This window comes from Peromyscus californicus, unplaced genomic scaffold, assembly GCF_007827085.1.
Source record: "Peromyscus californicus insignis strain IS unplaced genomic scaffold, ASM782708v3 Scaffold_4__1_contigs__length_199733344, whole genome shotgun sequence".
Taxonomy (NCBI): domain Eukaryota; kingdom Metazoa; phylum Chordata; class Mammalia; order Rodentia; family Cricetidae; genus Peromyscus; species Peromyscus californicus.
In genome coordinates this window covers 57,920,239-57,991,781 of record NW_026294562.1, presented here as the reverse complement: position 1 = coordinate 57,991,781, position 71,543 = coordinate 57,920,239, and positions in this window count along the sequence as shown.

Here is a 71,543-nt window from a genome sequence, read left to right as displayed (position 1 = left end):
GCTTCTGTATTCCCATGGGCTCATTTGGTTAGAAGCCGTTTGGTCCTTGTGTGCTGCTCTTATGTCTCTGCTGTTGGATGGTGTATTGGCATCTGGGTCTTCCTTGCCCAAACCTGGATGGATTCACAGCTGTCATGCACAGGCCAGGGGTCCCTGCACTTCCTCTGGTGTGGTCAGGGCAAGCTGAGGGTAGGGGTAGCCTTGGAGCTGAGTCTTAGGACAGAGCTAGAGGCAGCCCCCCGCACCCCAAGAAAAGAAAGAAGATAGCAACTATGAAAGAGGAGCTCTTCACAGTCTGTCACGTGGGCACGAGTCACTATGTAACAAACATATTTAGTGCAGACATAGGCAGCCATGACATCTGAGGAACGTAGGTGAGGCCGGGCCCAATGGGGTGGGTTTCTACTTTGGGCTGTATTCAATCCTGTTTTCACCATCACCTGGCTTAGGATGGGTGGCTTGCCTCACCTGGCCTGAACCTGGGCGTGGCTGTGGCCTGCTTTCCAAGTCCGTGGCTCTCAGGAGGCAGGGGACACCATAATGTAACTAGCTACGTCCCTCTCTTCTCTCACCTTGACTTCCCTGTCATGATGGGCTGTAGCCTTGAACTGGGAGTCAGAAGAAACCTTTCCCCTCAAGCTACTTTTGCCAGAGGAGTTTCTTGCAGCCGCAAGAGAAGAAAACCTCTGAGGCTCAGGCTTGCTCCAGGGTCAGACATACGGCTAAGGACTGCAGGAGAGATGGGGACGGGGGCTTTCCTCAGGACCCCGAGGGTAGGCAGAGATTGGACTCTGGCTCCTAGGCCTCAGTTTCCCCACTTAGATGATAAAGCGGTTAGATGGGGCCGTCTTTGAGACGGGAGCCCTGAAGACTTTGCTGCCGCAACCGCAGGAGTAGTGCGAGCACCAGGTTCACCATGCTTGGGGAGAGTGCTACATGAGGGCTGTGGGCTGGGCTGTGGGCTGCACCCCAGCGGAAGAGGGGAGAGTACCCAGATCAGGGTTAGTGTCTCCAGTGAGCGTCTGGTGGTTACCCCAGGCTAGCGATCCTGCTGCCTTTGGTTCTTCACTACTATGGGAGTCGAAACAGCTTCTTCCAATTTGAGCAGGGGCCCTGCTTTTGTTTAGCACAGGGAGCATTCTGCGTCTGTGTAGTGTCAGGTGGAATCTTCCTCTCAGTAGACCTGGCCCCCGTTCCACGCCCACACCCTCGTGCCCTGGAGGCCTCAGAGAGCAAACAGTCCCCCTTTCTTGTCCACCAAAGCCTTGAGTGGTGCAGCAGGCATGAATAAACGAGTGTGTGAGGGAATGAATCAATCAATCAATGAACTTGCCCAAGATTTACTGCCCAGGTTCGACTTTGAAAGGAACATAAAGATTACTCCTTTAGAGGGCTCTGCGGGGCCAGCAGGGAGAAGGCTGTCATCAAAGCTCATGAGGACCGTGTTCCATTCCCAGCACCCACATAAAAGGACGAAAATCAGCCAGAAGTGGGAGTGTGTACCTGTAATCTCAGCAATGGGGAGAGAGAGTCAGGAGGATTTCTGGGGCTCACTGGCCCGACAGCCTTGCCAAATCAGTGTGCCCTAGACCAGCGAGAGACCCTGGCTCAAAACAAGATTGATGGTGCCTGAGGGATGACCCCTGAAGTGTCCTTTGGCTGTACAAGCATGCATACATGTACATGTGAACCCCGCCTCACATGCACCTGTGCACATATGCAAACACATATAATCAATAAATACAAAACGCTCGATAGTTTACATGTGATTGATAGTTCTACTTTTCGTCATGGGCACTGGGCTATCCAGGTCCTGCTGGCATCTTGAGGATGCCTGGGAACCTCTGGATTTTCTTACCAACTTCTTGGCATTGGAAGTTTCCCTCCAGCAACCTCTCACCCTGTCAGAGCCCTCCTGCCCTCACCAGCAGGGGCTGGCCACCGAACGAGGCCAGCCAGTCCACTCTTGCTCGAAGGCCAGGTGGCGTGGTGGCCACTTGTCGCCAGCCTGCTTGGGGCGGCTTTCATTCAGGCCTGAGGAGCCTGAGAAAGTGTGGGGGCGGCTTTATCCCTGGAGCCAGGCCGGCTCCTGGGAAGTATTGAAGGCGCGTTATTCAGGCTGACACTTGGCGTCTCCCTCAGCGGGACAGTGAGGGACAGCCCACTCGGGGATCTGGGCTGGCCTTGTGCATGGCTGAAGGTTTTTGGAGAAAAATGTAATAAATCACAAAAGGCCACTTTGTTGTGGTGGAGGGCATCGGGACGGCCGGACGCGGCCGGCTCCATCACTGCTTCTGATGGGCTGGGATTTAGTGGTCTCTTTCTTCGCTCTGTCAGGGAGAACAATGCCCAGCCGCACCAAGGTTTCCATTATAAATCACCATGAGCCCTGTGGAATTCCCTCCCCACCCTGGGGCTTCAGCACAGACACTGAACGTGGGGCCCGAGGCCCTTGCTGCCCAAGGCCGCTTCGGGGGGCCGCCTGGACGGGCGGGGAGGGTTTGGGGGCTTGGGGGTTGCCTGGCCTTGGCCTGCTAAGTGCCTGATGCAGCTCCCTGGACCCCTACCCGTGGGAATGGAGCCCTCCAGCCTCTTTGATCTCCATCCCCTAAGACAGGAATATGTCATGGAAAACAAGGGTGGGCAGGCCTGCCCACCTTATGGATGAAAGATCAGGAGTCTACCTTGATGCTTGGAGACAGGTCTGTGGAAATGCTGGTGCTTGCTCCACCGTCTGTCTGCACGATACAAAGTTTTTAAATTTATTTTATTTTTTTATTTTAAGAATGACACAGAGAGAGAGAAAGTGGAGAATTTGGGGCTGGAGAGATGGTTCAGTCAGGAAAGTGCTAGCCACATAAACATAAGGTCCTGACTTCCGATCCCCAGAATCCACACAAAAAACAGGCCATCATGGCATGTGCTTCCAATGCTGGAGATGTGGAGACAGGGGGATCCCTGGGGCACACTCCAGTCTAGCCAAGTTATTCAGCTCCAGGTTCAAAAAACCCTGTCTTAAAAAATAAGCTGGCCGGGCGGTGGTGGCGCACGCCTTTAATCCCAGCACTCGGGAGGCAGAGCCAGGCGGATCTCTGTGAGTTCGAGGCCAGCCTGGTCTCCAAAGCGAGTTCCAGGAAAGGCGCAAAGCTACACAGAGAAACCCTGTCTCGAAAAACCAAAAAAAAAAAAAAAAAAAAAAAAAAAAAAAAAAAAAGCTGGACAGCAGTCAAAAAGGACACCAGGTGTTGGTTGACCTCTGGCCTCCACAGGCAGACACACATGTGCATATACCTGCACACACACACACACACACACACACACACACACACACACACACACACACACACGTACGCACACCAGCACATACACACACACACAGATACACACACAGACACACGCAGGAACACCAGGGACCTGCGAGGGATAGAGAACTGTTCACATGCTGTTCTGGGGGGCAGGGGTAGGTTTAGGCTTCCTTGACACAAGCTGCAGAAAGGGGGCCTCCTCCTCCAAGCTACACTCTGTGGGGATAGTGTCTCATTTACCTGCTCTGCTCTCTGGGAGCTGCTCCTGCTGTGTCTGGGAAGACACTCATGTCTGTACCTGAGACCACATGGACAGGGACTCAGCTAGACCTGGAATGGGGCCCCCTGACAATTTCCATTGACGATAGGACTTCTCCAAATGGCTGGAGGTTGGGGAAAGTCCCTGGGTGTGAAAACTGCACACAGGCCTCCCTGTGGGCTGTAACTGACGCAGGATACCCGGGAATCCAGAGGGAGACCTGGCCACCCTCCAGCCATTCTAGATCCCAGATCAGGTCAAGTGTAGACGAAAAGAGAGCGTTCAGGCATGTTCTGGGGCCCAGCGTCTTTGGGGTCCCCAAGGTTGGAGAGGGATTGTAGGTCTACACAGTGACCACACGGATGTTCCCAAGGCTGGAAGCTCCCTGTCCACACTCGACCTTCGGCTCTTGTGTGCCTCTGTCTTGGTGCTTCCTCAACAGCACTCCCCATGGTTAACACTGATGACATCTGAGGTCCCAAGTGGTCATGTGAGATGCAGCGATTACCCCCTGGGGGGTGGCTGCAACCCTGCATTGGTTCCTGGGGTTTTACCAGCCCCCCCCCAATGTGGCATGCTCAGGAGTATTGTTCATCTTAGTGCTTATTTCCAGAGCTCTGGGGACCCATAGTCTGCTGACCACCCCACTCTTCTGATCTGAGCTGTTCCTAGTGGTCTCATGCTGTGTCCAGCATGAACCTCTACACACCCCTTTGTACTCAAAGTGTTCAGTCACCCCAAGGCCCCTTTCGTCCTCACCCATGGTCGAGATTTTTGCCTTCAAATCTTTGTTCCTGTTTTCTCCAGTTTAGCTTCCTAATCCCCATCTTCACATGTTCTAGAACCCATCCAGGCATGTACAGGGAGTCTGGCTGTTCTGTGAGCAGGTGCTCATGAGCCATCAGATCACGGCTGGGTGTGTCTGAGACCCACTGAGCCTCTGCTGGACATGGGCAGGATGTCCCTCAGCCATCTCAAACAAGGTTTGATCTTGACCCCAGATTTCTCTCCCTGGGTGTCCAGTCAGAGACCACCCTGTTTCTCCATGTCTAGCTCCTGCTAACATCCTCCTCCTCCTCAGGTCACACTGGTTCCTCTACCGGCCTTGGGCAGACATGGCTGCCCAGCTGTCAAGAGGCCTCTTTCTCAACCCTGACAGCTTGGCTTCATGCTGAGGCCCCAGTGGGCAGCAGGTCAGATGTCTCAGCATCCCCCACTGGAGTGATCTTGGATGTGGTGCTCTGACTCTGTGCCTCCGTCTCTCTATCTGTAAAATGGGGCCATACTGTCATATCCTGACTAGTGCAGCCACTGTCACCCCCTTTCTGTCCCTGGTGCCCTCATGACCGGGAATTTTTTAGTCATCTATGCTTCTCCTGTGGGTCCTGCTGGAGAACCAGTCCCTGGCCACCTGCCTGCTCCATGCTTTGTCCTTATTTTAATTGAACCACTCACTGCGAGTGAGCGCTCAGACGTTTCTTGTTGAATGCATGGATGCATGCATGAATGAATGGACCACTTCCCCAGTGGCTAGCACAGTGCAGGGTGGATGGCAGGTGCCTGTCAAGTCTTGCTGAATGTCACCTGTGGACAAATGAAGCTCTGGGCTTTTCTTCTTCTGCACACGAGCCTGCTCACAGAGATCACTGTCCAGACCCCACAATCCAGATTTCCTCTACTCGCTGTCTTCTGAGCAAAGGCTGCTGCTGCCTCCTCTGCCACCTCCCCTCTCTGCGGCTGTTTCTCCCCGGCCTTTTGTTCCTTCTCAGATCTAGAATTTGGCTGAAAAATCCATTCTCAGCCCAGTGACTGGTGACTCCTGACCAAAAAGGAGGTCTGACGTCCTAGACTCTGGGCATCCCATACACTAGCCTGGGAAGCACCATGCTCATACTAGGATCTCAGAACCTAGGCTCCGAGACTTTCTGGGGCCTTGGTAAAGGGCAGTGAGGGGCTCTTATTTTATTCCCGTCTTTCCTGGCCGGCTCCATATCTGGATCTCCCCAAGTTGCATTTCAGGAAGTTTTTGTTCTGTTTGAACATTCTGCTCTGTGTCCCAGGCTGGACTTGGAACTCACTATGTAGCTCAGGCTGCTTAACTGGGCATCGAGGTGAGTGGGCAGTAAAACCTTTGGGGAGTGCTGCACCCAGGAGCTGTTGGTATTTGAGGATTTGGGTAATGGGCTTGCTCTGGGGTTCATGACTTCCCCCTATAGCTTGGGTTTCTGGGGTCCCCTAGTAGGGCCCCTGAGTCAGGGAGGCCCCCAGTTCACTTCATGAGCTCATTTCTCTCACCTGACTGGAGACCGTAGGCCTGGCTGTGCTGACAGCCAGAGTTGGCTCCAGATGCTGCTGCCATGGTAACCCCGGTGGATGTTCTCCTAAACAATTCAGTTACTGGAGGTGATTTCTTTGCAGACCATGCCAGCCAGCCAGTATGCCAGGAGAGTGGATGGAGAGGTGGAGAGGGAGGCAGCCCTTTCCTAGGGCCTTTGGTCCAACCCAGGCCTGTCCTCAGGAAAGTGATCTGGAGAAGAGGAAGGATGCTTTGGAAGAATGTGCTGGGGCCTCCAGGTTAGCTTCCAGAGAGATTCTTCGAGAGGCAGGAGGCTACATCCCTCCAGGGGATCGGGAAGCTTCTGCCCTCTGTGGCCATTCAGCTGTTGCTGGGGTCAGGGGAAAATGTCTGAATCAGGGGTCCTGAGATACTGGTCTATGTCAATCAGGGGTCTTGAGACGCTGGTCTTTCTCATGGATGCAGCACCCCAGATCTTGTCATCTGTTGTTGGTGTGACATTATTATTGTTATTGTTATTATTATTATTATTATTATTATTATTTCTTCTTCCTTCTTTTTCTTCCCCTTCCCTCTCCCTTACCCCTTCCTTTTCCTCTTCCTCTTCCTTCTCCTTCTCCTTCTCCTGCTCCTCCTCCCCCTCCTCCTTCTTCTTCTCCTTCTAGGTTGTTCTCACTATGTAGCCAAGGCTGGTCTTCGAACTCACAGCAATACTCCTGCTTCAGCCTCCTGAGTGCTGGGATCACACTTTTTTTGTTTTCATTTTCCTGTTTGAGATAGTCTCACCCTGTAGCCCAGGCTGATCTTGATCTTGAACTCACTTAATAGCCTAGACTGGACTCAGAGTGGTGGCGATCCTCCTGTCTCAGCCTCTCCAGTGCTGGGATGACAGGTATGACAAACCACATTCAGTTTAGGATTTCAGTCTTCGGAACATAGCTTGGGTGGGTGTCAGGCATCAGAGCAGAGCCATGCTGGCTGCTCTGTGAGGAGAGGCATCTTCAGTGAGCCGGGGCCCTGCCACATGACCATCTGTGCCTTCCCGTTCTGATGTGCCAGGTGCCATGGGTCACATTAGACCTGTGAACTCAGCAGTGGTGGCTGTGAGGGCTGAGGGGCTGCAGCGTCTTTCTTTTTTGTGTGTGAATGGCATATGGGTACATGGACCCACAGGCACAAGTGCGGAAGGCAGAGATCAATGCCAGGTAGCTTCCCCAGTCTCTCTCCACTTTGTCTTCTGAGACAAGGTCTCACTGAACTTGGGTTTTCCTCATGGATTTGGCTAGATTGATTGGCCAGTGAGCCTCAGTGGTCCTACTTTATCCACCCCCCACCAGCGCTGGGGTCACAGGCACACACTGGGGATCTGGATTCAGACTCTCTGAGCCATCTCTCCAGCCCAGCCCCTGCCCTTGAAGGGGTAGGGAAGGGACAGGAAATACAGTGCAGTTGGCCAGAAGCACTTCCTGGTTCTAATGAGAAATTGTTCTTTTCTGAGTATTTACTATGTTTGGGGACTGTGACCACTGGCCAGTCACCCACAAGAAGGGTCATTTAACAGGGACCAGTGTCCGCCCATCCTGCTCTGCACTGTCCTGACTGGGGTCCTGCAGCTGAGATGACACATAGCAGGAGCTCTGTCCACCATCACATGACTGGACCTAAGCAGGACCCTGTCCCAATAAAGACAAGAGAAGAGGGGTCCTCAGTGACTCTTCAGGAGAGACACCTTGGGGGCTGGGGATGAGACTCAGTTGGTTGCCTGCCTGCCTGGCATACATGAGGTCCTGGGTTCCATCCCCAGCAACATGCAAAACAGACATGGTGGTCCACACCTGTAATCCCAGCACTCAGGAAGTCCAGGCAGAAGGATCAGAAGTTTAAGATCATCCCTACCTATAGAGTGAGAGGCCAGCCTGGGCTACATGAGACCCTGGCTCAAATAAATAAATAAATGAAAAAAGAAAAGAAAAAAAGGAATACAGAGAGGAAAAAGACAAAGAAGGGAGAGAGAGAAGGTGCAGGGAGAGACAATGCCCTGGTGTCCAGCCCCTTGCTCTATGCAGATGAAGACATTGCCTGGTATGTCACTCTGTGTCAGTGGGAGGCAATGGGAACTCAGCCACCTTGCTCTCAGACTAAGACTAAAAGTTCAATGGAGTGGGCAAAGTCAGGAAATCCTGGAAGAAGACTCAGGAGCCTGGATCACATGGATCCTGAAGCCCACCTGGCCCTGGACAGCCAGCCAGAGTAGCAGATGTCATCACTGATGCTCATCCAGGCTTTGTGCTTAGGGGAGAGCTCAGAGATTCTTTCTTTCTTTTTTTTTTTTTTTTTTTTTTTTTGGTTTTTCGAGACAGGGTTTCTCTGTGTAGCTTTTCGCCTTTCCTGGGACTCACTTGGTAGCCCAGGCTGGCCTCGAACTCACAGAGATCCGCCTGGCTCTGCCTCCCGAGTGCTGGGATTAAAGGCGTGCGCCACCACCGCCCGGCCAGAGATTCTTTCTTAATCCACATCCTGGTGGAGCAAATGAGGACACCGAGGCCCAGAGCTGGGGCCAGGGGCTTTCAGACCCCCGTATGTTGGAATTCCCAGGAGACCTTGCTGAAGTGAGGTCCGTACCTGAAGAAGAGGGGTCCTACCAATGGGACTACAGAACTGTGTAGTTCCCTAAGTTGACAAACGTCTTTCTCTCTCTCCATCCTTCACTCTCTGTTTCCATCTCTTTTTCCTTTCTTTAAAAAATTATTATGTATTTTATATGGGTGTTTTGCCTGCATACATGTCTGTGCACTACCTGTGCCCCACAGAGGTCAGAAGAGAGCATCAGATCTCCTGGAGTTACACATGGTTAACATGTGGATGCGGGGAATCAAACTGAGGTCCCCTAGAAGAACAGTCAGAGCTCTTACTGAGCCATCTCTCCAGCCTCCTGTCTTTTTTGCTTTCCTCCTCCTCCTCCTCCTCCTCCTCCTCCTCCTCCTCCTCCTCCTCCTCCTCCTTCTCCTCCTCCTCCTCCTTCTCCTCCTCCTCCTCCTTCTGATAACAGGTTTCATGTAGCCCAGGCTGGACTTAATTTCGCTGGGGGGGGGGGAATGACCTTGAGCTTCAGGTCTTCTGCCTCCACTTCCGAATTCTGGGACACATCTCCTTCATGTGGTGCTGGGAATTTGGCCCTGGGGCTTCATATACGTCAGGCAAGTGCTCTACCAACAAGTCACAAAACCTGCTCTCAGTGGCCTGAGGCCAGCTTGTCCCTCCTGAGTCACACTGGAACAGAGATCTAGGGTGTGGTGTTATCCTGGGTCTGAGACCTGGACACCTGTTTCCTGGTGTCAGAGGAGCCTGGTGACATTTCTAACCCAGGAGCCCGCTTGCCCATGGTGTTCCCTCTGTTTCATCATGTGCTCTGTCCAGGCCTACTGAGACTCAGACCGTTAAATGAAGATGGTGTTTTCCCAGACTCCCTGCTCAGAAAAATTGCTGCAAGAGGGCACTTGCAGCCAGGGAATCACAAACACTCTCCTTTCATTTTTTTTTTTTTTTTGGTGTGTGTGTGTGTGTGTGTGTGTGCATGTGTGTGTACATGTGTGGAGACCAGACAACAACCTCAGCTGTCATTCCACAGGCTCTTTCCAAACTTGTTTTCATTTTTAATATTTATCTTATCATTTATATATATGTATGTGTGTATGTCTGTGTGTTTGTATGCATATGAGTGCACTGCCCATGAAGACCAGAAGAGGGCATCAGATTCCCCCCGGAGTTGGAGTTACAAGTGGTTGTAAGTCATCCAGTCTGAGTGCTGGTATCTGAACTTGGCTCCACTGGAAGAGCAGCCCATGTTCTTCACTGATGAGCCATCTCTTCAGCCTTCCCCTCACCTCGTTTTTGTTAAGGCAAGGTCTAGCCGGGTGGTGGCAAACATCTTTAATCCCAGCTCTTGGGAAGCAGAAGCAGACAAATCTCTGTGAGTTCAAGGCCAGCCTCGTTTATAGAACTAGTTCTAGGACAGCTAAGGCTACATAAAGAAATCCTGTCTTGAGAAGAAAAAAAAAAGAAAGAAAGAAAGAAAAGAAAAGCAAGGCAAGGTCTCTCATTGACCTGGAGCTCATCTAGTAGGCTAGGCTAGCTGGCCAGCCAGGGAGCTCCAGGATCTAGTCATCTGTCTCCCCAACACTGTGATTACAAGTGTGTGCCATCAGGCCTGGCTTTTATTGTGTGGGTTCTGGGGGATCTAACTCTGGTCCTTATCCTTACAGGCAAGCACTTTACCAACCAAGCCAGAGGACATTTCTTATGATCCTTCATGTTGGAGATGAGGAAACATCCTTTGTTTTGTGACATTGTCAATATCCCAATTTCTCTTACTCCCAGGATCAATTTGGACGGTACACTTTCAGTGTTACTCAACAGTAAACTGAGGCATACGGCATTTCCTTCCAATTCATCTGGCCTATTTGGTTTCTTTTTGAATCTTTTCAAGAAAGAAGTAAGGATCAGCCATTCCTGGAGTTCCTGGCTTGGTCATTGGGGCAGATATCCTGATGGTGTGACCCCAGGCTAGTCAGCATAGACCGTCAGGGTGGGTTTGGACCAGCTTCTGGGTCGATGTGAAATCCTGCCTTTTCTCTCAACTGCCTGTGACCAAGGGGAAGTGACAGGTCGGGGTTAGGAGTGACTCCCTCCCACCTGGGATTCACTGCCAGTCTCAAGAGGTGGAACAAGCACCAGAGATCAGCTCTCAGACACCTTTTCTGTCTTCTCCAGTACAGGCTGAGTATGCATCAAGCCTGTTAATGGAGATCTTGACATTGACTGCCCGGTGGTCTGCTCAGACATGCTTTCTCTCCCTGGAGAACACACAATGGGGTTTGTCTGCTCGCCTCTTACTGCTGAGGCCAGGGACACTGGCCTCCTTGCGGGTACTCTCTCCTGGGGCACCTGTGCGCAGATCACTCTGGGGGACACTCACTCCTGGGCCCGTCTTCACTCACTGTCTTAGTTATGGTTTCTATTGCTGTGACAAAACAGCATGACCAGAGCAACTTGGGGAGGAAAAGGTTAATTTGGCTCACACTTCCATCTTACTTTTCATCATCAAAGGAAGCCAGGACGGGAACTCAAACAGGGCAGGATCCTGGAGACAAGGAGCTGATGCCGAGGTCCTGGAGGGGTGCTGCGTACTGGCTTGCTCCTCATGGCTTGCTCAGTCTTCTCTCCTATAGAACCCAGGACCATGAGCCCAGAGATGGCACCACCCACAGTGGGCTGGACCTTCCCCCATCAATTACTTATTAAGAAAATGCCTTAAAGGCTTGCCTACAGCCCAATCTTACGGAGGCATTTTCTCAATTAAAGTTCCCTCCTCTCAGATGACTAGCTTGTGTCAAATTGACATGAAACTATCCAGTACAACTACCAGATTAGTTTCTTTTCTGTTGTGGTAAAACGCCACGACCAAGGAAACTTATAGAAGAGAGTTTATTTGAACTTACAGTTCCAGAAGGATAATAGTTCAGCATGGTGGGGAAGTGGCAGGTATGCAGGCATGATGGGAGGGAAACTGTGTGCACCTGTCCCTGCATGAGAAGCCACGGGCTACCTCGGGGCAGGGAGTTCGTAAGACCAGTGCAGCTACTCAGGGGTCCGAGGAATGACTCCTGTCGGTCTGCTCCTTAGTCCCACTTTTGTCTTCATCCCCTTCCTCTTGACTGTCCGTCCATCCACCCATCCAGCCCACATTTTCCATCCATCCTTATTTCCTTCCTTCTGGGCGATCTTGTGGCACCTGCTGGCCCAGCCCCTTGCTCCAGCCAGCCTTGGGTTAAAGGACCGTTCCCACTCTGCCCATTGGTCCGAATTCCCCTGGTACAGTCTGTACCTTTCCCTGCTCCCTGCCATGGGCAGGTTCTAGACAGGCCCACAAGCGCCAGCAGACACAGGCACATTCCCGATGTACACTGCCTCTGCCTCCCAGCAGCAAGGCCGTGATGGCCTCTACTTGGCTGAAGAGGACCTTCTGGAATCTTGCCCCAAAATAGCCCACAGTGCTACTTCATTTCCTGACGAAGTGGCCAGCCCCAAACAGAACTCATCTTATCTGGTTCCATCTGGGAAAAGCCTGCCAGGCCGGCACCAGTGGGTCTTCTGGGAAATCACCTATCCTACTAAAATTCACCCTGGGAGGCAGGACCCAGCTGCAGGATGCGGCAGGCCTGGGCCTCACTGCATGCTCAGCAACCACTCGGTCCAACCAAGGGCAGCTGCCCATGAACTGTTTTTTTGTTTTGTTTTGGTTTGTTTTGTTTTTCTAGTTTCATTTTTAAATCTCAAGCAACCTTGTTAGGGCTCAAGTGAAGCCCCTTACCCTTTCACCCCACCCGAGATTGCCCTGAGGGGTTTTCTTCCTTCCACATGGTGCTGGTTCCCATCCTGGGAGCCCATGGCTGGGCCTGGCAGCGGTCTAGATAGGAACCCAGTCTCCAGGCCTGGGGCTGGCTAGGGCCAGAGGAGGTGTGAGGTGCTGCAAGCTGGCACAGAGCACCCACACTGGCCGCCCGCACTGTAGTCTAGGCCAAAGTTTCAGCTTGCAGCAGAAAGTAATAGACAGGCAACCTCCACAGGGAGTCCTGTCCTGCCAAACTGCCCAGGCTCTGGCCCCCACCTGTGTATCCACCCAAAGAGTGGGGGAGCCCTACTCACCTTGAAACTTGGAGTGAAAAAAAAAATGAAAAACGGGATGCTCTCCGATGCCAAGAGGTGCAGTTAACCTAGGAGGAAGTTGACTTTGATGAGGAAATCCCTTAGTGCCGCTGAAACTATGCTTGGAATGGCTAATGAGCCCTGGGGGGGCAGGGAGGGGGGCTCGAGGAAGTGCTCTGGAGAGGACGCCCTCCCTGCCAGGTTTCCCTTGTATATCGGGCTTATCTGCAGGAAACGGCTCCAGAGACGGAATCCGCTGAGCAGGCCCGTGACTCATGCCTGCTCACAGTCCAGCCACAGCCTCCATGATGGGGACACAGCAGCATCTCCAGGGTAGCAGCCACAGCACCCCCCCTCAACCCCCCACCCCTGTGGTGGGAAGAGAAAGTTCTCTTCGAGGGCTCCTGGGGCACTTATCTGTGAGGCCCTAACCTGGATCGACTGTAAAGTGGGATCTGAGTATGTGTGTGACTCGCCCAGTGGGGGGACGGGATGGCCAGGGTTCAAGGGCCAGCTGGTGCCTCGTGTGGTTGTTGGAAGCTTCCAGATGCTCCGTCCGTCTTCCTGCAGGGGTATAGCCCACAGCCCCCAACACAGGAAGAAAGGGCTATTTTTGGAGGCCGGCATCTGGTGCTAGGGCTCCCATCACCCGATGGCCTCCTGGCCTTCTTCTCCGGTGGGGAGAGCCATCGGAAACGCCTGACTTCTGATTCTGCCTCTGTTGGTAGGTGGGGCTAGAGATGGAGCCTCCCAGCTGGTCAGCCAGCAGAAGAGACAACAGGGTTTGTCTGTCAGTCTTGAAGTTGCCCATGCCTCCCCAAAATTACAGGGATGTTTTCTTGACTGGCCGGCCATGGTCCTAAGAATAGGCCAACAGGCCCAGTACCTTCTTGAGTGGGTCCCATGACAGGTTCCCTGGGTCACCATAGTCACCAATCCAGTGTCTCTTGAGGTCTTCAGTAGTACTGGTTGTGGAGCTCCCAGTGGGGGTATAGCGTGGAGCTCAGCAAAGGATAGCAGAGGGTGGTCCATGCTGTCTTCTCCCAGTGCCTGTCTCCCCTGGCTGCTGTCCTCCTGGGCACACTGGCCACCTCCAGCCCCTGGAACCCCTGTAGCACGCCCCCCACCCCCAGCCAGATTCTGGGTCCACAGCTGCTTGCATTTGTGTGCTGGCCAATGGGGACGTTTTTTACTTCTGAGGCAGAGCCTTACTCTAAGCCCAGGTGGACCCTAAACTCTCCGTGATTCTCTGGCCTCAGCTTTCCCAGTTCTGGGATTATAGGCATGATCCATCAAGCCTGGCTCCAGGTAAGAATCACGTGTGCAAACACATGTGCGCATATGCATACCCACACACACTCACATGGGGTCTAGAGGCCGATGCTCAGTGTCTTCCTTCATTGCCTTCCAAAACCTTATTTTGGGACAAGACCTCTCACTGAAGCAGGAACTTCGCAATTGGCTAGGCTGGCTGGCCCACGACCCCTGGGGATCCTCCTGTCTCTGTCTCCCCAGCTCTGGGATTATAAATGTGTGCTACGCCAATGCTGGGGGTCAGAACTCAGGTCCTCACGCTTGTGCAGCCAGTACCACTGACTGAGCCACCGTCCCAGCCCTCAAGATTCGTTTTTGGTGTACTTTAAAATAAAACGCAGTCTCCATCGCATTCCCTGGTCATCAAGCCTTCACACACTCCATCCCCAACACCCAGGGCCCAGATGTCAGAAGGCAAGGCTGAAAGCCACAGGGCTGGGGAAGAGGGGACATTTTCCACTTCCCCTCCTGGGTTCTATATTTAGAATTTCCACTTTTCACTTGCAAAGGTCCTCCCATCTCTGCAGCCCCAGCGTTTATCTCATGCCAGCATTCTGCTTCCAAAGTTCACCTTAGGCCTGGCAGTGGGTCTCTTACCATTTTCTTTCAAATTTTAGCAACAAGCTGTTTGTCCACAATTCTATCTCTGGGATGCACCACCTTGTACCGGAGGCCTCCACGGTCTGCAAAGCCCAGGATCCTGAAGAGGTGGCCAGAGAGCTCCCTAAGCCTCAGAGGAGATGCCGCCTGCTCCCAACAGATCACTGTCACACAAATGGCCGTGGGCTGGGAGGAGACCCTCACACACATGCACAAGCTCCTCTGGGCTCTCAGAACTACTACAATGCTTCTGAGTCCAGCACTGAGCCACCCACACCCAGGCCTGGGTTCTCTTCCTCCCTTTTCTCCTGTGGCCTGCCTCGCTGTCGTTTTGTAGACCCGCTGTACGCATGCCAGGCACGAGCGAGAGGTGCAGAGGTCAAAACAGAAGGAGACTCTTGTGCTCACAGTGTTTGTGCTAAGGAGTGGGGAGGCCTAGTCTAAGAGTCTACATAAACAGCATTATGAAGTTGTGGTCTCCGGAGACAAAGACACAGGGTGGCAACAGCAAGTCAGACCAAGTGTGTGCTGTTCTATAAAGGTGGTTGGGAGATGCTTGGACAGTTGACAAAGACCTGAATGGCAAGAGCAGAACTTGGTCCCTGGGGATCCCCCTCTTCGGGCCGTCCAGTTGAGGCCTGGGAGGTGGCCTGTTTTCTGCTTGTTTCAGTCAAGCGTTCTCTGGAGGAATAACTAGCATCATGAAAATATATCATGAAGGGGCTTTATTCGGTTAGCTCACACCGTCGAGGCCGGGGTGGCCAACCGTGGCCTCTGTATGCTGGGGAGGCTGAGAACCTGATGACACCCCACACCATGAGGCCGCTGTCACGGCAGTCCTGGTTGACCCTGAGAGCCCAGAGGCTCCACAGAAGCTGCTGGTCCTTAGCCCACACTGGAAGGCTGACAAGTCTGGGTTCTGATGATAGTGAAGGATGGTGGCGGCGGCGGCGACAGCGGAGTTGATGTGTTTGCCAGCAAGGGGCAAAGGCAGGCAGACGTGATAGGCCTGCTTTCCCCTCAGACTTTAGGTCTGGATTGTTGCTAGAAGGTGACTCCTGCTCAAGGGGGTGTCCTCCCCTCAGTTTATCCCCCTGGAAATGCCCTTCAGACCTGTCTCTTAGATCCCAGATCAATCATCAGACATTCTGCTCACTTGCTTCTTTGTGCTTAACTCCCTGCTCAGCCTCCCCTGCCGGGGAGTGTCGCCCAGTTCATACCCACTTGGCTGGCAGGTGTTCATCATACCATCTCCTCTGCAACAGTTCACATGGAACCTCGAAACGCAGGATGCTGGAAAACCCTCCCCAAACTGGGTCCTGGCGAGTCCCACCCTGGCCCAAAGGACCTCATCCTGGCTCCAGCAATGGGTGGTGGGAATCAACTCACAGGCTGCGCTAGAAGTAGAGCTGGGGATTGTGACACCGCTCCTGAGCAACGTGCCATCCCTGGCTGCTTTCCACAGGTTTCTGTCTGTGTGTGTTGTGGAGGAGGGAGGATGGTCACAACGGGCTGGTGGCAGAGGGGCGGCTCTGTTCTCTGCTCTCTGGGTAGATGGCGGCATGCATGACCCTTAAAATGCTTGTCCCCCTTAAAGTAGCATTTGGCCACATGATTTGCTCGTCCCATGCAATGGGGTGGAAGGGCTGAAGGTGGCCACAATTAGAAGTTTCAGGAACATGCTTGCCAGTCTGGTCTTTATGGCAGTGGAAATTCTGTGGGGGTCCCTGCAAGCTCTATGGCCAGCAGAGAGACGAACCTCAAGAGGGAAGGAAACCCAGCTCAGCACGATTTCGTTAGCCGGACTGGTTCAAACTTCTGGAGTCAGACACTAGGCAGTTTATTTTAGATATATTTAAGTACAATACAATTTGGGGGGAAAGCTTCCTGTTAACAATTATTTTAACTCCATGTGCACAATAAAGCTTAAGGTGTGTCTACATGGAAATGCATCTGCAAAGTACATGTGACCTCTTCCATAAAGATGGAGTCTATAGTTTAAGGGCCTAGGAGCTGATGTGGTCTCAGTCATAAGATAGTTAGAGCTCATCAGGCTCTAAAGTACATGTGACATCTCCCCTAAGGATGGATTCTATTGACTGAGAAGCATTACTCAAGATAAAGGTCTAGAAAAGAAGAATTTAGGATAAACACAGTAGTCTGGGGGATTCAGGTGTGGCCTGGCCCTACAGACAGCAAAGGTCACCAGGCTATTAACAACATCCACTCACAGCTTTCTGGGTGGAAAACTGATGATACATCCTTTTTGTTGGAGAGACAAGCCTGAGTGCTTAACATTCCTGGTATCCCTAGTGCTTCTCCGTGAGCACGAAGACTTCGTGCCCTCTACAAAGTATAGTGAACACGGCCCCTTCGTCAGTCAGGGTCCCTGGAGCATGCGTCCTGCTGGACCCTACTCTTTGTTACGCACATGACAAAGATGGAAACAATCTTTGCAATGGAAAGCCAGGGTTCATCAAACACCAGAGCAGGGACCAAATGTGGTTCACTGCCTTCTTTTATTAAGGAAGGGTGTGTGTGTCTCAGAGGTCAGCTGTAGATGCTGTTTCTGTCCCGCCAGCAGCTCCCAAATAAACACACTGAGGCTTATATTAATTACAAATGCTCGGCCAATAGCTCAGGCTTCTTGCTAGCTAACGCTTACATTTTACATTAACCCATATTTCTTATCCATGCTTTGCCCTGTGACTTGGTACCTTTTCTCTGTACAGCATGCCCATCTTGCTTCTCTTTGAGGCTTCTCACTACTCCAGATTCCACCCTCCTTCTTCCCAGCATCCTCCTAGTCTGGCTCTCTCGCCCAATCTCTTCCTGCCCAGCCATAGGCCAGTCAGTTCTTGAGATTAATACACAGTCACAGTGTATGAAAGGATTATCCCACAGCAGTCAGCCTTGGCTGCAGCTCCTCAGGTGTTACCCTTGTTTATTTATTTATTTTCAGATTTAAAAAAAATTTGACTATATGCATTTGGGTGTTCTGCCTGTACATATGTCTTTGCATTCAGTGACTATAAAGGCCAGATGAGGGTGTTGGATCCCCTGGAACTGGGGTTACAGGCAGTTGTGAGTCGCCGTGTGGGTACTAGAAACTGAATGCAGGTCCTCTTTACTCAATCTCTGAGCTAGCTGCCTCTCTGGCCCCTCATGCTTCTTTTTCTCCCCATGGATTCTGGAGCTGAAACTCTTCTGGTGCTTGCCTGGCAAGCACGTTACCCACTTTGCTGTCTCCTCAGCCCACAGATGGAATCTTATCAGAACATGACCCTGTCACTTCTACACTCTCTGAAGCCACTTTATTTTCAAACTAAGAACTTGAAACAGACTGAAAACCTATTTATTATCTGGCTTTTAATGGGGAAAGCCTGCCACCTGTGCTCTAAGCCATTGTGACCTGGGGGGAGGGTGCTTGTTACTGTAGTGTGACCTGTGTACACTGACTGATACATTTCAAACCTTGCCCCAGCGTCTATGGCATGTATCCCCATGCTTGAAGACAAACTACATCAGTGTGATATGGAATGCTTTATCACTCCAAACCTACTGACTGATTTTGAACCTCCATTGGAGCCTTTATTGGCACCTGAGGACAGGCAGATCCAGAGAGGTAAGAGACACTCTACAAGTCACTTGGGGCTTGCCCATGCTTCTGAGTCACAAGAAAATGTGTCACTGTATTTCTAAGATTTCTCTGCATTGCTGAAGCCAGTGTGCCCAGCCAGTCTGGGAACCCACAGGCATTTCTACCCCCACCATCTTCTGTTTGAGAAAAAGATGAACAGAGGCTGCTTCAGCCCAGGGCTGAAGAGAGAAGTGGGATCCTGGCTTCCCCACCAAGCCCTCTCTGCTTTCGGCTTCTTCCCTTATTTGTGTTTGGTACCTCTCACCCCCTAAGCTCACACCTCCTGTGATGAGACCAGCCTGGGGGTGTGTGGCCATCATCCTGCCCAGCCAGGGGCACTTTCTGTGATTGCGCCCATCTTTGCATGGCTGCTGTAGAGCAGGGATGGCTATGCCCTTCTCTGCCCACCACCACACAAAGGAGGAACCGGGAGCCCTGCCTGGGGAGGGGCTTTGGCTACTTGGAGAGCTCAGCTGTGCAGCTCCACCAACCACAGATTTTGTGAGGCTTTTTTTTTTTTTTGATAGGGTCTTAGGTAGCCAAGGCTAGCCTTAAACTCCTGATCCTCCTGCCTCCACCTCTCCAGTGCTGGGGTGACAGACACGCACCGACACTCTGGGTTTATGCAGTGTTGGAAATCAAGCCCAGGGCTTCATAAACACTAAACAAACACTCTACCAACTCAGCTACATCCTAGCCCTTGTTATTTTTTGAATTAAGCTCTTAGGCTTACTCAACATACTTGGAGGCAGTGGAGTCTCCTTCACGGCCCAAGAGGCACTGGCGAAACACTTGCTATGAGGAAATCTTTCCATTGAGAAAAATTCCTGGGTGCGTCTGTGCTCAGTGGCTCCAGTGAGCTGTGCGATGGCCATGATTGAGAAGGACCTGGGGCTTTGGAGATCATGGTTCCTGCTGCCTCTGTCACACCTGGTACCTGGCAAGGGACAGGAGCCTCTCCCTGGCGCTGGGTCATTGCCCACTTCGCCACCACCCAAGAATGGAATGAGTTGGGGCCCCTGAGGAGCTCTGTTAGGCTGTTCCATCAGGTGGACATTCACAGTGTCCGAGGGCCAGTTCTCATACTCAGTTTTCAAGACACTGAGGGGAGAGGACAAGGTGAGGAGTCACCCGGCATGTCCCCTGCTCTCAGGGCAAAGCCCTCCAGCTAGTGGCCCTGCAGGGCCACTCTACAAACTGGCCCTGCACAAATGTCCCAGAGGAGAGGAGGGTCTCGCTCTGCATGGAGGGGAGGCCAGCCTTCCATCTTTCCCCAGAATCCCCTGACAGCAGGCTGTGGGATTCTGGGCCCCCTTGGCTATGCTATTGTCTGGAGACCCAGGTCCAGAGGCTCAGGGGCTGGAGAACAAACACACAGCCACTTCAGAAGCAGCCTGGGGGCATAGCATGCTTGCTGGGCAGAGCATGCTTGCTGGGGATAGCATGCTTGCTGAGCACGCCTGAAGCCCTGCATTCTATCCCAGCACTGCATACATCAGACATGGTGTTGCACACTTGTAATTTGTAATCCCAACACTGAGGAGGTGGAAGCAGGGAGATCAGAAATGAAAGGTTATCCTTGGCTACATTGTGAGTTTGAAGTAAGCCAGGGCTACATGAGACCTTGGGTGTGTGTATGTGTGTGTGTGGGTGTGTGGGTGTTTTAATTGATTAGTTAACTAATTTATTTATTTATTTATTGTTTGTTTGTTTGTTTGTTTGTTTTTCAAGACAGGGTTTCTCTGTGTAGCTTTGCGCCTTTCCTGGAACTCACTTGGTAGCCCAGGCTGGCCTCGAACTCACAGAGATCCGCCTGCCTCTGCCTCCCGAGTGCTGGGATTAAAGGCGTGCGCCCCCACTGCCCGGCTAGTTAACTAATTTAAAAAGTATCCAAGCCATGCCTGCAGCAGCCCACTCCCTCCTAAATGTCTTTTTTGAGGTCTATGGAAGTCTGAACATCTAGTAATCCAAGATGGAACAGGGTGGGCCTGGGCCTCAGTTTTATGCTCCCACTCGCAGCCAGCCAGGCCCCAGCCTCAGAGGAACTCAACAACTACTAGGGAACTGAAAACACATGACTCCAATCAGGAGAAAAATGACTTCATGGCCACAGCCCCTAAAGCAGACCGCTCTGCTGCCAGGCCTTGTCCAGAAAAACTTCCAGAAGGTCCTGCATATTCTGCAGCCTCTGGCTGGGGTCTCCCCTGCGAGGAACTCGCCTGCACCACGCCAGGACCGAAGGGCAGGTGGCCGACTGTGGGACCAGAGGAACCCGCCACAACCCAACGCTTTCCGCACCAGGGCCTAGCAGCACTTTCATGAATGGCCCGGCTTCCCAGACAGCGGATTGGCTGAGCCGCCAGCCGCGAGGCCCAATCAGCAGCGGCGGCCGCTTGGTCTCCGCGTGGGGCTTGAGAAGTTACGCAGCTGTGAATGGCGGAGAGCCCTTCCCCCAAGGAGAGGAAGAGGGAGAGGGGGTTTTATAAGTATATTTATTTTTAAACTCCCTGCACTGTTCGGGGATGTGGGACAGTTATGTCCGTTCCGAGTCTTGGCTGCAGCTCCCGACAATAGCCGTAGGCTTGCCTATGGCCTCCAGGATTGGCACTGAAGACCTTGTGTCTGGAAAAATGCTTGTTGGTTGGAACTGCATTTCTTCGCCTGTTTTTCAGACTGGTTCCAGGTCCCGAGGACAGCATCAGGACCTTTCACAGGCTATGCTGCAGGACCCCAGACAATGTCTTAGGGATGATGGGTTTGCGCTGGCTTAGGGTAGGGGCTCCTGCAGCAGCTCATTGCAGCAGGCACTCTACAGGGGCTTGGTCACACTTCCTGGTCACTCCACCTGTCAGTCACTGGCTAGGTCCTAGCTTCCACTGACAGGTGTTGTGCATGGGGGGCCTGGGGCCTAGGGACTGGAGTCTAGACATTCTGGGCAGCCTGTGTTTGCTATTGAATAGGGAAGCAGGCTCTGTTGGCTGATGTAAAGCAGGCATGCATTTACAAATGCTTCTGGAGAGCCCCACAATCCCTGCTGCCTTTCACTTCTGATGCCTAGCAAAGCACAGAAGCCTCTTTCTCCCTGGTGTTGGGTCCTAGCTAGCTTCACCACCGCCCAGAAGTTGAATGAGTTCTGGGCCCCTGAGGAGCTCTGGTAGGCTGTTCCATGAGGTGGACATTCAGTGTCTGAGGACCAGTTCTCATACTCAGTTTTCAGGACACTGAGGGGAGAGGACAAGGTGAGGGGTCACCTGGCATGTCCCCTGCTCTCAGGGCAAAGCCCTCCAGCCAGGCCCTGCAGGGCCACTGTACAAACTGGCCCTGCACAAATGTCCCAGAGGAGAGGAGGGTCTCGCTCTGCATGGAGGGGAGGCCAGCCTTCCATCTTTCCCCAGAATCCCCTGACAGCAGGCTGTGGGATTCTGGGCCCCCTTGGCTATGCTATTGTCTGGAGGCCCAGATCCCGTGGCTCAGGGGCTGGATGCCAGTGCAAACGGTGTGGCTGAAGAGAGGACATGCCTGCCCTTCCAAGACTCCTAAACTCGGAGAAACCATCCTGGACAGAATCTAGACTCCAAGTGTGATAGGGAGGAAAGCTGTCTTGCAAGGAGGGTTGAGGTCAGGTTGGGGAAGGCCTTGAATGCCAATTTGAGGAGGTATTTTGAGGCCCCGGGGAGCCACAGAAGGTTGGAGAGAAGGAGATGGTACCCCGAAACATATAGAATTGACTCCCTCTGGCAGGGAACCAGGGCTGAGCCTTTGTGGAACTTCTGCATAGGAGCCAAGTAAACTGTTCCCTGTGATCCTGGGCTCTCTCCTGAGTGGTCCCCAGGCCATCAACTCCCTCAAAAGGTGAGAACACAGCCAGGTGTGGTGCTTCATGCCTTTAATCCCAGCACTTGGGAAGCAGGTAGATCTCTGCAAGTTTCAGATCAGCCAGGGCTATATAGTAAGATTCTTAAAAAAAAAATTGAGGAAATTGAGATTCAATTTGGAGGCCCCAAGCTCAGGAATGGCCCAGCTCTGCCTTGAGTTTGAGGTGAAGGCACACTGCACAAGGCAGAACTGGACTGGAGGTCATATTGATACACCCAGATAGATCTCTAGGCCCAGACCACCTGCATCCAATGGGACCAGAACCCTTGTGAGAAACAACTGAGGACCAGACTCGTCTCCCATGGAGCTCTATCCCATTAGCTGTCACAGGGCCAGTGATGTCACGTCACATGGCTTCTGGAAGACTCCACTGAAGGCTTTGGAGGGGATGGAAGGGGCAGAGCAAGAGGAATCTTCTTGTTCGAATGCAAGTAATTGCCCAAGGTTTGAACGTATGCTAGAGGCCATGTGTTGGGAACCTGGTCCCCAGTGCAGCTGTGTTGAGGTGGGGTCCTAGGGTGGTGCTTGGATCATCTCACAGGAAGCAGCAGGTAGATCCGTTTATGGGATGGTAGAGTAACGGAGCTAGCAGCTCTGCTGGGAACAGGAGTTCTCTCTCCCCTGTGGGACTGCTCTCATCTCAGCATCTAAGACTCTTCTCGTGTGTGACACAACATGAAACTCTTGCCAGATGTGAACAGATGCCTGTGCCACAATTGTGAACTTCCAGCCTCTAGACACAGCGAGCCAAGTCAGCCTCTATCCTGTATGAATTACCCAGCCTCCCTGAGTGTGGTGGGACCCAGCTGTCATTCCAGCACTGGGGAGGTGGAGGCAGGACAATCAGGAATTGGAGGCCCATTCTTGGCTACATAGTGAGCTGGAGGCCAACCTGAGCTATATGAGACCCTGTCTCAAAATAAGCAAACAACAACAAAACCAAAGCCAGCCAAACACGCAAACAAAGATCGATAAAGTTACCCAGCCTCAGGCACTCTTACAGCAGCAGAGACCAGATTAAGAGACCGTGGCCACCTAGACTTCCCAAGAACACACTTCTAGCATAGCTGGGTTTTTTTGTTTTGTTTTGTTTTTTGTCAGAGAGAAGCCCAGCCTGAGCTGAAGCTGCAGTCCCTACGAGGGGCCATGTGTGTCCCCTGTCCTGCCTTGAGCAGTGGGCTCTCCTTTCTCTCCTGCATCCACAGACTAGGATGTAGACGGGGGTGTGTGCCAACTCACCTGGCACACAAGGGAAGGCTGGCTCTCCAGGGTTGTGCCACCCCGTATTAGACCTGGTTTGCCCACCCATGCACCTGTGGAAGAGAGAAGTCAGTCTCTGGACTAGGCGTCTTCAATGTTTCTTAGCACCCGAGTACATGGACACATCAAACCTCTGCCTGTGCTTCCTGTTTGCAGGATGAACATCCATCTAAGCCTTCTGTAGGAATCAGGGGCTGGCAGTGTCCACGGACAGATGATGCCCAAGGATGAGCAACTGCCTTCACTAGCCAGAACCCAGGAGAGGAAAGAGGTCATTACTGATGGCAGAGGGGACGGCAAAGCTAGAAGCCGCTTCAGTGTCCTGGGGCCACTGTCCACATTAGCCCACACTGACTGTCCACCCAGGCTGCATGTCCTTTGGCACAGCTCAGGAGACTTGGGGCAAGCAGGTTTCTTCCGAGGCTGTGGTGTGCACTGGGCAGTCCCTCCTTCAACCCTGTGATCATGTCAGCCATTCACGATGTTCCTAAGCTCACAGACATGGCACACCGAGCTCTGCTCCCGTTACCCATCCCACTGAGGAGAGGAGGCAGAAGACAGAGGAGAGCACTTGCTGCCAAGCCCAGTGACCTGAGTTCGATCCTCAGGACCCACATTGCAGAAGGTGAGAACCAGTTGTCTTCTGACTTCCACATACACCCACCCCATGACATGCACACGCCCCCACCCATAAGCAAACACATAAACACAGGTAATAAGAAAATAAAGTCTGCTCTGAGACTCCGACAACCCTGAGCCATGTGCCCTGTAAAACCAGCAAGCAATGTACATGCACTTTGGCAGGCGGCTTCCCAGAGCATGCACCTCCCTTCCAGAATAAAAAAAGGTGGGGGGGGGGCACTAGAAAGAAGGGATGGGACCAGCAGGAGGCCCAGGAGAGCAGACGTTAAACACTGTGTCCAGCCTCTGAGACCTGTGGCAGCAGGGTGTGGGCCCCACAGGCTTGGACAGCCCCTACCTCGGTGGCCTTGCTGGCTGCAGCCCATGTGGCTACTCTTGGGCTGACCCCGCTTGCTCCCTATGGCTCTCCCTGGTAGGTGTTCCACATTCTCACACCTCAGCTTCCTGGGGTGCCCACTGCATCGTTAGCCTCACTCTTTATGTCTTATTGTGAGCCACTTCAGGTGTGTTCAGAGACTTCGCCCTTCCGTCCTGTTGCCTGACCTCCTAGGCCGTCCTTAGGAACCTGGGTGGAAGCTGCTTTGACGCCTTAACTCTTGCATTCTTCAGGCCTGCAAAACTGGCATCGTATTGGTAATGTCAAGGTCTGGTCCCAGCCCAAGAGGCAGCCAGGGTGCCTTTGGGCTGATGGCTGCAGTGGCCTCTGACACCTGCATGGTTGAATTTGGGAAAACGATTCCCTAGGTGCCTCTTGCAAAAGGAGTATCTAGAAATCAGTCTTTCCCTCCCTCCCTCCTTCCCTGCCTCCCTGCCTCCCTGCCTCCCTCCCTCCCTCCCTCCCCCACAGTGTGTGTGTGTGTGTGTGTGTGTGTGTGTGCGCGCGCGCGCGCGCGCGCGCGCACTTGTAGGAGCCAGGCGTTGGATGTCTCTCTTAATTGAGTTCCACTTTACTATCATTTTAAAATAAAATTTCACTCATTTGTTTATATGTGCATGTATGTGTCATGACACGTGTGTGAAGATCAGAGGGTAACTTGTGGGCGTTGCCTCTCTCCCTCTGCCATCTGGGTTCTGGGAATTGAACTTGGGTTATCAGACTCAGCAGCAAGCATCTCTTCCTGTCAAGCCATCTTACCAGCTCACCCCTTTAAAATTTTTTTTATTTATTTGTTTGTTTTTATTGAACATATATCTATGCCCGAGTGTACGTATGCGTACCATGTGCATGCAGGGGTCTATGGAGGCCAGAAGAAGGTGTCGGATTTCCTGGAGCTGGAGACACAGGCAATTGAAAGCTTCTGTGAGGGTGCCAGGAACTGGGCCGAGGTTCTTTGTAAGAGCAGCCAGTGCTCTTAACCACTGAGCCATCTCTCCAGCCCCTCACCTTCTTTTCTTTTATTCCCAGAGGCTCTCAGTGAACCTCGATCTTACCCATTCAGCTACACTGGCCAGCCAGCAAGCCCCAACGATGCTCCTATCTCTGCCTCCCCAGTGCTGGATTATAGGTACCCACCACCATGCCTGGCTTTTACCTGGGTGCTGGAGATCAAACTCAGGCCCTCATGATGTACAATAGGCACTTTACTGCCTGAGTCATCTCCCCAGCCCTAAAAAAACTTTTTTTTTCAAAGAATAATCTTTCAGATGAGTTAAAAAGAAAACCTCCATACTCTTGCTGCTACAATGGGTGAGAGTCTTGCTCAGTTCTGGAGGCACCCTGAAAGAATTCCCCATTTTCCTGATGCCAAGTTTGCGGTTTCCTGGCCCTTCGGTGGCCACACTTTCCTTGGCCCCAGCTTGAAATGCACCTCTTCTGTATGGACTGCAAGATTTTCCAATCCCTCTGCTCTGCTGTCTGCTGATTGTTATTGTAAATCTTGTTAAAATATGTGAGTAACAGCCATGCCACTGCCTGAAGCCTGGGTTGCCTTGACATTTCCTTCCACTAGATGAATTAGTTCATCACTTTAAACCCTCCCCACAGCCTCCCAGAAGGACAAAATGCACACAAGGTTTTGCTTTGTGTCTGCTGGAGTGCAACAGAGAGTCTGTAGCTTGGTTCTCAGTACGCTCATCAGAAATCTCTCTAATGCCGACTGCCCTGTTCCTGTTGACCTTGGTCTGGTCTCAGCTTCTTCCAGATCACCCGTTAAGCTCTGCTTGTGACATTTCAAGTATTTTCTGTAGCCTGCTCCTCTCAACTTTCTTCCCACAAACCAGCTCCAAGAGCCTCTACCCCCTGCCAGCTAATGGCAGTACTTTATACTCAGTGCCTAGTTCATGTTAGTCAGTGTCAGTGACTGGGAAACTGTGTAGGAAAAGAGCTTAGCTGGGAAGGATTTATTCAGAGGGAACCTTGTGGTGGCTGGGAAGCAGAGAGAGGAGGGGCCAGGGACAAGATACAGCTTTCCAGGGCATGCCTCTAAGGGTCTGTTTCCTTTAACCAGGTCACTCCTCTCGACAATCTATTCAGCTCTGAACTCATCCCCAAGGAAGTTGCTTCATCATTTGGGGGACTAAGCCAACACACAAGACTTTGAGGGGGACCCCTCATATCAAAATCATCACCTCCTTGCTGTCAGGACTCCCCAGCCTCACCCCAGGCTCTCTCTAGGGGGTCTGTATGCGCAGAATAGCTTGGGTGAAGAAATGGGGGGTACCCAGCCTCCATGTAGGAGATCGGGGAGGAATGGGGCTCTTAGAGGGAATCCCCCTCATTCATAGCCTCCAGCATCCTTCAAAATGGTGGGGCTGGGGGGCGGGGTTCTGCCCAGTCACTGTGGTTCAGAGCCTCCTGTCAGCAGAGTGGCCACCCTCTGGGGCTGGCCACTTCTCTTCATGTCTCCTGAGACTTTTACTCAGGGAGGCAGACAAACCAATGGGAAAGACCTTGATATTTGGAGCATAGTAGGAGCCTTCTAGTCCTCTAGAAGTGTTCTAGGGAAGGGTCCCCTAAAACCTGACTTATCAGAGGCTGGGACCTGCCTCTCCTCACAGAGGAATCCTCTTGGCTGGATGTAAAGCAGGAACCAAAGGTATGCTTGAAATGTCTTGTGTCTGTCCATCTGTCTCTCTGCCTGTCTTTCTCCCTATGTAATCTGTCTCTATCATTGTCTCTCTCAATCTTTATGTCTCTATGGTCCTTCTCTGTATTTCCGTCCCTGTCCATCTGTCTCTCCCTGTCTACTCCCCCCTTCTTATCACTTCATCTCCCTTCTTTACTCTCCACAGCCCATGGAGAGGGAATCTCTGGAAAGTTCAGGCCCTACTGGCAGTTTCTCCAGGAACGTCCCCCTTGGTGAATGAGCAGTGATTGGCAATCAGGGACCAGGAACCAGGCAGAGCCGAGGGCTGGGGGAAGAGCGGGAGGGCCCAGGGTGGGCAACAAAGCAGTCAGCATAGCCACTGGTCATGTTCCTGCTGAAGCCGGGACAGGGCTTGCCGGGTGGCCTGTTACTGTGCCTGTGGCCCCACGGGCTGTGAGAGAGGCTGCAGAAGACCTTCATGAAAGCTAGAGCATGCCAGGTCTTACCAGGGTTGTCCCACGATAGGCTGCAGCCTGGTTGAGAGGAGGAGGGCAGGTCACTGTCCCCAGAGTCTGGCGGGTGTTGGCCTTTGGAGATGCTGAGGATAGGTAGGAGCTGGGGTACTGTGGCATTCAGGAATGGAAGGGGGCTCCATCCCACACAGCACCCCCGAGGCCATGGGAGATGCTGATGTCAGGCTGCCTCTTCCTCAGGGCTTCTCCTTTGCACAGCCCCCCTGTGTGGGTGGGAGAGCAGCACTTGTCCACAGCCTCCAAGTTAACCTGCAAGGACTTGGGCGTTGGTGCCCACTAGCCCAGGGCTGTGTCCTCATCTCAGTGGATCAGACCCCAAGCTGTGTCAAATAGGAGGGGCAAGAACAAGTCAAAAGCTCACAAGTGGGCACTTGGGGGCAGGTGTCAAGGTCCTTGCTGTCCTGTGTGGCCTGGGACCACCTGCCAACCTCCTGTGTCTCTTCGTCCTTGCTGGATCTGCCTGTCCTTGCTGGATGGTTTCCTGTCGGTCTTGAGAGGAAACCTCTCTCTCTTTGCTCGGGTGACTTGGACCCCAGTGGAGGGGTCCCAGACCACCCTGTCATTGGCTGCTCCTTCACCCTCTCTTGGATCAAATTTCTGACACTGTGGAGACGGAGCTGGCATCTTCTGGAGATCCAAAGCCCGAGGTCAGAATGCCCCTGGTTATAGTGGCTCAGGCCTGCCATCTTAAGCCAAGCCTCAGGTAAAGCCTTGTCTCAAAACAAGATCCCAAGAGAGGTGTGGGGTTCTGACTTCAGAGTTGGCGGGGTTCGGGATACACTTCACTCTTTGAGGGGTCAGGGACACAGCTCCATACTGCTACTCTCAGCAGCCTGAGGAGTTCCTCTAGACTTTTAGGGACTTTGAAAGCCAAACTGGGATTCAACCCTGAGAAGCATTTCAGGATCAGCCGGTTTATGAAGTAAGCGGTGGATCTTATTAAATCAGCATCAGGGTTAGGGGACAGAGAGGAGCTCAGAAGACAGCAGTGGAGGCAGCAGGGGCGGGAGCCGAGTAAAACGCACACGTGTGCGGGGACAGGCTTCCCCATGTCAGCGGTGACAGTGGCAAACGCTCTTAGCATTAGCCCCACACTCCCTTTTGGTGGCTTCAAGTCTCAAAAGTTGCTAGGGACCCCGCCCCTCTTCTGGTAAGGGAGATTATAAAGTGACTCTGGGGATGGGTTAAACCTGATGAGGTGAATCCAGGAGCTTTCCCACCCCCCCACCCCCCACCCCACCCCTGGGGAGCAAGGACTCAGGACACATCCCTTCCGGGTCAACAGGGGTTCTGAGAGATTCCTAGAAAATGCTGGGAGGGAGTTGCTGGTTGTTCTGACTTCTTGCTGGTTGAGAGGCTTCAGTCAGATCCCAGAATGAGTTCCCCTTCCCTCTCATGTCCCCACAATTTTTCATGCCTATCTGTCCTGCCTCGGGTCCCCAGTGCCTTCCTGGACGCACCGTCCTTGCCACTCAGCAGTCTGCCTCCTCCTCCTCACTTGCCAGTCCATCTTTCTATTTGTTCGCTAGAATGGCAGCTCCCTCAGGCTGGCTCTGTTCCTTCTGTCTGTCCACGTCCCCTGCTCTGTGATTCCCAGTGTCTGTCTGCTCAGTCATGGTGATGGGCAGGAAGAGAAAGCGTGAAGGACATAGGGTGTGGGTGTAGACAGACAGACAGCGTGAGGCTCTACCACTCAGGGACACGGGAGTCACACCCCTGGCCCAGCAGCCAGAGCCCAGAGCCTTTGTGGACCCCTGTCTGAAATGCCCTCCTTCAGCAGCCCCCTCACAGACACCTTCCTTCTTGGTTAGGAAACTTCCCAGCGGCCTTGGCCTTGGTCTGCAAGCTCCCTGCGGGTTATTCTAAGGAGACTTGAGAGCCCTGAGGAGGGGGTAGGTGACAAAGGCCGAGAGACTTCCTCCCAACCTGGAGGACCAGCTTCAAATTTGCCTGTGCATTTTCAAGCTGTATCATAGGCGAAGAAAAACTCCCAGGATGCAATATGCTCCCTGGTGGACCCCCACTGCCTTTTTTATCCATCCCCAGCTGGCCATCCTATGGTTCGGCCTCCAATAGGGGCCACGGAGCAGCCTCTGACTTGGTCTGCAGCTGCAATTCCTCATGAGTGGCCCCGAGAGGGGATGTATAGAGCCTGGCTGAGCACTTAACACTTACTTCAGGAGTGTTCGCACCTGGACGCTCCCAGAAGAGAGGGGACCACCCAAGGTCACACAGCCACCATCCAAGTGCCTGGGGCTGTCTGATGCCCCACATGACCTGCCGGAACCTACACGGAGCCATACCTGAGATGGTCTCTGGTCTCCTGTGATGTACACCTACAGCCCCCTACTCAATGCAGGGCTACATCCTCTGGGGGAGTGAGGGGTCTTTGGTTCCTCCTCCCTGTCCCTTGCTCCGACAGCTGCGATGCAGGATGTGCTGTGGCCTGGGGTACAAGCCTGGAATGGGGTGTGTGAAGGAAGAAGGGGTTCATCTGAGATGGAGATCTACAGTGCTGTCTCTGGGCCCTGCCTGAGGACCCCGCCTGGGCCTCTGCCTCCAGCAGTGGGCTTTGTCTGACTTTGCATTTTTTTCACTGGCAGTTTGAGTCTTTTTCTCCCAGGCCTCAGGATTCACCTCCTGCTGGGAGGATCCTTTGAATTTATGACCTAGTGGTCTCCAGGAGGCTAGAGGTGGGTCTTCCCACCATACTCTAGCAAGCCTAGGAACTCCAACCTGATCCTCTGTTCTGAGCTCTGAAAGTTCAGAATGGTGGAAGAATTCCAAATGTCCTGCAGAACAATGAGCAGGGCCAGGGTAGGCACTGCTTCAGGGGGCAGGGAGGCAAGGGCTCCCCAAGACCCTTCCCTTCTCACTTAACTTTAATTTTGGAAACGTAGATAAAGATCTTGGGGCCATCTGGGTACTCAGGAAGTGGAGTCAAGCTTTGGATTCCATTAATGCTGTGGTTCAGCAGAGGGTGGCCCCTTCACTTCCCCAACAGCCCATTTGCCAAGTGGCTGTTGTCAGGCTCCAGCCCCAGCTCTCCCACTGCTCCAATACAGTCCCCTCCCCGTCCTGAGGACTTCCGGCTTTCATATATCCACAGACCTGTGGGTCTCCTCCACCCAGGAGTACCATCACCACCGTCATCCACTGTAGCATGAATCTTAAAGATGCTTATTGGTAAAAACAAACCCAAGGCCAGTTATTGGGGTGAATACTGGAAGATCAGAGAAGCAGAACAAGCCACAGCTTCCTCACCTCGCCAATTCCTCAGCTGATCCTGTTTCCTCAGCCTGGAAGCCTCTGGGTCCTCATCCAAATGGATCTCAGCTGAACTGTTGCTCAAAAGCCTAAAAGCTTAACCAGCCAAAAGTTCCTAGTTTCTGGTCTTCACACCTTATATACCTTTCTGCTTTCTGCCACCACTCCCTGGGATTAAAGGCTCACTTTCTGGGATTAAAGGCGTGTGTCACCATGCCTGTCTGTTTCCAATGTGGCCTTGAACTCAGAAATCCAGAGGGATTCCTACCTCTGGAATGCTAGGATTAAAGGTGTGAGTGCCACCATTTTCTAGCCTCTGGATCTAGTGTCTGTTCTGTTCTCTGACCCCAGATAAATTTTTTAGGGTGCATAATATTTTGGGGAACACAATACCACCACAATCCACCTGCACCTCTTCCTCTCCTCATGTTGAAGCCCTGGCTCCCTCTCCCTCCACACGACTCCTGAGAAGGCCACCTCATGTGCTCAGCTGGACCTGCTTTGCTCACAGAAGAGCCCATGCTAGGAGGTCCCACCCGACTCCCAGGGTTCACTCCCCCTTGTGACTCCCTGAATCCTTCTTCCCCCATTCTGGTGCCTCTTCCAGCCCACTGGCCCCTCCTTCAGGCCGATGGGTTTAGAGGATGCTGGGAGCAGGCGGGTCTGAAACACTAGGCTCCTGGGGCTCCCAGGCTCATGGGACTTGGGGGTTCCTTGGTTCCCTCTCTTCTTGCTCCACCCTTCTGCCTGGGTGACTTCATCGGTTCCCATGGATTGAAAAACCTTGACTTGGTGAACTCCAAATTTGTCTTCAGGCTTGATCTCCCCTCTGACCTCTAGACCCAAATATCCGGCTGTCCCCTTGACAGCTCCCTGTGGGGTCTCCCAGACCATGACTGATCTCGGGCTTTAGGAACTTTGTCCCCAGGCCTTTCCCAGCACCCTCATCTCAGGCGATCTACTCCACATAGCTACACATAGCAGTTTCCCTGTCTCCTCCCTTCTGGCCCGTGTCCACGCTCAGGAACCCGTTTCCTGAGGATCCCACCCCATGGAGGCCTAAGGCAGGGCCCACTAATACAGCACAGAGAGTAGAGAGGGTGGTCTCTGTTAAGCTTCCCCACTGTAAAGACCCTCAAGAACCAGGACTCTTCTAGGGACATGTGGGGAAACCACTTCCTCTTAGCCCAGGATGGAGCTCAAGCCAGCCCTGTAGAGGCAGGGCTACTGTTCTCCTGGGGACTGCTGAGCAGTGGCAGGGACCTCTCTGGGGACTACTATCCAATGAGGTCATACAGCCATAAAGCAAAGACTCTTGATAGATGTATTATGTTCCCAGCCCCTGGGGGTGGGGACTGCTGACCCCCACCATTCCTGGTAGGCAAGCTCTTCAGGCAAGCAGACTGCAGCAGACCTCATTTCCCATGCAAGCCCGGTCTCTGGTCTTTGCAGTGTGAGAGATGATTTCCCATGCAAGCCCGGTCTCTGGTCTTTGCAGTGTGAGAGATGATTTTCCATACAAGCCCCGTCTCTGGTCTTTGCGGTGTGGGAGATGAATTTGAAGCTGCAGTGCTAAGGAGAGTAAGGGGAGCTGAGCAGTTCCCTGATGCTGTGTGACATCAACCTTGGACAGCCATTTTGTGGCGTATTTAGTGAGCAGCTCCTGCAGGCTGAACACCCAGCCCCCAGGACATTGAGCTTGGAAAACGACCCATAGAGCACAAGCCTGTGGGAAAGGGAGAAGCCAGAACTCTGAGTGAAGGTTCTATGATGGCTTTGTATCCCAACCAAGGATAACAGAGGTATGAGGCGGTCACTGACCTGCCGTTGGCCACAGGGTTCAAACCATTGACCCTTCTTTCCTATTTCTCTCCCTCCTTCCGTCGACTCATCATCCATCCATTCATTTATTCATCCACATGTTCACTCATTCATTTAATCATTCCATTATTCATTCAGTCTTTCACCATTCAATTGCTTATTCATTCACTCACTTGTGTGTTCATTTGTATACGCCTTTGCTTATTTTGTTCATTCATTTACTTGTTCATTCACTCATTCATATTTTAGCTCACTGTCTTAGTCACTGTCCTATTGCTGTGAGGAGATACCATGACCAAGACAACTCCTAGAAAAGAAAACATTTAATTGGGGCCTTGTTTACAGTTTCAGAGGTTAGTCAATTATCATCATGGTGGGAAACATGGTGGCGTGCAGACATGGTGCTGGAGAAGGAGCTGAGAGTTCTATATCCTGATCCACAGCAGGAGAGAGAGAGAGACAGAGACAGAGACGGAGACACAGAGAGAGACTGGCTGGGTCTGGCATGGGCTTTTGAAACCTCAAAGATCACCTCCAGTGACACACTTCCCTCAACAAGGTCACACCTCCTAATCCTTCTAATCCTTTCAAATAGTGTCACTCCCTGGTGACTAAACATTCAACTATATGGTCCTATGGGGGCCATTCTTTTTCAAACCACTGCACTCATTCATCTGTTCATTTCTTCATTGACCTACTTATTTATTCATTCATCCCCTCATCCACCTGCACATTGCACATCTATCCATTCACTATTCACTCATTCATTCACCTGCACATTGCAAATCTATCCATTCACTATTCAATCATTCATTCACTTGTATGCTGCAATCTACCCATTCACTATTCATTCATTCATTCACCTGCACATTGCAAATCTATCCATTCACTATTTACTTATTCATTCACCTGCACATTGCACATCTATCCATTCACTATTCATTCATTCATATCACTTATCTGCTGAGCACCTGCCATGACCTAGCTTTGTATTTGGTGCTGAAAATGGGAGTGGAGCAAAGAATAAACAAAAGTGTTTGTACCTTTAAAGGTCACATTTGGAGGGGAGAAAGGCCCACCATTTAGTGCAATCAGACATGTACAGTTACAGAAATGATCAAGAGTTACCTAGAAGAGAAAGATGGACTTTACATACATATAGATGTATACATGTAGGTGTGTATAGGTATAGATGGGTGTACCATATGTTCATGCATGTTTGTGTGCATGTGTTTGCTTCTGTGTGTGAGTATACACAAGTATGTGTTTGTGTACATGAAGGGGAGTGTGAATAGGTGTATGTAGAAGTGCATGTCTTGGTCTAGGCTGTGCTGCTGTAAGAAAATATCTGAAAGTGAGTAATTAAAAGAAAAGATCCAGAAGTAGTAGTGCATGCTTAAAATCCCAGTATTAGGGAGTCTCAAGCAGGAAGATTGTGACTCCCAGGCCAGCCTGGGCAATACAGTGAGTTCCAGGCCAACCTGGGCTGCATAATGAGTTCCAGGCCAGCCTGGGGTACAGCAAACAAAGTTTATTCAACTCATGGTCTTAGAGGTGGAAATGCATCTGTGCAGCTTCCAGTGAGACCCCATGGCTGCCTGACACATGGGACCACACACAGGAAGAGGCAAACACATGGAGTGACCTTGTAGTGACTCACTCTTGCTGGAACTAACCTGCTTTCCATGAGGACTACATTAACCCCTGCCCAGGACAAATCACATCACACAAGGCCCCACTTCTTAAAAGACTCATCACCCCCCCCCCCCCCATCACCACTAGGCTAGACATGGGGCTTCTAAGTAAATGGACACACAAGGCACATTTGAAATGTAGCCACTCCACAACCATGTGTGCCTGTGTGCGTGCGTGCGTGTGTGTCTGTGTGTGTGCGCGCGCGCACGTGCATGCTTACCCTGTGAGGTGGAGGATGGGGAGGAAGAAGTGTCCAAGTTTTAAGGCAAAGGGAGCCACATGAGACCTTCCCTGGGCTGCTCTGGCAAATCCCAGCTCTCTGCACACATGTCCCCAGCCAGACCCTTTTGTTTTTTCAGAAGTATGGTTCTGGTGAGTCTGCCCCCCTGCATCAGCTGATGGCAAGAGCCACGTAACATTTCCAAGAAAACTCCCAGGAAAGGGTGTAGGGGCTGGGAGGTACCAGGACCCCAACACTGACCACTAGTGGATTAACTCTTAGAAGTCCTGATGGGAAGCCCCAGGGCCTTGGTTAGCTGGATGAGTAAGAAGGACCTAGACTGTAACGGGGCCAAGACAGAGTCTGGTCTCTGGGACAGCCTGGATGCTAGGTGTGGCAGGCAGGGTCAGGGGTTATGTTTAAATGCGGGGGAGCCCAGGACAGAACTCCTAGCCACACTTTGCCAAACTGGCGTGGGCGGGCGGTCCCTTGGATGGTCCTGGAACATAACAAGGCCTTATCACTCATCAGACCAGTCACGCAGCGGCAGTAGGCACAGAGAGGCATGTGGGAAGGTTCCCAAGGCTGAATGAAGGCCTGATCCAAAGACATGAATAGGTGAGGGTGGGGGCGGGGGTGGGGAGGGGTGGGGAAGGCTGACAGCTTTCTGCTCCCCGTCTGGTGGCTAGTTCTGCATTGACTGGCTTAGGCTCTGCATTCAAGGCAGGGTACCTCCTGATTTTCGGAACATCCCCATTTCACGGACGACTTCAGCCAGCCTCAGAGGTCCCCAGGGTGTCTGTGTGACTCCAATTTGCCAAATTCTGAGCTCCTGGGGCAGGGATCCCACAAGATCCACTTGGGAGCCCAATTCATAGAGCAAGTAGGAGCCCCAGTGTGCTGCCTGGAAGGTGAATTGGTGTAACCGGGTGGGAGTGAGTATGTGTGTGAGTGAACACAGAACTGCCCTCTTGACTGCTCTCCTCTACAACACGAGCTGCTTTCCTGAAAAATCTGCTTCAGCTTCAAGAAATCTCTTGTGCTCTGTTTTCCTTTTATTTCCTTAATTTTATTTTTAATTTCTTGTTGTATGGGTGTGTGTGTACATGTTCATGTGTGCACACGTATCTGTGGGTGCACGTGCAGTTTGTATTTGTGTGCAGAGGTCAACATGAGGTGTTTTCCTCTACTGCTCCCTACCGTGTTTTCTGAGACAGGGTCTCCCTCTGAACATGGAGCTCCCCGTCAGCTAGACTGGCTGGCTGGTGAGCCCCAGGACTGCCTGTTCGCCTCCAGGGCTGCAGTCACAGGCGCCCACCACCACTTTGGCTTTTGCGTGGGTTCCAGGGATCCACACTTGGGATGTCACGCCTGCGCAGCCGGTACCTCGCCCACTGAACTGTCTCTGCAGCCTGCTGTTGATTTTCTGTTACTACATAATGATGCACTTGGGGGCTGGGCTGCCCGACCCTGCAGGTCCCCAGGCAGAGTGTTGAACCTGCAAGGCTTCTGAGCCCTGGAGCCATCTCCAGGTAACACATCACCAGCCAGCCATTGCCACATAGACAATTGCTGTGCTCTACTTGTGAGCAACCATGATGAGTGAAAACCACACATATTTTGAGCAGATGCAACCTTTTATGAAATATGGCCCCACAGCTGGCTGAATTTGCAGCTGTGGAACCTGTGGGCATGGGGCCTGTCCACCCCATGGAGTAAAGGCAGCAGGACATGGCTCAGGTAGCCGAGTCTTCTGTCTACAAAAGCTGCAGTCCAGGCATGGATGGAGCCCATATCATCCTCAGTTTGGAGCCTCAGGACTCACTCTGCCCTCCATCTCCAAGTGTATACTGCTCATCAGTCTTCCAACGGGCTCACCTGCTACATAAGACTTACCTGCTCTGCATTTGTGTGATTCACCCCGTTGTGAATTGTGTAGTTGTATAGTTGTGTGATTATAAAGCTCCACCGTGTCCATACACACCTGGAAGAGACTACACACGAGAGAGTCACAGGGACCAGGGCCCTAGGAACCACCTTAGACTGCTACAAACCTCGCTTTCCTGAGCAGGGGCCTGAGTCTGCCCCAGGGGTAAAGTGTTAGGCTTGTGGGGTGACTGACTGGGCAGGAGTGGAGAAGGGAAGAGTTTCAGCCAGCTGTGGCCTTCTGAGACCCAGGGCCCACGCCTGACTCCTTTCTGAAGAGTTGCCATGGCAGCTTACGCTGGGGTACCAGTTATGCTTTCAAGGCCCACCTGTGTGAGGGATGGTGGTCTGTCTGTCCCTGATGTCAGAGTCTGGGTAGAGCTGCAGTAGTGGGGGCTGGGTGTGATGGTTAATGTTAATTGTCCTTGTGACAAAATCCAGAATCACCTGGGAAGAAGCCTCTGAGAACACCCGAGGGAGCATCTTGATTATGTGGGGCTGCCCACAGTGGGTGGCACCATTCCCTAGGCATTTATCCTTGGCTTATAGTAAGTCTGTGTATGTGTGTCACCACTGTGTGTAGATTTGTCTTTGCATTCAGGTTTCCCATCTTCCCAAAGACATTGTCCATCCCGAGGATCTCCTCAGCTGACTTACATCTGCTCTGGGGCTCAGTTGGTAGAGGGCTTGCCTAGCATGCACCAAGCCCCAGGTTCTATCCCCAGCACATTAAAAAAGTCTTTCTTCTGATAAATCAGAATTTGAAGATCTGATTTGATTCGTAGTCACCACTGCCAGCCAGGGAACCATCCAGCTCACTGGTTTTGGGTGGCCTGGCTGGCCTGCTGGAAGGGAGCGGCAGGCCTAGTCTTATTGGGGCAGGGCCCAGGGGTGCCTGGGTAGACTGGTATTTTCACTGCCTGGGGCCCTGCAGTCCCATGGCAGAACCCAGGGCTGTGTGTTGGTTCTGGGAGGTCCTGACCCCTGGCCTGTGGCCTCAGAGTTATCAGCTGCTTTTCTTCTCTTCCCTGGACAACAGCTTCGCCATTGACCCTGTACTGGGTTTATTTTGCTGGAAAAGGGTCAAATTCCAGTGTTCGTGATCCCGCATGCACTCCAGGACAGCTGACCTGGCTGCTCCCCAGAGTTTGAGCTGGAAGAGGACCCTGGCCAGACCATGCACAGCCTGACGCAGACTTGCCCATGCCGACGGCAAGGCAGAACTGATCTATGCCTGCCCGAGGAAGCAGGTCCCTGTCAGCAGAATTTTTCAGCCTCTTTCCTTTGAAAACTAGAAAGAAAGTCTCCCCTCACATCCCCCCACACAGTTTCTCTCTAGTAACAACACTGTCCCAACTTCACAGGTGCGGCGCTGGGTGGGGTCAGGGGCACTAAAGAGACTGTCTAGGGTCCTGGGAGAGAGCTCAGTTGGTAAAGTGTTTGTTGTGCAAGCCTGAGGGCCTGTGTTTGATCCCTGGCACTTGTGCAGAAGTGCCTGCTGTGGCCTCTCAGCCTTGGGAGGCAGAGGCAGGAGGATCCCTAGGATTGACTGGCCAGTCAGTCCCACCAAATCCAGATTTAGTGAGAGATATTGACCTTGGTGGCCATTTAGCAAGTCACATGTATTTTCCTCTGGTGACACTACAATAATGCAAAGGTGATGTCCTGTCATCTGTCACTCCAAAGACACCTGAAGCCTACACACGGCTCAGGGAGGATTTTTTCTGTTCTGCCCATCACCCCACATCTCTGAGCAGGGCACGATGCCAGGAACACTACTGATGCAGAAAGCTTGACTCTGGGGTGAACGGAGGGTCATGAACCCCTCACTTTCAATTCGTAGATGAGGCAATGGGGGATCTTGTTTGTTCCCATCCATTAGGAGAAGTCCTGGCCCATCAGCTGGTTAGGAGTCCCAGCATGAGGGTCTTGGAGGTAAGATACATGGGGCAGGTCCTGCCTAGCTGCAGATAACCCTGGTCAGTCCCATCCCACCTCTAGCTAGGATGGCCAGAGACAGTGTCTGGTGACTCTGGTGTCTTTGGCTATGCTGTGAGGGCGGCCCAGCTTTTCCATGTCAGTGACCTCTGGCTCACAAGCCAAGCCATGGCTTTTGCCTGTGTTCCTGCCCGGCTTTAGATGGGACATGTTTATACACCTGTGAGGAAGCTCCACAGATGGAAGGCTGCACCCCAGTGTCCTTCCAAGTAGGACCTTGTGTGGTGGCAAGCACTGGCTGGCTTAGATCTCAGTGGTCTCCTTTGCCGCTGTGACTCAGTCATTCAAGGAAGACCCACTTTGGGTGTGACAGCACATGCCCGTAATCCCAGGAAAGGCAGGAGGATCTCTGGGAGTTTGAGGCTAGCCTGGTCTATATAGCAAGTTCCAGACCAGCCAGGGCTACATTGTGAGATGCTGGCCCAAACCTAGCTGCCAGTCCTGGCTGCCAGAGTCTCTCCTGAGCACTGGGGTTGTGGTAGGGACCAAAATAAGCCTCTGTCCTCAGGTGGTAGCTCAATCTGCAGGAAAGAAGAAAGTGGTAAGAAGTAAGGTAGGCAGAGGAGGCCATGTGGCCTTGGGGGCCACTGCGTAGGCTTCCTCCTATCTGCGGAGGGGGTTTCAGAGCACTGAGTAGGGGCACTAGGAGACACACATGGACCAGGGTCAGGAGATGCATCTGCGATGGCGGCCACTGGTCCAGCTGCAGCCTGTATACAGGGCAGGGGTGGGACTAGTTCAGAGCACACACTGACAACCCAGCCTGAGAGGGCCTGCGGGTACTCTGGGGTGTGTGCCTGGCTGTGGGGCTGGTTGTTTCCTCTGTGACCTACTGCGTGCATACCACATGGCCCCTCCTCTTTGCACCTGCCCTGGACACCATGGACACACTAGGAGTCATCAAGCAATCCCCGAGATCACAGCCCTCACAGCAGCCCTGTTGGGCCCCAGCACAGTCTCCCGTTTGGAAGCAAATTGCGGTATGCTGCCTGGCCAGGCCTTGTTGCTGAGTCACAGGCGAGACCAGGGCCTGACCATAGGACATTTTTGAGATTCCAGGGCTGGCTCCACAGTGGCAAGCCTTCTTGCCCTGCGGCAGGTCCAGCTTCATCGGGCCCAGAATCCCAGCCTTGCAGGACCAAGAAGTCTCTGGGGACAGGAGACATGGGAATGGAGACTGGAGGCAAGGGCTAGAGGTCGTGGGCTGGGCACCCTTTGCTCTCTTCCTCAAGGACTGTAGTCAGCAGGACCCTGTAATCCCCGTCTGCACCCAGGGCAGGGGCAGGCATTAGCGACAGGAGACATGCTCAGAGCTCCAAGTCCTCACTACTTAGGGAGGTTTGGATCCTCCTAGAGATTAAAATGTTTCTATGTAACAATTCATGTTTATGGCTTAAAATTTAAAAATGTGAAAGAGGACCCCAAGAGATAGCTCAACAAGTGAGGGAGCCTGCTACCACACCTGACAATTTGAGTGTGTGTGTGTGTGTGTGTTTACTAGTGAGCATACGTGTGTGTGTGTGTGTGTGTGTGTGTGTGTGTGTGTGTGTGTGTGTGTGTGTGATCCATGTGGAGGCCAGAGGTCAATATCAGGACTCTCCCCCAGCTGTTTTCCACTTTAATTTTTAGACAGGGTCTTTTACTGAATCTGTGGCTCACTGGGTCCCCAGAATGCTTCTGTCGGTCCCCTAACACTAGAATTATGATATGCACCTTGCACCCAGCTTTTCCGTGGGTGCTGGCATCTGAACTCAGGCCTCATGCCTGTGCAGCTACCCCTTGGCCCACTGAGTCGTCACCCCAGCCCCTATATGGTTTTTAAAACAATTTCCTTGCAAGGTGTGGGCTATACCTGTAATCTTAGTACTCAGGAGTCTGGGCTGGAGGCTAGCCTGCACCATAGAATGAGACCATACACACATATAAACACATTCACACACACACACACACACACACACACACACACACACACACACACACATCTCTAGGAGTGGTGGCATACTCCTTTAATCCCAGCACTTAGGAGGCAGAGGCAGATGGATCTCTGTGAGTTCTAGGCCAGTCAGGACTATATAGTGAGATCTTTTCTCAAATAAATAAATTGTTTAACTAAAATAAAATTACAAAGATATAAAATAATAAAACAACCTTTTCTACCCCAGCCCCTCAGCCCTACTTTTCTCCCCACAGAGGACAAATGTCAGTTTCCAGAGGGTTTCCATGGAGATATTTTATTCAAATCCCCTAAGTTTATGCCTACAGATGGGTGCATGTGTGCTTAAGTACACACATATGAACATGTATGTATTCTGTTGTCTTAAAGGAAGCATCTCAATCTTTTGACACAAGACAGCCTTTGGGCTGAGTATCTAGGAAGTGCAGCCAAGACGAGTAGGTTGAGAGGATCATCACACAGTGAAGCCAAAGATGTGGCCAGAGGCCATTGCTGCACATACTCTCCGAAGCCCTCTGGAAACCTCTGCCCCGAGAACCTGAGGCCACCCTGGGAAAGGGAAATTCGAGCCAGCCACCCAGGCTGGGCCTGAGCACCAGGGTCCTCTGGCTGAGGTGAACATGGGCCTCTCGGTGAGGGGCTAAGGGGCAGTGTCCCTTGAGAAGTTCTTGGGTAGCATATCGGACCTTCCAGAAAGCGATCTTGTCACCCAGAGACCCTGTGGAATGTCTGGGTGTGAGGCGGCATCATATGCCTATAAGGCCCAAAGATTTCAGGCTGATGACAGACTTCTCTGCACGTTCTGTAGTCTGTGTGCGTGTGTCAGAAGGTGCCATAGGTAGACTTGCCTGTGACAGAGACAGGCTGTCTCCTTTGCCTTTCTCAGGCTGACACATGGATCAAGGAGAAGCCAGGCCAGAGCGAGAGAGGTGCCGGGAAGGAGAAGAAGGGCACCACTGAGAACTCGGGTGCTCAGGGACCTGCTAGGGTGAATCTTGCCTGTTCTTTCCCGTTATCATAAGAAACAGGGCTTGTGCTAACACCCCGCCCCTGCCTGCGGTTCCTAGGAGGAGGAAGGCGAGACCTCTAAGATGGCGTTCATTTTCAACTGGAATCAGCAAGGATGTGTGGGCAATGCTGATGTTGATCTCCTGAGTGCCCTGCCCTGCTTGTCCCTGGGTGAGAATGCAGCTTTTGCATAAAGCAAACAAAAATATGGGATAGATGATGACAAACTTGCCCAGCGGGGCTCAAAGCTCCTTGGTTAGCCAGGAGAATACACAAACACACAGACAGACAGACAGGCAGACAGGCAGATAGATAGATAGATAGATAGATAGATAGATAGATAGATATAGATATTTTCCTTTTTTGTTAACTTCTTTATTACATTTATTTGTATGTATGCAGAGGTCATAAGACAACTAGGGAAGGTTGGTTCTCTCCTCCCAAAGTGTGGGTCCTGAGGACTGAACTCAGGTTATCAGGCATGGCAGCAAGTACCCCCCCCCACCCACACACCTGTTGAGCCACCTTGCCAGTCCACTGTTTATAGACATTGGCCCAACTAGCATTCACGAGCTCAGCCAAGCTCTATGGCTAGCCTTAGCACCATAGGTCTCACTCATCCTCACTCATACAAGTCTGCAGACATGTCTCCCTCCAGGGCATGGCTCAGACACCAAGAGGAAGGGCTTCTGCAACACCCACCCCCTGTTCCTCCTTAGAGCAGCATGGCAGCACTCAACTGAGAAACAGTGTTTACTCAGAGGAGGGGACCAGGGGCCCTGCTGCTTGCTTCACTGTCCCCAGTGTCTGTCTCTGCCGGGGAAGGACAGTGGCTGGCCACCACTGACCTTCAGTCCCAGCCTTCAGTATCCCAGATAGATACTAGAGCTGTCAGCCTGGGGTGGCATCCCTCACCAGTCAGGCTCAGCCATCATCCTCAACAAGCCAATTAAACAGCTAAGTAACAGTGAAGAGCAGAGAGAAGAGTCATTCAGTGCAGCCACATCAGGAAGATGAACTAAGAGGTCCAGAGACTCCCAAGTCTGTCCTCAGGGTCCAGACATGAGGTTCAGGCTTAAACAGGGGGCAGGAGGTGTGCATTCCTAAGCAGTCCTGGTCAAGGTGTGGTCCTGCCCGTCACTGACTCATCACTGTCAGCTCCAGTCTCTCCTGCAAGGTGGTCTGACAAGTTCTCACAACTCTGTGAGATCTCTCTGAGAGACAAGCTCCCGCTCTGGCTGGCATCAGGCTTCAGCCTTTCCCTTCCTCAGCGTGAGACTCCTAGGAAAATTCCAATGTCTTGGGGTCCATTGTTTCAAAATTCTGATGGCCAAAGGGCAGGACACCTGTGTCTCTTGTGTCTCTCTCCAGAATCTTCACTCCTGCCAGGATGGCGACACCAGTGACCCCAGACTAGTCTAGATAGACTAGACACCTTCTTCCTCCCACAGCAAGGCCAGGGGACAGCTTGCTAACTAGATGCTTGCACACCCCACCAAAGGACAGCCTGTCGACACACAGAGATCATCTGCCCGGCCTCAGGCCCACAGCCTGGCAGGAAGTCAATGCTCTCCAGGGAGTTAGCCATACGAAGAGTCTGTTTCTCTCCTGGACACTCCCTCTGAGCATCTTTCTGAACCAGCCCCCATCTGGGGAGTACAGCTCACAGATAAGATTCCTGTCCTCAAGCCTGTAGCTTTGCTGGGGTCATGGGACCCATGACAGCTCACCCCCTAAATCACCCACTGTTAGTGGGTGATGGCTCGGTGCTCAGGGTTGCAGATGGTACGGAGGAAAGCCTGTGTTGTCAAGGAGCTGTTGGTGAGGTTGCATACCTCTCTACCAGGACCACTGAAGTCATGCGCTGGTTGAATTGAGTCTCGAGGACCCCTGGAGATGGACACCTGGATGGAGTCCTTAAATGGAGCCCTGGGGTCCCATGGAAGGAATTGTGCCTCTCTCGGAACTTCTTTTGATTTTCAATGTTGAAGATAAAACTTAGGGCTTCACATGCTGAACAAGTACCCTATACCATGGAGCTATAGAGCCAGGGTCTCTCTCAGTTGTCCAGGCTGGCCTTGAACTAGTGATCTTCCAGCATCTGGAGGAGGTTCACAGAGGTCCCACAGCAGACAAGAGAACAAGCTGGGGCACAGCCTGCCTCCATGATGTTAGCAATGGATGAAGGAGGATCTTGAATTTGGGCCCCTCCTCTGCTGCTAGTCTGAAAGTTTCTGCCCAGAGCCTAACATGGCTCGTACATCCTCTGTGGCTGATTCAGTGCCAAATCCTTCCAGGGCAGGTAAAGGGCAACCACAGAATTCAGCCAGTGCTGCTGCTGTTCCTGAGGTTGGGGGCGGCTCCAGGAGTTGGGCAGGCAGGTGCCACAAACACCCCAACACAGGTGTTGACTTCGGCCAGTGGCGGCAGCCCCCCAGTAAAGCTGCCCCAAGGAGGCCCAGGTAGGAGCAGGACCCCTTGCCCCTCAGACAACTCCTAAGGCCCAAGACCCATCCCAGGCATAGAAAGTGGAGCTTCGAAATGGAGGGAAGGTCCAAGCCTCCTGAGGGAGGTAGGAAGGTGCTGGGCCTGCCCACAGCTGTAGACTTTCTGATGCCTGGACTCAGATGAGTTCTCGGGGTGGGGTAGGACATGGATCCTATCATCATACTTCCTGTGAAAACAGGAAGTTTGGGGGTCAGTAGTAAGAGTCGGGAAGGAAAGGGAGACTGCACTGAATGAGTTTAAGTTGGGGCAACCCATAAGGTCCAGGGTGGATGGAGTAGCCACCCAAGACTCCAGAGTAGAGAGCTAGTCTGAGGACTGCTGGCTTTGCCCAGCCACACCATCCCAGGCGCTGGTCCCTTGGCCTAGTGGTCCCTGATTTCCCATGGATCCTGGGGATGTGGGTATGGTGAGCAGCTTAGAGCTGGGGGGTCTAGTCACAGTATACCCAAGGAGACTTATTTGCCTCCTCTGGTCCTCAGTTTCCCTTCTGTGACTGCTTTGTGGAGTGGCTGGAAGTGATTGTGACTATGACTGTGTGAACCTTGACCTTCTGCAGGCATGGCCTTCTCTCCAAGGACCCCTGCTCATGTGTCAGCCTTGAAAGTTATACCCTCAGTCACATTCTGAGACCACCATGAATCCTCGACTGCTGGAGTTTTGTAACGAAAAAGGGAGTGTTGGGAATCTCTACCCACAACTCCTGCCTGGAATTCAGGACCGGAATAAACAAGGCTGCAACTCAGGTACCGCAGGACCCTAGGCTCACCTTCCTCAGCTCCTCCCTCAGCCTCTCTTTGCCCCCAGCTTCCTCCCTGAGCCCCTGCCCCCCACTTCCCTTCCTTTTGGGGTGAAAGGAGCAACTGCCTTTCTGTGCGCTTCTATTTCTGCACCTTCCGCTTCCTGCAGAAAGTTCTGGAATCCACAAGGCCAGCTGGCCCTGAGGGCAGGATGTGGGGGGCCTCAGATTTCCTTTTCTCCAGCAGCCTGGCCCCATGGACTCCTCGGGGAGAAGGAACTGCTGCCCGGGCTGTGCCGCCCCTGGAGGTAAACTTTCACTAGCGTGTGCGCTGGTCACCTCCTGTATACCGGCTCTAGGCTCTGAGGATGCACCGCAGGACAAACACCCATACAGTCTTTGGCAAGCAGCCTTTGTGGCTTTGCTCTGCCACAGCTTTACAGGCAAAGGACAGCTCTATCAAGCGAGCTGGGCAAAGGGAATGGCCGAGGCAGGTTCTCACAGACAGCGCAACTGGAGCAGGGGCTCAGCTTGACCGACCGGTAGAGTGCTCACCCAGCCGCGGGTGAAGATGCCCTGGGTTCCATCCCCAGTGCTGCATTAACTGAGCGTAATGTTGCATATCTGTCCTCCCAGTACCTAAGAGGTGGGGGCAGAGCTCAAAGTCACCCTTGGCCACCTAGAGAAGTCAAGGGCAGCCTGGGCTACATGACACACTGTCTCAGACAAACAAAACAGAACAAAGAAACTCACATAGGTGGGACGCAGGGCTCTTCCGTTTTCCACTCTCTTGAGAAAGTGAAGTGTGTATGAAGGAGATACAGAGAAGAGGGGCAGGGAGGCATGGCCGGTGCTGCTGACGAAGTTTCTGGAAATCCCAATTGTTTTTGAGCCACTTGACATTCCAGGGTTTGGGTGGGAATCATTGCAACACCTGCAGCCTCAGGGCCCAGGTAAGACAGGGCAGGTGTTGGGAGGGGACCCCTTTGTCATCATTGTGATTCGGAGGGTGGGGCTGGGACCGCCTGGCCTCTGTTCCACCCAGGGCAATGCATCTGAGGAAGGAGTTGCAGGTCCCCATGGGCAGGTGCAGAGCCGGCCCAGTGAGCAGGAGCAGCAGCCTCCTGGGCATGTGAAGGAATCAGAGCTGGTGACCACCTTGAGGTGGGGGTGGGGGGGGCTGCGTCTCTGTCTCTGGTGCCGGCTGGGCTGGCGTCCATCTTTTCCCTCCTGCTCCACCTGCTCCCTTGAAAGCAGCTCTGGTTGTTTTGTTGAATCTGAACGCCATTGAGTGAGAACTTCTGTCTGTTTTAAAGGTTAACTTCCCAGGGCTGGGGGCATGGATCAGTTGCTAGAGCGCTTACTGTATAAGCATGTGGACCTGAATTCAGACCTCCAGAACCCAAACAAACTTCCAGGTATGGAAAGGCCATTCTCAGTGTGAGCTCTGGAGTGAACACAGAACATCCTTCAGAAAGCCAGGAGCAATCACGTTCTCTCCAGCTAGAGAGAAATGCAAGGTCTCCTTCAAAGTCCTCTGGCTTTGGGAACCCATTGCCCACATGTCAGCAACTTCTGGATCTTAGTGGTTTGTAGGAGCTTTTTACATATGAAGGATATGTTTGTCCTGCCTAGTTTATGATGGTTCTCCATATCTTTGAAACATTTTTCTCTCACAGTTAAGGAGTGTGTGAGCCAGTGTCTTAGATTTCTTTTCTTTATGGCTAGGATTTTATTTCCCCCCCAGGTTGAAAGTTTTCTCTTTTTTTCTATATTTTTTAATATATTTATTTATTTGTGGAGCATGAATGCCAAGATTGGTGGCAGGCAACTTTATCTACTGAGTTATCCCAGCAACTCCAAAAGTATCAGTTAACTGTTTCTTTTCTGCAGTGGGGCCCAGCATCACCTGGCTTGGGCATGTGGACTGTCCCCACAGGGAGAAGTGGTAGTCTGTGGTCCCCTGGCTCCTGCCTGCTCTCTGGGAACAAGCCAACTGGTTGCCCGGCTCTGGACTCTGCACCGGAGCCTCCAGTGTTCTTACAGTTTCTGGGCAGAGGGGCCTTGTCCCACACCCACTGGTGTCCAGATTCCTGTTCCCTTGCAACAGAGCATGAGGAGTCATCCAGCCAGTGGAAGCAGAAGTTCTCTCTGTTCATAGGTTAGGGTTGAGGGCTTGGTCTATGGGAGGGCTGGCAGGGCAGGGTGGCTGGTCGCTGGAATCTGGATGGATGCACACCTGTGACCTCATTTGTATCTGGAGACAGGTGAGCCGTAGGGAACACCTGCTTCGAACATGATTCCACATTTTGTGATTGCGCACATGTCCCCGGACGCTGAATGGAGATGAATCAGGCAGCTGGTGTGAATCAAGCAGAACTGGGTATGTGGTATGGGCTCTGTCCCTAGGGAAGGGTGTCAGGCCATCAGAGGACAGGACTGGGGGTGGGTGGGGAGAGGTCTGCTCACACAGGAACTTCTGGAGGAGGGCTATAGCTGAAGTAGCCAAGCTGTCAAGGTGGGGGGCCGTGTTCTAGTGCCTATGTGGGCAGCTGTGGCCTTCCTTCCATACTGCAGGAGGGTCGGAAGCACGGCTGCCCAGGAGCCAAGTGGCTGCAGGCCAGACGTCAGGGAGAGATGGACAGACCCCGGGACTGAGGCGAGAAGGACATGGTGTCTGACAGGCTGAGGTTAGGAAGGAGTCCGAGTTACAGCAAAGCCGAACCCCAACCAACCCAGCAAAGGAAAGGTCCTAAACTGGCCACTGCATGAGTAAATTCTAACACTCAAGGAAGAATTCGCAGCAGGTCTTCCCAGTTTCTTTCAGAACACCTCCTCGTTCATTCCACTAAGCTGGCATTTCTCTGGCACCACAAGAACAGTGAACCACATACCAGTACCCCTATTGAGAGCTGCGTGTTCAAGATGGTGGGAGAGACGGCTCAGTGAGTGTCACCGCTTGCTGCCGAGACTGTTACCTGAGTCCCGTGCACAGAACCCACATGTGGAGGAAGAGCATTGACTCCTTCCTGCAAGCTGTTCTCTGACCTTCACTTCTGTGCCCCAAACATATCACACACACACACACAAACACACACATACACACACACATCACATCCACACACATCACATCCACACACACATCACATCCACACACACATCACACACACATCACATCCACACACACATCACACACACATCACATCCACACACACACACACACACACATCACATCACATCCATACACACATCACACATGTCACATCACATCCACACACATCATCACATCATATGCACACACCGCACACACACATATCATATCACACACACACACACATATCAAATCACATCCACACATCGCATCATACACACGACACCTCACATCATACACACACAGAGAGAGAGAGAGAGAGGAGACTTCTGACTAGCCACCTCTAATCCCTAGATGTTATGAGCCATTGGCTTCACGGCCAGGTCCCAGTACGAGACAGGAAAAGCGCAGACCAGTGTGCAGAGGGACAGCAGTGGCTATCGACAGGGACACGGCCGTGTTAGATCCAGGGCCCCACTCCACAGGCTATGGAGTCAGTCAGGTCCTTACATACAGAGTAGGTGCACAGATGAGTTACAGAGCAATTAGAGGAGCCCAGGGGACCACGCAGCTAGGGCCTGGCGGGAGCTCGCCTCCACCGACTGGGATGGCCAGCGTGCCAGACGGTTCTGCCGGTTCCTCCCGACAGCTCCCCAACCTCAACCCACCCATGGGTTTTGTTCTCCAGCTCCATGTAGATCAGAGGCAGCAAGGCATAGACCTGTAAACACAGGCCCCACGCAGATGCTCCCAGCAGGCCCAGGTGCTCACATGCTCTCACATGTATTCACGACCCCACACAGGCACTCGTGGTATACACAGAGCACAAACTTGAAAACATGCCTGCATGCACTTGCACACGTGGTCATACACCGCATGCACACACACCACCCAAAACAACCCGAGGCAGGGGCTACCATCCACGTGCCTCGCTGCTAACCAAACTAACCAGTTGGGACTTGCTTAATTGCTGTTGTGGGGAGGAGCCAGCAGCATCCCCGGACTCCTGCCAGCATGTGGGTGGGTGCCCTCCAGCCCCTTGCTGCTTGGTAACCAAACCCAAGCCTGGCCTCAGGAATGCCGGGCAGAGGAGAGAAAAGGAAAAATGCCCACACCCTATAATTTAAACATGTCCTTGTGGCACACAGCCTGCTCGGCCTTGCCAGTGCCAGGCCTCCCATGGGCACGTGAAAGGCTGCCGACTGAGTGGCCGGTGGGCATGGCCATCAGGCAGGGGCACCCTGGACTCTCAACCCTGCTGCAGCAGGGCTCTGACTTCCTCCCTGCTCTTCAAGTTTGACCTGCAGCTGGGCACTGCCGAGGACGCAGGATGGCACCCTCCTCCTCACTCCTCATGCCCTGCAGCCCCCTCAGGTCACCCGAGGACTCTATGTTACCTCACACCCGCTGCCAGTCCTGAGGATGACACAGGGTGCTGTGACCTGACATGAGCTCAGGCTGCCTCTCTCCCCTGGCCCCTGTGTCCTCAGCCGTGGCTGACCTCGAGTGAAGTCCCCATCCTTTAGTGGGCCCGCCTTTCCCCTCTTCCCCCTCTGTTTTTTGCAGTGTGATTTCTGCTCCTGCTAACCCCCATCCTCAAAATGTTGGCCCCTAGGATACTGTTTGAGCCACTGGACCCTGTTGGCATCCTGAGTGGGGCTCTGGGTGGGCGTCAGCTTCCTGGAGGAGGACATCACAAGTGGCAGGGATTTGTGGATTTCCCAAACCTACCTCACCCCCGTATGTCAGGCCACACTTTGTCCGGAGTACGCTCGTGGGCCATGAGGTAGGGCCCTGTCATCGTTTGTGGCTAATCCACGAAAGGGCTCTCATGAAGAGATACACTCTTCCTCAAGGTCTGGTGGCCCATCGCTCACCACCAACACTCCTTCCTGTGTGATCTTGAATGAATCCCATTCTTGTCTACCCTAGGGCCTTTGCACAGCTGCCCCTTTAATTCCTTCCTTCCCTGGGAAGTTGTCCTCTGGAGTTATGACCTGGAGAGAATCTTCCAAATCCGCATCTTCCGCCTTCCACAGCACTGCTCACCTCTTCCCTGGACAGATTGCTTTTTAGGTTTTTTGTTTTTTTTTTAATTGCATTCTTTGCCCACATTGGGTTCGGGTCTTTATCCTCTGCAGTTACGCTCCTCCATGTTCCTCTAGCTGGACACAGCAAAAGTGTTCACTAAATGGTGATGACATGAGTGGAGGGAGAAGGTGCCAAGCTCGTGCCTGGCGTGGGGTGGCAGTCACACCCCGAGGGTTGTGTCTGTTACAGTCACTCACGTTGTTGTCACCCGGCAGGTTCTGGTGGCAGGAGCGCTGTGTTGGAGCAGAGGGTCCTCTACTGAGCTGTTTCTATACGTCCTGTCACGTCAGACCCTCCAGTCTCAGCTCCTGCGTGGTGTGCCTTTCTGTGCTGCACCGTTTGAGTAGACCACGAGGTCTCCACTCACTCTTCCTCCCCGTGTGTGTCCCGGCCAACTCCAACCTCCAAATCACAGGGCTGCCACTACACCAGCTGAGTCCTCCCTGGTCTCTGGGTACCTCTTGCTCCAGCACTGGCCCTAGCAAGTGTGAGCAAATCTCATCTTCTCCTAGAAGGCACCTACCCTGAAGGTACCATGGGGCACTCAGAGTACCTGCCTGACATGGTGGCAAGCCCTTCACAATTTACGTGAATAAGTTCCAGGCCCCTTGAGGATTGCCCTCTCTCAAAAGTCAATGTGACGAAAGGCTTCCTCGGACAGGGTGGCAGGTATTTCTCAGAGCAAGGGGCTATGTGGGAACCTCAGAGCAACCTATGTGAAAAGGTTGGGGAGCCTATCCTGCCAGGCATCTCCCCAAGACCCCTAGGGCTCCCTTAAGCCCTGTCCTAGCCCTACTCAGCCCACAAGCATTTTTTAACTACTTGTTTTCTAGGTATGCTGAGACAGTCAGATGAGTACTCTCTTTGGGCCTCAGTTACTGGGTTACATGGGAATGCCTCAACACTCTTTGCTTCTATATGACAGACCCTATTTCCTGAATACCAGCCCTCTAAGAAACGAACCATCCCCCTGCTCCTATTTCTCTGGCTGACTGTCCCCACTCTCAGGACCTCTGGCCCAGAAAGAGATGAGGGCAGGAAAGGAGGGCTGAGCACCACTCAGACAGATCTCTTGGAAGATCTGCCCACACGCAGGGTTGATCCACCATTTCTGGGGCCTAGCTCCCTTGTCTTCCCCAAAGATCTGGACAAACCATGCTCCTACTCTCTGGAGAGCTAACACTCCAGAGCCCCAGAGACTCAGAGGCCTGCTGGGCCTGAGTGATCTGAATGTAGCCTGGGCAGGGCCGTCATCTCTGTCCACAGTCATAACTCTGTTTGCTTGTCTGTTCAAATGACGTGTCTCCCTCATATCCCATCTCCCCATCTCCCCCTCTCGGGGCCCGGCTCTCTGCCCTTCCTGTCACAGCAGCCTCACCAAGGCTACCCCAACTGGCTGTCTTGTCCCTGTGTACTGTGGATGATGAGGAAGTGAGTGGCCAGTTGGACCCTTCTCTGTGGGAAAGACCTAGTACTTACATTAAAGAAGGACAGACGGGGGAGGGGGAGCCAAGCCAGGGCTATGGGTCAGCTCCGCAGCAAGCCCATGTTTCCTGGAATGATGGATTTCACTGGTAGGTAAGGGCACCAAGAGACCCTGATCAGTCAGGGATGTCTGCAACTCTGGTCTTCCAATCCCATCTGGAATTTGTTTTTTTTGTTTGTTTTTGTTTTTTTAACCAAGTCCACTGTTTCCTGAGCTCACTCTTGGTGTATATGGTGGGTAGAACATGGCGACCACCATGTCTGCCCCCAGCCCCTGAAGACTGTTAAGGAAGCAGAAGGTGAGGGATGATGGCATTAGTGGAATTCATAGGGATCTGGGGATGGCAGGTGCAGGGGTAGGATAAACCCTGCCCAGTGGTGTGTGGCCACACTGCTCTCAGGAGCTGCTTATGCAGGTGACAGGAGTTGTTTGACAATGGTTAATGGCAACTATTGACAATTAAAGTGCCTATGTCATGTGCACATGACATACGACACAGGTACTTTATGTATAGATACATTATACAGACATCATGTTATGTATCTTCTTGAAATGTGAGTGCCACGGTCAGAGGGCCACCATCCCCAGTTGCCCTGCTCTGTTTTCCTGTCCGATGTACCTGGTCACTGCCTGCCCTTCATGTACATGGTGGAGATAGCCCTCTCCAGAGTACTTACACCATAAGAGCTGCCGAGCATTGATGGATGGATGGCTTTGTTGACTGTCTAGACTTTGGAAAGTGCCCGAGAAAACATGAGTGGTGTAGATTAAATCGGAAGTGTGTCACTTGTAGCTTTCAGAGCATGACCAGCCTAGAGCATTTACCAACTATTCATTCAGGATGCACCCAACCTGGCCAACAGGCAGCTCCTGCTCTGACCGAATGAGTCAGGTTCCAAGCCCTGGTCCGTGTGAGTTTAGATGGAGATGTGACTCATTAAGGTCAACAAGAATGAGGCCAGCGTATCTACACCTGCTCAGAAATGGTCTCCGGAGCTGGCTGTGGTCCATCGGCTAAATAAACAAGACCATTCACAGAGGACCCAAGGGCACTGTGCCTTTGAGTGTTCTCTGAGAATTGGACTAGCAGCAGGTTTTCTTGGCATGGTGAGTTATAATCTGACGTGGGTCACTAGAGATAATTCTACCTCACGTTGTGGGCAAGTCACCCATCCTCAGCTCACAGATCAGTGACATCTACTCAATCCCACATGTGCCCCCCAGTGATATCCTACTCAATGCCCACACTTGCCGCCAGACCAAGACCAAGCAAGACCCAGAGCATAGCCTGCCTTCCCCTGCCATCTTAGCATCTTCTGACATCCACCGCCTTCCTAGCACCCCCACTCCATGGCAGACACTTTCTTGCAACCCCCTGGACAGATTCCTGATTTCAACATGGTGGCTCTATCTGTGTGTCTGGCTTCTCTTCTCTCCCAAGCCATGGAGGTGAGATTCCTTCATCTTGTTTCATGTAGCTTTGACCATTCATTCTCTGCTGCATAGTATTCACAGTGCATCCAGGTGTGATGGAACACACCTCTAATGCCAACAGTCTAGAGGCAGGTGGATCTCTGTGAACTCAAGGCTGGCTTGGTCTGCATAGTGAGTTCCAAGCCAGACAGGGTTACATACCAAGAAAACTAAAACAGAACAAAGCAGAACAAAAAATTCAATGGTGTACACATCCTTCAACTTATTTGCCCATTCTGTTGATGATGGGCATTTGAGTGGCTTCCAGTTGTGGGGTTGCTATATGCAACGTCACCAGAAGCAATTGAGTGTGTGTCTTTGCATAAACACGAGTGTAGATTTGCTCAGGAAATGTATCCAAAGGGACTACTGGGTCTGGGTTATCACGTGCCTAGCTTTGGCAGAGCCTGCAAAAGCACGTCATAGAAGTAAGTGTGTGCATGTGTGTGTACATGAAGGTGAGGCCGTAGGTGAACTATGGGTGTTGTTCCTCAGATACTGTCCACCTTGTGCTTTGAGGCAGGGCCTCTCAGTGGCCTGAAGCTTGTCACTAAGCCACCTTGGTGGTCCAGAGAGCCCCAGGGTCCCTCTTGTCCCCACCTCTCCAGGGCTGGCATCTCAGGTGCAGGCCATTGTGCCTGGCTTTTCACACAGGTTCTGGGGACCAAACTCAAGTTCTTGTGTTTGCACTTTATTGACTGAGCTGTGTCCCCTGCCCCATGTCCTAAGATTTGTAGCAAGTCACAGCCCACCAGCACCCACTCCACCTCCCTCCAACATTGTCCTTTGCTTCTGCGGTAGCCACTCTGGGGAGTGTCATACAGTAACTCCCCATGCTTTTAGTTCATTTCCCTGATGACCAGCTCATAAAATCAGCACAAGGCGGGCGGCGGTGGCGCACGCCTTTAATCCCAGCACTCGGGAGGCAGAGGCAGGCGGATCTCTGTGAGTTCGAGGCCAGCCTGGTCTACAGAGCAAGTTCCAGGACAGGCTCCAAAGCTACACAGAGAAACCCTGTCTCGAAAAACAAAACAAACAAACAAAAAACCCAGCACATTGTTCTCCTTAATGAAAAGGGCCCCATCTGTCAGGGTGGTTTGTTTTAAAGATGACTGATGTGAGGGGCCCTTCAGAGACTGTGTGTTTCTGGTGCCTGCCTGGCTGTAGGTCCTGCTCCCGGGCTGTGTCCTTGCTTTCCCCATTGAAGCCATCTCAGGCCTGGGGTTTCTTCACAGTCCTGAAAAGGGGAAGTTATTAGCATTTCCTGTGGTCCTCAGCACATCCTGTGCACCATTTAAGAAAGAATTACCAGTGGGCCTGGTGGCACAGGCCTGTCATCCCAGCTGTGGGAGAAACAGAGGCAGGAGATCACTAGTTCAAGGCCAGCATGAGCAACTTAGTGAGACCCTGTCCCTAAATAAAAAGTAAACAGGGGTCTGGGGCTGAGTGGTAGAGGACTTTGCCTAACACATCCCACGCCTTGGGTTCCATCTGTACAAACGCTCACAGGAAACCATCACCCCTTAGCCACCTGTGCAGTGACTACCATCCTTTGGTTTCTTCCCACACCTCACTCGGATCCATGATCTATTGGGAACAGAGCTTCTTCACACAGGCTGCAGGCTGAGCGGCTGCTCCTCTTCAGCGGGGAGGAAACACACAGTTGGCCCCACCCCGCTTGTTGAAAGACCCTGCCACATGTCAGTCATTGCGTATGACCTGCGTCTGTGGGTCTTTGTCCCCACGGGTGAAATGATGACTGTAGTTAGGCCACCGTGTCTGAAATGCCACTGTCCTGAAACTACCCAGTCATCTGTACTGGCCACATGTCCTTGCAGTTTGTTTGGGCTTTGGGTTTTGCTTTGCTTTGCTTTGCTTTGCTTCGGGTTGGTTTTGGTATTTCAAGACAGGCTTTCACTGTGTAGCCCTGACTGTCCTGGGACTCACTCTGCAAACCAGGCTGGCCTCAAACTCACAGAGATGGGATGTTTGTTTGTTTTTGAGACAGTCTCATGTAGCCCAGGGTAGCCTCAAAGTTACTATGTAGAAGAGGATGACCTTGAACTCCTGATCCTCCTGTTTCTATTTCCCAAGTGCTGAGGTGACAGGCATGTGCCATCATACCTAATTCTGTGCAGGGCTGGCATGGAATGCAGACCTTCACGTGTGCTAGGTGAGCCTTCTCCCAATGGAGTCACATCTGCAGCCAAGTAAAGGCACAAGCCAGGCTCCGCTTGACTCTCTTGCCTCCCACGTGCTGGCGTGACAGGTGTGTGCTTGTCGCTCTTCGTCCTTCATCATGAAGATTGCTTTTGTTCTCGGCTCTTTGGAATTTCCCCTGGAATCAGGAACCCCCTCGTCAGTGTCCAGCGAGAGGGACTTCACCAGGAAAACACAGGGATGAGGCAAAGCACATCCAGGAAAGAGGCACTGCCTTGGTCAGCCGGTGCTATCATGCTTCTCACAGTTGCCATGCCCGGACCTGGGGACGCAGAGCTGAATGGGTCTGTGCTGGCTGCAGCCCCAGGGCTAGACCCTTCTCTAGTCCATTCCATTGGTGAATGGAAGCCTTGCGTGCAAAGAGCACTGGCCCAGGCCTGTGCAGAGGAAGCCCACTCATCCACAGACATTGCTCAGCACCTACTGTGTGCCAGGCGGAGTCATTCTGTCACCAACCTCTCATGTGTGCCCCAACTGCCACAGGACAGGAGTTGAGAGACAAGGAAAGTAGGGATTCTTCGGGCTGGAAGAAGGTCACATGCGAAGATCTCGGGACACGAGAGGACTTGGTACATGTGAATCGAGACCTCAAGAGGGTCTCTGAGACCAGAGAGAGTGAGGGAGGCGGAAGGGCCAATCCTGGCTGAGACATGTCAGCTCTCTGCTTGGAAGGGCCAGGGCTGCCAGAGGCCAGGAGGGAAGTGAGAGAGCTCCCGGAGGGGCTACCTGATTCACTGAAGGTGACAGAGTTCTGCATATGGCAGGGACAGGTGATGGGCTGCAGAGATCCCGAGGAACACAGACAGTAGGGTGCAAACTGGAACCACAGAAAAAGGAAGCAGAATGTCAGAGGACAGAGGGGACTCGGGGGTGGGGACGAAGAGGGGAAGCAGGCAACCCAAACAGTGAAGACAGGTGCAAAGACCACGTGTGCACCAGGTCAGCTGCTAGGGCAGAGCTGGGGCACTGAGCCCAGGAAAGCACAAACAGTGGTAGGGAACTCCTTTGTACTGGATGGTGGGCAGAGTCAGTGCAGTCTCCTCCCTGGTCACCTCTGCATACAGCACATACATGCTCTGTGAGCTTCACCCACGTGAACAAGTGGGCTGGTGAGCAAATGGGTGGGTAGACAGCTAGGATGGTTGGATGGATGGGTGGGTGGGTGGGTGAATGGATGGGTGGCTGAGTGGATGAATGGGTGGGTAGGTAGATGGATGGATGGGTAGATGGGTGGGTGGGTGGGTGGATGGGTGGATGGATGGGTAGGTGGGTGGGTGGGTGGGTGGGGTGGATGGATGGATGGGGTGGGTGGGTGGATGGATGGGTGGGTGGGTGGGTGGATGGGTAGGTGGGTGGGTGGATGGATGGATGGGTGGGTAGGTGGATGGGTGGGTGGGTGGGTGGATGCATGGGTGGGTGGGTGGATGGATGGGTAGGTGAGTGGGGTGGGTGGGTGGATGGATGGGTAGGTGAGTGGGTGGGTGGGTGGGTGGATGGATGGATGGGTGGGTGGGTGGATGGATGGGTGGCTGAGTGGATGCATGGGTGGGTGGGTGGATGGATGGGTAGGTGGGTGGATGGATGGGTAGGTGGGTGGGTGGGTGGATGGATGGGTAGGTGAGTGGGTGGGTGGATGGATGGATGGGTGGGTAGATGGATGGGTGGGGTGGGTGGGTGGGTGGATGGGTGGGTGGGTGGGTGGATGGATGGATGGGTGGGTAGATGGATGGGTGGGTGGGTGGGTGGGTGGGATGGGTGGGTGGGTGGATGGATGGATGGTGGGTGGGTGGATGGGTGGGTGGATGGGTGGGTGGGTGGGTGGAGTGGGTGGGTGGGTGGGTGAGTGGGGTGGGTGGGTGGGTGGATGGATGGATGGATGGGTGGGTGGGTGGGTGGATGGGTGGGTGGGTGGGAGGGATGGGTGGGTGGGTGGTGTGAGTGGGTGGGTGGGTGGGTGGATGGATAGATGGGTGGGTGGATAGGTGGATGGGCTTCCCCAGGAGCCAGGCCCCACACTCAGACCAAGCCCATATGAGACTGGATAGAGGCTGTTGTGGACAACAAGCAGTGTCAACAGCCCTGTCCTGTCTGGTGTTGCCATGCTTCTGTTCTCAGCCATGCCCCCCAAGGTCAGATAAGACAAACTTTCCCATCCTTAGCTCCTTATTGTCTGAGCTCAGTAGATCCGGCAGTGCAGAGGACCCTGTGTTTGGAAGGACCTGGTGTGTTTCTGCCTGCTGGCTCTGCCTGGTGGTCTTGAACTTGATACCTTTTAGAATCAGGTGTTGCAGTTGCTGGGCCCTGCCTGTTGCCTGGAAGTGCAGCCCAGGCCACCTCCTTCTACAAGGGGAAGAGAGCCACCCCTCGCTGAAAGGCACTGATGCTTTCCAGAAGAGTCCTTCTGCATGCCTGGAAGCCTGTGGAAAAGAGGGACCCTGTGAGCCTTTCCTGGTGAAACTAGACCCACTTCCGCTCCGACACCAGGGCCTCTGTGCACCCGCTGAGGCAACGTAAAGCCAAAAGGTCATGGCAAGAGGCTCTGAGGCTGTCCCTGCCTGTGCTCACCACCTTGGACTCTGCACAGGAGCTCCTGGGGAGGTGGTTAGGTGGCCACCCTCAGACAGAAGGTTCCAGGATGGGGCGGCTGGAGCTGGAGCTCAAACTTGGAGCCTCGGCCACTGTTGCTTTAAATGCAGGGGCTTTGGGAAAGCTCATGTGAGTTGTGCCCTCGGTTCACCCTCTGTGACTGGCACCTCCAGAATGTCCACTTTGTGGGTTGGTGTTTCCACAGGCTTGTCCGGGAGAAGGGTGGGGAAAACGTCTTCCCAGTGCCGGGGATGGGGGTGTGGACTCTTCCCCTATTGAACGGTCACTTGTTATCTGCCCTACCCATCAGCACCAGACTTGCCCAGTCTGAAGCATCCCACGGGTGAATCCCCACTGGGTGGCCCTGAAGGAGCCACTGTGTAGTGAGCCAGTCTGCCTTACTCACTCATACAGAACCTGGGGCCCAGGACCTGGAGTGAAGGGTCCAGGGCTCCCCTGGGTGCATCCATAGACTTCTCTGATGTCCCCTGTGGTCATCCCCGCCCTTCCCCATGCTTCCTCCCTAACATATCAGTAGCAACTGCTCCCTGAACCTGGCCTCAGCCAAAGTTCCTCCACCTTGAGGTTCCTGGGTCTCTTGAGGCCCTGGCTGTCAAGGACTCTATATTTTAGAGAACTCTTTTAGTCTTTGACTGTGGCAGCTCTGAATCCATCCCTCGTTCAGGGGAAGGTCAAGGACTTCTGTGACTTTGGTTGGACCCTCTGGGGGGTTGCTACCCACAGCCTAAGACCCTTCTCTCCGGCTGCTTCACTGAGCCCCATCTGTGCTGGGCTCCTCTGGGTGAGTCTTGGAAATACGGAGAGAGGAACATGTTCATGCCTCCACTGTCTCTGAGGACACCCATGGGAACGCTGGGGACATGTGCAGCCCTTGGTGTGAAGGAGTCTGGTGACGGTTTGGATGGGCTAATTTAAATCCATCTCTAGCTGGGAAACCCAAACCCTTTCGCTGCCAGGGCAGTAGCTTGCCCTGTGATCACTGACTTTCCTTCCTTCTCTCCTCCCTCCTTCCTCCCTCCTCCCTCCCCTCCTCCCTCCTCCCTCCCCTCCTCCCTCCTCCCTCCCTCCTCCCTCCTCCCTCCCTCCCCCCTCCCTCCTACCTCCTCCCTCCTCCTCCCTCCCTCCTCCCTCCCTCCTCTCTCCTCCCTCCTCCCTCCCCCTCCTCCTCCCTCCCCCTCCCTCTCCTCCCTCCTCCCTCCTCCCTCCCCTCCTCCTCCCTCCTCCCTCCTCCCTCCCTCCTTCCTTCCTTTCTTCCTTTGTTCCTTCCTTCCTAACTACCTTCCTTCCTTTCTTTTTTTTGTATTTTTCAAAGATTTATTTTTATTTTTCTCTCACATATTACGTCCCAACCGCAGCCTCCTCTCCCTCCTCTCCTCCCAGTCCCTGTCCCACACCTCCCCTCTCCCCCAGATCCACTTCTCCTCCTTTTCCCCTCAGAAAAGGGCAGGCCTCCCAGGGATATCAACCAAACATGGTGTATCAAATTTCAATAACACTAGATCCATCCCCTCGTATTAACGAGGCAACCCAGTAGGAGGAAAGGGGTACCAGAAGCAGGCAAAAGAGTCTGCGGTGGTGGGGGATCTGTCTGTGACATCTGTCACCTCACTAACTGCCAGGGTTGATTCCACTGATCTGGCTGGTTAGGCAGTGTCCTCTCCCTCGCTCACCGTGGGAGTCCTCCCGGAAGCTGTGCGCTTGGGAAGCCTGGGGCCTTCAAGCCCAATTGTCCAAGTATCCTGACTGTCCCCAACCCTCCTGGAATAGGCAGTTGTGGAGGACTTTGGGGATGTCCAAGGCCCCCTGCTCCTCCTGGGGGCAATTTCTGTTGCCAAGTGGGAGAGCCACCAGGCTTGGATGGTGTCCTGGAATGTGCCCAGAGCCGGTTAGCCTGTCCCAGACCTCATTCCCAGCAAGTGGCCAATCTGGGATGGCTGCAGGGCAGGGCAGAGGCCAAAGCCTGTGGTCTCATCTGCAGATCTGAGTGTGGTCTGTACCCTGGCTGACCAAAGTTTGCCCCCTCACAGCCATGGTCCCAGGCAGAGCTGCCCAGGGTCCTCGCCGGCTCTGGAAAGACAAATAAACAGTCACACAGAGGCAGCATCTCTCGATCTCTGAGTCTAGACAGACTTTGCCCGGACAGAGGGACCCCAGATGGGGTCACCTCCACGGGAACAAGTTGCGGCCAGTGTGAGGGAGCCAGCCAGACGCCTTTGGCTACAGAGGAGCTGCAAAGACAGATGGTGTCTGTGCTTGGTGGAACAGAACAGGGTGGACATCTCCCGAGCAGTCAGCACAGGCCTCTGGGGCCGAGTCTGGCAGTTAGGGTGAGCCAAGAGCAGAGACCCGAAGCCAGTGTGTTCATGGTGTGGCTCAGCCACCCCTGCCTTCTGAGTGCTGGGTCCTCCCAGTGCAGGCAGTAGTCAGGCTGTGAGCCAGTGGGGTGACCTGGACAGTCACCCATAGACCCTCCACGGCATGAGGCAGGTGAGGTATGTGGCTTAGCTGGGCTCTGGCCTCCCATTAGGACCACTGGAGAAGTTGGAGGTGTTGGGCATCTACTTAGGGTCTTCCGGTCAACTCACCTTGCTGAGTCCCTAACAGCTAGTGGCATGAGACCCCTATGACCATTTATACAGCAGGGATGGGGAACTGAGGCCCAACTCAGGTTCTGTAGCAGTGGCAGAGAGGACTCGGGTTTGTGACCTGGCTCTCTGTCCCACAGCATCTTTGCCAAGCCCTTCAGGGATGGTTCTTTGCAGTGAGCTTGGCTATTTCTCAGCATCCTGTTTGAAGAGGATGGGGGCATCTTCACATATAGATGGAGGCGAACTCGTTGGTTGAGTGCTTACGGTGTAGTAGTCAGTTCTCCCACACCCGCTGCTTTTTCACCACCTCTAGCATCTCCGTTGGCCTCTCTAGCATCTCCAGCATCATCTGTACCACCAGCATCCCCGGGACCATCCACTGTGCCACAGCAGCGGCGGCCTCACTCTCATCCCAGCTCATGTGTCCCAAGTATCTACTGCACACGGCGGTGACCCACAGAGTGTGGAATGCAGTGCTTCTGAGGAGGGTTTTTGTTTTGGTCTTGTCGATGACTGGAGGGTAGGCACTGTCCCACATCCAGCTGGCTTTGCAGTGATGGGGGAAATGGAAATGACAGGGACAGAAGAGCGATGAAATGGTAAATGGTGGCATAATCTCCCCAGTAACAAGGAGGGGATATCTCTTGGCCGTGATTTCATTCTGCAGTGACCTGTCCAACAGGTGGAGTTCTGGGAATATGGTGGTCCCGGTCAGAGCAGGTGTGATGCGCCTGACCAGCTGAGAGCTCCCTGAGGTGTGAGCTCCTCTACCCAAATCCAGGGTCCAGCTGGTATCTGTGTGGGGGCTGCATGGGTTCTGCTGGGATGGAAGTATAGAGAAGATCAGTGCAGCCCCTAGTAGCAAAAGCATGGCTCCCCACAGGCTGGTCCCCATCACTCAAGGGTGGGAAGATGCTGTGTCCTCTGCTCAGAAGATCTTCAAGGCTACAGGATCAGATGACCCTGGATGAGACTGTCTGGGTCTGGGCCTCATAAGGTCCCAGCTCAGAGGTGGCAACTAGGGAGGGACAGGCTGAGAGAACAGAATGAGATTGCCATCTCAGCCTCCACGTCTGGCCCAGGGATCTGCATGCAGCAGCAGGGACCCAATCCATGTGTATCAAGAAACTGGCTTACATATGGGTCTAGTCCCAGCTTTATCGGCTATGTAGTCCAGGCTGGCCTTGAACTCGTGATCCTCCCAGCTCATAGCCTTCCAGGTACTGGGATTACAGATGTACACTATGCCTGGCTCAGGGTTGGGTTTTGAAGAGCCACTGGAACCTGTTCAAGGAGCACACAGCGTGGGTACCCACTCACCCATAGGTGCACCACATAAGCGCAGGTGGTGGGCACTCCAGACCAGCTCCAATGCTGAAGGCTCTGTGGAATAACTCCAGATCCTGTTGAGGATGCAACACAGTTTGCACCCACAATGCTGGAAATTTCTGTGGTTTTGCTTTGCTTCTATCTGTCTATCTATCCATCCATCCATCCATCCATCCATCCATCTATCTATTATGTATGTATGTATGTATGTATGTATCTGTCTGTCTGTCTATCTATCTATCTATCTTAGATAAGGTCTCACAAGGTCCCTGGCTAGCCTGGAACTCACTGTGTAGACCAGGCTGACTTTGAACTCACAGAGCTCCACCTACCTCTGCCTCCTGAGTGCTGGGTTTAAAGATATGTGCCACCAAGCTTGGCAACTTTCCAGTTTTAATGCAACTTTAAAACTCCTTTCCATAGGAGTCCATCACAGCTCACACCCCAGCAGGAAGCTACACGCTACCGAATTTGGAGATGATTGTGACATCCCTGGGTATTGTGTGTGGCCATATGTGGGTCGTGTGTGTTTGGACATGTGGAGGGTGTATGAAGTTTAAAGCTGCTCAGAGAAGAGGATGGGCTCATCATGGGGCTTCACAACAACTCTCTGGAAGGGGAGAAAAAAATAAACTGGGGGCCACTGACACCCCAAGACCAGAGCCATGTCCTCTGCTTCACTACTCAGCAGCCATGTGGTTGTCAGCTGATCCTGGTGTTCTTATCCCAACAGCTGGGTGCCAATAGGTACCATCTGATCATCCTCATAGGAGAGTCTAAGGTTCATTCATTCATTGCATGGACCACTCTAGAGAGGCCATGGATGCTCGGTTGACCCGTGGAAGCTGACCTTCTAGCAGAAGGTCATGAACTTCAAGGAAGCAGGGAAGGTGTGTGTCTGGAGAGGCCTCCTTAGCAGGTGAGGACCAGATCTCAGGAAATGGGATGTTAAGTGGCTATGGTGACCATAAGAGTTGGGGTGAGAGGTATATAGGGGTGAGCATCCCAAGACCGGTGCCTCTAACCAACACATATCCCCAAGTAGCCCACCCCCTGCCAGCACTGATTTCAAACACACTGGCCTCTGTCTTGGGTGGTGGGGTTGTGGGACTCCATGGACGTCCTTGCATACATCTATTGTAGTGCGGGGTTCAAAGGGCACTTTCCCAGAACCCAGTTCAAACTCAGGGTACCAAAGAGGTCGTTTTCTGGTAAGAGGTCTTTCTGACTGTGTCCTCACGTGGTTGGCTAGAGGAGAGATGTGACTCTTTGGAGTCATTTCTTGTGAAGATGCCAGTTTCATCACGGAACCACACACATGACCTCACTCACCTATCACCTCCCCCAGCCCTGCCTTCAGACAAGGTGGGATCAGAGTTTAGTTAGCACTGCATAGGGAGCTGGGTTCAGTCTATGAGATGGTTTTACCATGTGGGACCACTCAACAAATGTGTATTTGTGGAACAAATGTATGAGCAGGTCCTGCTGGCAGAGGCAGAGGTGTCCTCAGCCTACTGGGCATTTGGAGTCTCCTGGGTCCTTGCCTCCTTTTCCCTTCCTTCCTCTGGCGGCTTTGAGTGGACTTCGGAGGTGGCAGGCAGATGGTGGGCTCATCCACACCTGGGGACCGGCAGGAGCAGGGCTGGGTCTGGCCTGGTAGTTGTGTCCACTCCAGTCTTCCCACCTGCTCCACCCTTTCTGTGCTCTTTTCTTTTCTCTGTGGATCTCCTGGGGTCCATCCATCTCAGCTCAGACCCCCTCAGAAACCTGATCGTCAAGGCCACTTTGACTCTATCTGTCCCCTTTTCTGTGTTCTACTTGGGACAAAGAATCAGAAGAGAGTGGAGATGGGGATGAGTGGGTGAGTGTGTGAGCTAGAGAATGAGTGACTGACAGAAGGAACAAGCAAATGAATGAATGAATGAGTGACTGGAAGAATGGGCATGTGAATGAGTGAGTGGCTATCTAAGGAATGAACAAGTGAATGAATGAGTGAGCGAGCAAATGAGTGTCAGGGAAGGAAGCGTGAGAGAGGCAGGATTAAAGGACGCAGGATCAGGGCTAGCTGGACTGGCATTTGCTTCTTTTGACTCTCCCTGTGTCCCTGAGCATGTTCCTCCCGCATTCAGGCCTCAGTTTCCCACACCACAGCCAACCCAAAGGCCCCAGGTCATCTCAGTGTGCAGGTCCCTGTTTCCTCATTGAATTCTGAGGACTGCCTGATGGTGGTGTGGGAGGAGCTGAGGACTGTAGATGTCTGTCCCCCCAAGTGCCCCCCCACCTGGGCTGAGGCTACTGCTCTGCTTAGACAGGTGAGCACAGGGCCTCCCTGCCTCTGCTCGCAGGCCCTTGCCCAGGCTTCAGCCCATGGTATCGTGACTTGAATCTACTCTAACCCCTGTCCTCGCACTGGGTAGCCTTGGGCAAAGCCCCGGGGACTCCGTCTAGTCAACAGGCTGACCCCTCTCAGTACAGTTGGAGAGATGGGTTGAGCTGACCTGCCTGCCTGAGGATCCTGGCACCATCAGCTCCCGGTGTGGACTCAGCATTAGCCAGCTCCAATCCCAGAGGCCTCTGGGAGCAAGCCTGACCACACAAACTCCCCAGGCCCAGATGCACTCCACCCTTCCTTTCCGCGTGGCCTCCACAGGACATTACTTCATTGGGGGTGAGGGGTGGGGTGGGGGTGGTGCAGGCAGCAGGCGGGCCAGCAGATTGGACCTGGAATGTGCTTCTGGCATTGCTGCTTTGTGTCCAGTGGGAGGGAATGGCTGGCAGAGAGACTGCTGGGTGTCCAGAGCTCAGATGGCAGGATGTTCTAGAGGCCTGGAGGTGGTCAGGGCCTTCCTTGTCCACTGACTCTACCCACTGCAGCCAGAGAGTGTGGGCGGGAGGGGAGTCAGCTGTCAGTGGGTCTGACTGGGCTGTTGGAGGCAGAGGAGGAGGCGGCTGGTGCCATAGGAGGCGCTGCTCCCATCAATGCTCAGCACTGCCCACTAGGGTTATTAGCCTACGGCCTGAAATGACCTGGCCTGGGCAGCGGGGCTTCCAGGAGGGCACTGTTGCAGAGGGGAGAAGGGGTGCTGGACAAACTGGTGACAGCTGCAGTCCCCACCCTTCGGCAACATCACTTCCCTTTCACTCCCAGGGGTCACACACATTCTGCAGCTGTCTACCCCTGTCTATTGTGGGTGTGGGCCCAGGAGGTCAGGTTCTGACCAGCTCACTCACCAGTTTTCCAGGCCCTGGCTGGGCCCAGTGTCCTAGAAAATTCATTTTCTCTGAGGACCAGCCTTGCTCCGTGCTCTACCATAGGCTGAGGTTCTTTTCCTGGAGCCCAAGGAGGTGCCACACCTGGGGACTTTGACAGTCGATATCTACTGTCCTCCTCCTGGAGGCTGGAGGTGTTCCAGGTCTGGGTCCTCCCAAAGCCCTTCTCCATGGCTAGCAGACAGCTTCTTCTGCCCGTGTCCTCATAGTCACCCTCCATGTGTCTGGGTCCTGACCCTCTTCTTAGAAGGGCCATGGTCATATAGATTAGGCCCACCTACAGGGTCTCACTCTAACGCAATCACCTTAATTAAAGACCCCACCTGTCTTAGTTAGGATTCCTATTGCTACAACAAAACACCATGACCAAAAGCAACTTGGGGAGAAAAGGGTTTATTCAGCTTACACTTCTACATTGCTGTTCATCACCAAAGAAAGTCAGGACAGGAACTCAGGCAGGGTAGGAAACTGGAGGCAGGAGCTGATGCAGAGGCCAGGGAAGGGTATTGCTTACGGGCTTGCTTCCTACGGCTTTCTCAACCTGCTTTCTATAAAGAATCTAAGACCACCAGCTCAGGAATAAAACCACCCACAATGGGCTGGGTCCTCCCTCATCAATTACCAATTAAGAAAATGCCTTACAGCTAAATCTTATGGAGGCATTTTCTCAATTAAGGTTCCCTCCTTTCAGATAACTAGTTTGTGTGTCAAGTTGACATGAGACTAGCCAGCACACCACCTCAAGCAGATACATTCTGAGGGCCACAGTTGAATTAATACATTTCAGGGGCATGCAACTCAGCCCATACACTCTGTAGGGAGACAAGAGATGGGCATCACTTCCCTTTCTTGGTCATTGTTTTGCATGTTGATGGAAGGTGATCCAGGGCTGTAAGGGTAGAGTGTTGAGATGATAAGATGGAGGATGAAACATAGACATGTGGAGGGGTTCAGGGTGGACAAGACAGAGGATGAGGAGTAGACAAGATAGAGGGTACAGGGTAGACAAGGTGAAGGGTGCAATGTAAACAAGATGGAGGGTACAGAGTGGACAAGATGGAGGATGTGGTGTAGACAAGATGGAGGGTGGGTTGTAGAAAAAAATGGAGGGTGAAGAGTAGACAAGACCGAAAGTAGAGTGTAGGCGAGATGAAGAGTACAAAGTGGATACAATGGAGGATGCAGTATAGACAAAATGAAGGATGCACTGTGAACAAAATGGAATATGCTCATTAGGGAAGGTATAGAGTGTAGAGAGGACAAGATGGAGGGTGTAGTATGGATAAAATGGAAAGTGAAGAATGAACAAGATGGGGCTTGCTGCCAGGCAGTGGTGATGCATACCTTTAATCCCAGCACTCAGAAGGCAGAGAAGGCGGATCTCTGTGAGTTCAAGGCCAGCCTGGTCTGTAGAGTGAAATCCAGGACAGGTACCACATAGAGAAACACTATCTCAAAAAACAAACAAACAAGATGGGAGCTGCTAAGTGGACAAAATGGAGGCTTCAGAGTAGACAAGATGGAGGGTACAGAGTGGACAAGATGGAGGGTGCAGAGTAACAAGATGGAGGATACAGAGTAACAAGATAGAGGGTGCAGAGTAACAAGATGGAGGGTGCAGAGTGGGCAAGATGGAGGGTGCAGAGTAACAAGATGGAGGATACAGAGTAACAAGATGGAGGGTGCAGAGTAACAAGATGGAGGGTGCAGAGTGGACAAGATGGAGGGTGCAGAGTAACAAGATGGAGGGTACAGAGTAGACAAGATGGAGGATGCAGAGTGGACAAGATGGAGGATGCAGAGTGGACAAGATGGAGGATGCAGAGTAAACAAAATGGAGGGTTCGGTATGGACAAGATGGAGGGTACAGTATGGACAATCTGTTTAGACATTAACATAGCTAAAGTAAACTGGGGTTTGGCGGTTTGTGGCTTGAGGTGTATTTTCCATCTCTTAAATTTCATCCTTCCATGCCCCTGTGTTGTACTTGTGTCTCTTCTCTTGTAAACAGAGCAGAGCTAAGATTTTCTTCTATTTATTTCACATTTAGGTTTGATATTTTGTTTGTTTGAATCAAAGTCTCATTTAACAAAGGCTAACTTTAAACCCCTTAATCCTCCTGCCTTCACTCCTGAGTACTGGAGTTATATATAGGTGTACACTGTTAGTTATTCGGCTGCGCTGTGTTCTTACCCTGCACAGAAATGTCACGAAACACGACAGAATCCGCTAATAAGAGTTTTTTTTTTTTTTTTTTTTTTTTTGGTTTTTCGAGACAGGGTTTCTCTGTGTAGCTTTGCGCCTTTCCTGGAACTCACTTGGTAGCCCAGGCTGGCCTCGAACTCACAGAGATCTGCCTGCCTCTGCCTCCAGAGTGCTGGGATTAAAGGCATGCGCCACCACCGCCCGGCAAGAGTTTTATTAAAGATAAAGGGACAGAGAGTGAACAGGCCTGCGGGAAACACGTGTGTGGAGAAAAGAAGAAGAAGAAGAAGAAGAAGAAGAAGAAGAAGAAGAAGAAGAAGAAGAAGAAGAAGAAGAAGAAGAAGAAGAAGAAGAAGAAGAAGAAGAAGAAGAAGGAACCGGGAACATGGCACTGGATTTTAAAGGTTGGGCATGGACAGATCAACGTCACTACTACACACAAGCACGTAGATCACATGGCCATGTTGCGCACCTACGTAGCCAATGGAACGTCACGGATCTTGGTCACGCGAGATGCCCTGACCCAGAAATGGCTATCCTGACCTGGAACTGCCTAGGCGAAAGCGTCCGTCGGGCATATGCGAACACGCCCGACCATGGGGGCGTGTTGTAAACCTTTCATACACAACTAACCCCAGGCTGCTTTTCTTTCTTGAGAAGGGTCTCACTATTCAGCCCTAGCTGGTCTTGAACTTAAGAACTTCCTGCCTCATCTGAGGGCTGGGATTTCTGGTCTGCATCACCACAAGTTCGGTTTCCTCCTGGTTAGTTCTTAGGAGTTCTGCATTTTGAGTTGTTTTTGGTTCATTTACATTTATTATAATGAATGGTGTTCACGCTCATCACTTTTGGTTTCCTTCTGTGACTTCTTTCCTCTGTTTTTGTTTTAGATGAGTATGATTTTACTTCTTCCCTTTTCATCTCTTACTCTCTTAGAAGTGCTACAGTGGGCTTTCTTCCTTGGAGATTAACTCATAACTTTTCATGTGTACATTTAATGTGTGCATAGCATCAGCACCTCCATGCAAATGCTGAAGAGTACAGACATTAGATATCAAATTCTCACCATCTTCAACTGACCTATATGTGTGTGTATGAGACTTAAAAGATTTTTTTTTATGTCTGGGAGTGTTTTGTCTACATGTATGTATGTGTACCATGTGTATCCAGTATCAACAGAAGTCATAAATGGGTGTCAGATGCCCTGGAACTGGAGTTACAGGCATTGTGAGCCTCCATACAGCTTCTGGGAACTGAGCCCAAGTCCTGTGGAAGAGCAGCCAGTCCTCTTAACCAAGGAGCCATCTCTCCAGTTCCCTGATTTTATATTTTCATCCAGTGTTGATTTTATAGCTCATATCTTATTAAAACAATAGTGCCTTTTTGTTGTGACACAGGTCCCACTCTGCAGCCCAGGAACACTGCTGGAAGTTCACTGAAGCCAGGGCCACTCCCAGAGTCTCAAGCCCTCTCGACGATGGGTATGAAACAGAGATTAGAGAAACTATGCCTCGGGAGCACAGCTGGGGGGATCTAGAGACTATTTCCAAGCTTCCAATTTTTGTATTATTTCATTGGGCAGTAGCTTAGGGCTATTAGGGCTCCCATCTTGGGGCTGGTTCACTAGCACATCAACACAGCCTTGGGATAGCTCATTAGCGTATCAAGGCCTGGCCTGGGCTAGGCTCTATCTGAGTTGCCAGTGGGTAGCTAGGGGGTTGATTCTGAGGTCTAGCACTTATCCAGTCTGACTAGTGACAAACTGCTGTCTCATGTGCATTACATTATTCCAAGTCACACAAAATGGTTTTTAAGTTACACAAAATGGTTTCGTCTTATGTTCTTACAGAGTCATAAAGAATACATGAGTAAAGAGGTTGTGAAATCTCCCTCCAGGGTTAAGGAGAGCCACTGAGGTCACACATATGGCAGGGAAGTAAGTTCCCGCATTGACGCCCTGAGGAGCCATTATGAGAAGCTGTGTGAGTGTTACAGGAGTTCACTAGAGATGAGCACTCAGTTTATAACCAGTTGAAAGTCTTTATTCCAGCCCGCAGGACCCACATCCAAGTGTTCAGGGACCTGGGTGTAGCCTTGAGTGTCCAGAACTCAGGGTTTTTAAAGGTAGAAACCACATCCTGGTGTCTTGCTGGGCAGCCACAGGGGGCGCTATGCAGAAGTAAGCAGTTTGAAACAAGCAGTTTAACAGAAGCGAAGATCAGTGGCTAGCTGGAGGGTCCACACAGACAGGCAGTTCGAATAGAAGCGAAGGTAAGTTAACTAAGACATCCTTACCTTCGGTTCCTAGAATAGGGTTGGGTAATTTTCCATATGATTCTTCATCAAAGAGATTAGAGTCTAGTCAATGACTTCAGCAAGAATACAAGGTGGAGGAACCGCTGCACTGTCTAGCCCCATCATAAAAGTGAAGCCTGAGTGGCGCTGGAGACCCTAAGATGTTAGAGGCATCAGAGCCATGAGACCTCTGCCAAGGAGAGCTGCACACAGGGAACAGGACCAGCCCCAAAGAGAGAGATCCTACAGGCAGAAGAGCCAGAAGGGAAGAACCATCGAAGCCCTTTGACCTGAGACGTGGAACTACAGGATTTGGAGTTTGTCCTGCTGTCTTTCTGTCTTGCTTTGGTCCAGTACTTCCTCAGTGTTTCCCCTTTCCTCCCTTTCGGAATGGTAATGCATATTCTGTGCCATTGTCTGTTGGAAGCATGTGATTTGCTTTTATTTTGCAGGGGGTTATAGTTAAGAGATTGTCTTGAGTCTCAGGAGAGATATTAGACTTCAAACTTCAGAAAGCATTGAGCCTGTGAAAGACTACGGGGACTTTTGAAGTTGAACCAAATGTATTTTGCATTATGATATAGCTATGAGCCAATGAGGGCCTGGGAGTGGAATATGGTGGTGTGAATGACCTTGGCCCCCATAGGCTCATATGTTTGAATACTTGGTACCCAGTTGGTAGAATTATTTGGGAAGGATTAGGAAGTGTGGCTTTGTGGGAGGAGGCATATCACTGGGGGTGGGCTTTGAGTTTTCAAAAGCCTCCCATCATCCCCAGTTAGCTCTCTCTCTCTGCCTCCTGCTTACAGTTTGAAATGTGAGCTCTCAACTGCTCCTGCGACCATACCTTCACTCTGCCATCATGGACTCTACCCCATCTATCTATTTCTATCCATAGAACCATAAGCCCAACTGAATGCTTTCTTTTATCAGTTGCCTTGGTCATGATGTTTTATCACAGCAATAGGAAAGTAACTTATACTTCTATCCACATGAAATTCACAGTGAGTAGGCATCCTGGGCAGTTCTTTGTCATGTGAGTTGGACAGCATGGGACTGAATCCTGATGCTGGCACTATTCTGAGAGGGCTCATATGCAGCATCTCAACCTTGTGACTGCATCCCTATATCTCTGATGGATGGCCAGGTAGTCACCCCCAGTCTGCTGGTCCCAGCTCTCCAACCCTGGTTCCAGATGCAGGTGAGTAGTCCCAGACTTGGACCACTGTTGAAGGACTACATAGTTCAGTTCTGTACTGGGCACAGTCTCTCGGAACTGATGCAGACTCTGAAGAAGCCCACAGGAAGATGCAGGCGGGAACTTGAGCTGATAAAAATCATGGGATATCCCACTGTACTAGAGGAACCAGGGAGGGTATGCCTTAGCCTATGTACTTATCCCAAATTCTCTGGTCACTGCAGGACAGGGACACTACAGATACACCAATTCATGTTCAATGTCAAGTGAACACTTAGATTTGCCTTTGTACTTCTAGAAGCTTATTCTAAGGAGATGGTCCAACCAGGTGCAAGATGGCCAGCCAAAGAAGGCTAGAATTAATGGAAACCAGGCAATTGATCAAATATATGAGGAAATCACAAATATCAGTGCAATGAGGAACAATGGCCTTTCAAAATCAACCCCTGACTTTCCACTGTGGACACACAAAGATAATGTTGAGTGGAAAAGGTATGTATCTCACCTTTGTGATGGCATCTATACTTAACTCTCTTGCAGCTAGGTGTGGCCATATTACAGGGGAATGAGAGAAGGAAGGAAAGAGTAAAAGAAGGGAGGGAGAGGCATAAGGAGGAGTGGGAGAAAGAAGGAACATATTACAACTTCCAGAAATCCTCCTTGAAAACCAAGAGGCATGTTCTTTCTTCATCCATCTTGCTGCTGGGACTCAGATGTGGTGACTAGAGTTTCAGCTGCCCTCTGGATGGTGAAGATCATCCCTCCAGGAACTACACCTCCTTCAGAAACAGCAAGGAGCCTCCGTCTCTGGAGGCTTTGTATGGCAGAGCCACTTCCCATCCCGTTCATTTCTTAATTTTCTTGTGTAAAATCAAATTGTATCTTGTTTGGACCACTGCTCTTGGGGAGATATCCTTGACTCACAGTTAATCCTAACCCTGGCTGATACAGTTATTTAGGTTTCTGTGATTATTGAATATTTTAATTTTCTGTTCAGACTGGGGTTTTGAATATGTATCTTTCTTTTATATAATCTATAAAACACATTAGTTTCATAGCAAATAGGAAAGACAGAGAGTCTGAAGATAGTGCAGTCCTTAA